General features: G+C 28.7%; 2 protein-coding genes across 27 annotated transcripts in view; both read right to left on the bottom strand.

Annotated features, from left to right (window-relative positions):
* LOC107437128 (integrator complex subunit 12) overlaps positions 1-6,260 on the bottom strand; it is a 27,397-nt gene extending 21,137 nt beyond the window's left edge. Inside the window, exons 1-2 of one of the 4 annotated variants that reach the window (XM_016049029.3) lie at positions 5,895-6,260; positions 4,170-4,352 (exon numbers count right to left, since the gene is read on the bottom strand). In XM_016049029.3, the coding sequence (XP_015904515.1) occupies positions 4,170-4,328 (159 nt within the window). In that variant the 5' untranslated portion in view covers positions 4,329-4,352; positions 5,895-6,260. Of the gene's footprint in view, positions 1-4,169; positions 4,353-5,726 lie in introns of all 4 variants that reach the window. The other 3 variants (XM_016049032.3, XM_016049031.3, XM_016049030.3) reach the window with 3 other exon arrangements.
* Positions 6,261-9,034: 2,774 nt separating this feature from the next.
* LOC122271333 (mitochondrial potassium channel ATP-binding subunit-like) lies at positions 9,035-47,265 on the bottom strand. Of its 23 annotated transcripts, XM_071185508.1 has the most exons (12): positions 47,138-47,265; positions 46,008-46,093; positions 40,626-40,796; positions 35,647-35,732; positions 33,299-33,424; positions 29,942-30,014; positions 29,762-29,853; positions 28,766-28,838; positions 26,569-26,714; positions 24,709-24,780; positions 19,458-19,546; positions 16,527-18,418 (listed from the first exon to the last, which is right to left on the bottom strand). In XM_071185508.1, the coding sequence occupies exons 5-9, from the start codon at positions 33,311-33,313 to the stop codon at positions 26,683-26,685; spliced, it is 285 nt and encodes a 94-aa protein (XP_071041609.1). In that variant the 5' UTR covers positions 33,314-33,424; positions 35,647-35,732; positions 40,626-40,796; positions 46,008-46,093; positions 47,138-47,265; the 3' UTR covers positions 16,527-18,418; positions 19,458-19,546; positions 24,709-24,780; positions 26,569-26,682. The 23 variants fall into 23 exon arrangements, 16 of the variants coding, with proteins under 16 accessions (XP_071041604.1, XP_071041611.1, XP_071041613.1 ...); XM_071185503.1 differs by lacking the exons at positions 16,527-18,418; positions 26,569-26,714 and adding an exon at positions 9,035-9,290; XM_071185510.1 differs by lacking the exons at positions 26,569-26,714; positions 28,766-28,838 and adding an exon at positions 9,035-9,290 and having other exon boundaries at positions 18,365-18,418.
* Between the last annotated feature and the right edge of the window lie 9,087 nt (positions 47,266-56,352).

Genomic DNA, 56,352 nt, shown 5'->3' with positions numbered 1-56,352 from the left:
GAACATCATAGAGTATATTTACACAAACCTAGATGGTGTGTATGTTCATATATATATATATATATATGAGCACATATATATATACGCATACATATATACGCACATATATCATGTGCACATATATATATGTGTGTATGTTCCTCTTCTCAAAAGGGTTTTTTTTTCATTTAGATTCTGTGTAAACTAGAGTGAGTTGGAAACATTTACTTTTTCATTAACACTTCAGTGTGTAAGAGTTGTATAGTTCAATAAATAATAAATGAGTTTTTTTAAAATAACAAATATTGTTTTTTAAAGAAAAAGAAACAAAAAAAATTTTCAAGCTGAAGACCATGTGGCAGAATTTCTTCGAGCTTTGGGCAACAAACTTCCCTAGCACTAATATTTTGCTTTAAGATACTTTTAATTACAACATTTATTTATTTAACGTAACAGAAACGTTGTGTTTACAGAAGAAAGTATAGAATAAAAATGTATACAAATTTGTAATTGTAAAATTTTTTTCAATTTCAATCAAGCTTTTTTTTTCCTATACACATTAATGCATATTCAAATAAAATAAAATAAGTTTTTCTTTAATATAACATTCTTCGTCTTATCAATTATCATTTTGTCAAAAAAGTATCAACTATTTTCAATTACAGGTTAATGTTGTTGTTTTTTTTGTAAAAAAAGGAAACAGTATCATTTTGTCAAAAAAGTATCAACTATTTTCAATTACAGGTTAATGTTGTTGTTTTTTTTGTAAAAAAAGGAAACAGGAGACGTTAAATTGAGCATTGATTGTAGTTGATACTCACATATTATAAATTTGCTTCAAGCTCTTAAAATATAAAATACACATAATTTATGTATTAAAATAAGATAAAAATGACATTTCAGCTAATACTCTTATAAAAAATAACTATTTGAGGAATTAAATAAAAAATAGGGACTTTTTCAGTGTATTCTAATTGTATAATTGTAAAGTGTAATAATTGTATTTTCTAATGCAATTCAATTGAATTTAAAAGCTAAGGGAGCAACTTATATACAAAGTAATATACGAAGCATACATTTGGGATTTTAGGGTATCATTTGAAAGGTTGAGGAGAAACAGCACACTAAAAATTATACAAATTAAATTTTTATTGCATTTTTCAATAATTTTAAGATCAGTGTACTAAAATATTTTGGTAAAAATATACAACATTTATATACACATAAAATTGCAATTTATTTAGCTGTAATAATCTTTATTGGAGACTGCGAAGAGGTAGTTGAGAAATAAATGTAGCCAAAGAATTTTCCCAAAATGAAGGGAGATGAATTTTGGCTGTTATTCTCTAAAAATGTATGAGGGTAGATAAACAAGAAAAAGGACAAGACTAGCACTTGAAACTGCTGAAAATTATGGAAAAGAAGCATTTTATTCACGTTGTATAGATCTCCAAAGTAAAGGGAAATTCTTCTTTTTTATGTAAGCAAAATACATAATAAATTTCGAAAATGAGCAGGACTTCAGGGTTAAGTCCTACAGGATAACTCCGCCCACCAAGAAATCAAAAATGCGACTCTCATGCATAACTTTTATCAAGGAAGGTTAAAAAAATTATTGATATTCGCAATTAATTTATTGCCAAGACTTTTTTTCTTAGTGTTACACATTCAAATCAGTTGGCAGGAAAAAGAAAGTGTGAGAAATAATAACAAATTTTAATGAATTCAAAACTCTAGCAACTATAAAACAGTTTAGGTTTATGTGATAATGAGTTTAGCAGATGTAGAGTGAATCCCTAAAAAAAGAATTTATTCTGCACTAAATTCAAGGTTGTGGTATTAAAAGATTGCAGTTATTAGGAATTTTTTATTTTTTTTACTGAGAAAAGGATTAAGTAAGATAATGTGGTTTTTAAACGAAAGGACATGTTTTATGCATATTTCAGCATAACACACCATTTTGTAAAAAAACAAGTTACTTTTTAAAAATCCTAAAAGCAGCAACAACAAAAAACATTCACGTAGTTCAAAAAAATCATAAGGGAAATAATTTTTTTTTATTTGTTCTTATACTACAGCAAGTTATGGATGATTTAAAAAAGTTATAAGTATTGTAATGCTTTAGCTTCTATTCTTCGAATTTTTCGATTTTTACAATGATAAAATCAAGAGAAAAATATGTATAATAAGATTTGAAAAATGTATAAAGTTTATCACAATCCTTGAAAAAATTCATCAAAAAATATTTTTTAAAGGGTTTGGTTGCGTTGTTCTCTCTTAATGTCTTCATTTTTCATTGGTGTTTATTTTTTTATTTTCATCTATTTATTTTGCTACAATTAGGAAAAAAAGTTACAACTACATATATGCAGGTATTTTTTTAAGAAAAATTTAGGTATTTACATATTGTGGACAATTTTCAAATGAAAAACTTTTTTTTTTAATGGCGGGCACTTGGGGTTTGTCCCATTGGCTACAGAAATGCCAGAACTGCTACTCTCTTCTCGTTACCCAGAGGGCACCTGTGGCGAAGCCACGGCGGTGAAGCAGAGTCGCCCAAGTCACACAACCACAAACCCGTTTATAGGGCAGGTCACATTCACACAAAGAGGAAATGACAAAGAACACAGAGAGAGAAAGGACAAAGAACACCCAGAGAGAAAGGACAAAGAACACATACCCTGAGCAGGATTCGAACCCGCGGCCAATGGCTCCGCAGTCACGCTAACCACTCGGCCGGCTCAAATTAAAAACTAGAATTATTAACTAAATTATATGTATCCATTAGGCTAAATTTCATTAAAATCAAATTACTCATGATCAATCCAGAATTCCAATGAAAAATTTATATCTAAAATTAATCCAGATGATCAATCAAAAATTTAAAAACAAACAAATATATGCTATTTAAATGCCTTTTAAAAAAATGTGGATCGTAGAATTGTATTAGAACAATTTTATCAGAAAAAATAAATTGTAGAAATATGACAACTGTATTTTTCCTATTTTAATTAAATAATGACCTTGTATGTAATGAAATATACAGTGGGATAGAGTTATTTGTGAAAACTAGATAGTTTTCTTTCATTCTCCATTGATAATTAAGTTACGAGCACAGGAGCTTACATAATAAGTATATTAAAAATATTTTAATTTTTCAAAGTACGTTTTTTTCTCTTAGTATTGGCCAGTTAGCGTGCTCGATTCAGGGTATCTGCTACATTTTAGATTTTCAAATTCATGACCTTTCATGACTCATTCCAAGATCTTTTCATGACTAAACGAAGTTACTATTCTCTCCGAAAAAAACGCAACAATAAATTTAAAAAAGTATTACAATAACATTTATTGAAATGATAGGTATCACCAAAACTGTTATTTTCTGCATTTTCATATTTATAGATTTAAAATTTTAAAAACAGAGTAAAGAAAAAGTTGTAGCAATAAAATAGCTGAAGAAAATACAAAGGCAAATATTTTTCTTTTTTTCTGCAGAATTATATTCTAAAGATACTTTTCTTGTTCATCAGAAAGGAAAGAAATACTCCTGATTTTTCTGCTCTCATTTCAGAACAAAAAAATTTGCCAATGACTGGCTTGCTTCAGCTAGAATTTTAAATTGATGAAACAAAATAAAATATAAATTATAACACAAATTCTGAAATCACAGTTTAAAAGATACGGTTCAAGTTTAAAAGATGATTAGCTCTAGAAATTATGTTTTTTCTTTCATTTTTTTTTAAACACTATAATTTTTAAAGAACAGGATAAAAACATTTTATATTTTAATAAAATCAACTGTGAGTGTGGTTTTCGTTACAAATTCAGATATTGGGAATACCATGAAATTGAGGGGAGGGGTAAATACTATTTTAAAAATTAGATTTTTCTGCAACCTAAATCCATGACTTTCCATGATTTTTTTAAAAAAAATCATGACATTTCATGACTAATTTAGTTCAATATGGAAATTCATGACTTTCTAGGAGCGCAGATACCCTGTCTATTACTTCAAGGCATGATAACATTTGGAACAGATTATTATTAGTTATCCTAAATTCAACCTAAATAAATACAAAATCATCCTAAAATTAATTTCTAAACTTGTACCTTTTTGTATTTCTTTCACTTATAGGCGATTAAACATACACAAAACTTCACAAAAAATGAAAAAAAAATTTCTTTGTTACCAATTTAACAGTTGTGTATATTTTGTCTTTAGAATTTGACTGTTTTGATTGAAGAATCATTTCATCCAGCAACTGCTTCAGCTGGTCAGTAGAATCTTTACTTTTGGAGTGAAGTAACCTCAGGCCTTTGATAAACAAAGGGTCAAATTCAGACGTCATCTCAAAGATTTAGAATTTATATCACTAGAAAGAAAAAAACTATTTTAAGAAAAGACAAATTAACATTCATTAAAAAGATTCTATTCTATTGATTAATTGCCTTTTTAAAAATAAGATGAGAAATAAAGATTATATGAAAAAGAATTTTTAATGATAAGTAACATCTCTGGAACATTTAAAGAGATGTTTAAAAATAATAATTTAATTTAAGGGAGGCAAAATTTTTTGCGGGGTGATTTTCATATCGTGATCTGTGGTAGAATAATCACCAAGTCTTTGCAACTGGGCCACTGCCAAGTCCAGGCAGTGGCCCACGAGAAACTAACACCGACTTGAAACATATAACTCGTAGCCACTTCTGGGCAAACATCTAAATTTTTTTTTTTAAAGAAATACAAGTTTACAATCTATGTTCCCTCTTGGTGATTGTAGTTGGCGGAACAGATCATGATATGGAAATATACCCCTTTATTCTTTTTTTGTCTGCTTTGCTATTATGGTTATGAGTCTGGTTTACACATACATAGGTGACAAGAAAAATTTAAGTAAAACTGAAAAGAGATCAACAGATTTTTATTTCCTTCATTATTTCTCACTATTTATAATACAATCTGGATTAGATATGAACTTTTCATTAGCCTTTATATTTTTTTCGAATTTCACATTTGCTTAAAAATAAGTTCTACATTTTAAGAACTTAAAATAAAACACTTCAGTGTTTTATTGTTGCTCTGTTGTGGAAGAAAAATAATTTCAAAATTATTTTTCTTCCACAACAGAGCAATGTTTAACAACAAATGTTTTCTTCCAGAAAAATTTCTCCATAATTAAAATTTTGAAATAGTATATCACTCTTAACTCTGAACTTAAAATTTAAATTTTCTTGACATAAACTTTAAAGATACACAACAACATTTATGTTCATAAAATATTTTTCTGGAATCTTTCCATATTGTGATATGTTGATACAATTACAATGGCCAAGGCGTCATATAGAATTTAAACTTGCAATTTAAAAAAAAAAAGAACAACATGTAGAGGTTTGCTAAGGGGTGGCTTGGAGTTACAACTTTTGAATTGTTCCCCTTTTCTTAATTTTTTCATGACTTGGCGATTATTTTGCAGCAAATCAGAATTAAGGAAATCTTACCAATTTTTTAAAGAAATATTAACTAAATCATTAATAGACTATAAGCGGTATTATAATAAAATTACCAATAAGTAATATTTTTAAAAAATATTATGAAATTGAGCAGAAAATTAAACTTTTTCTTTAGAAAAATTAAAAATAATCCAACTTTTACACAAATTTAGTTAAAGTTTAAAAAGAAATTATGTCATGAACTTCTCAAATGAAAAGTTAGCCATTCCGCGCAAACAAGAGTCACAAATACATGCAAGTAACATATTCTCGAAGCTTAACTTCAATATATATGCATAACTTTATCTTTAAAAAGATTTAAAACAAGAAAAATATTTTAAAACTAATATGCAAACTTATGAATTGGTTAGTCCCAAGCGATATAAGAATATTTATACATATATTAACTTCCGAAACTTATTCACCAGTTTGAATGGAATTTTCTGATTAATATAGTCTATTCCATTCAACAAATTTCAAAAAAGTTACTTTCATCAACGTTACACTATTCCACCGTGAAAAAATATATAAAAAAATTTCGTTTTCTTTATTCTATTATTATTGTTATAATCTCCGGCCACATGACGATTGATGCTGTCTATTTTTGCTAATTTAAAGATGCTATAGACAATATTCATAGAATTATGTGAAAAGTTTGTAGCTTGCAGCCATTGAAGAATTGAACGGCGGAAAAATTGAAACTACTTAAGGCTATTCATGCTGGATGCAATTTCTATTTTTATCTGCGAGCGAGAAACAAATTATTGTTGCTGTTGTTGAAGCTCATTTACGTCACACTAGAGCTGCACAATGGGCAATTGGTGACGTTCTAGGAAACATTCCTGAGGATGATCCGGAGACATGCCAATCAGGATTTTGAGCCTCAGAAGCCTTACGACCTGCACTCGAATTTGAACACTTTACGGTAGAATAGTTAAGCGAGGTACAATATCACACACCCTCAGTCCCTGCACAGACTGATCCACGCGGTCACTCACCCTCACACTGAAAGAAGCCAGAGATTGCTGGGAACCGTGACTTAATGATAAGTCCACTGCGGGACAAAAACAGATTCACGAGCCTTTTGTAGGGTAAATGTTTATCCGTACTCTTGTCCTTATTCACATGCGAAAATATCGTACACAGGGAGACATACAGTCTCTCAACAAAATACCTGAGCACCATGACTCCATCAAAAAAAAAAATTAATAATGATAATAAATAAAATCACAGAATTATAACGAGAAGATTCACGATGTGTTTCATCCTTAAAAAATGGCAGACGCATATCCACACGACTTGTTGCATTGCATCCGCGGAGAATTGGTTTTCAAACACAATCTGTTGTAGCAAAATTTTTATTCATTCAAATTATAAAATTTCCCAATCTCCGCAATACAAAAGTTTAAAACAATGGGGGTTACAAACAAATTGTAGTAGTGTCCAATTGTGAAATGTTCAATCTCGGCAATACCCGTGTTGTAATAAAAAGAGGAAACGGGTCATGCTGTAATACATAATATTAACTTCGAATTTCCTCATTTTAACGCTATTATATTTGCATATACATGCATAGTAACATATAGGACCCCCTTTTAGGCCAATAATTATTTCCTCTGGCAGGTATTATATATACTAGGTAATATAATACCTGTTCCAATATAAATATTATGGGTCAATATTAAGGGGAGATAACGGCTTTCGTAATAATACAGATTATTGACTTCGAATTTCCTCATTTTAACGTTATCATTAAAACTCATTTTTGCATTTTATCATTAAAAGTTGAACCCAGTACCTTCACTTGGGTACTCGATCCCCTTCTCCTCTAATCAATGCTTGAATCCACGGTACAACTTTGTTTTGCTTAAAACTGGATCCCAGTACCTTCACTTGGGTACTCGAGCCCCTTCTCCTTTAATTAATGCTTGAATCCACGGAACAACTCTGTTTTGATTAAAACTTGAACCCAGTATCCTCTAATCAATGCTTGAATCCACGGTACAACTTTGTTTTGCGTAAAACTTAATCCCAGTACCTTCACTTGAGTACTCGAGCCCCTTCTCTTCTAATTAATGCGTGAATCCACGGAACAACTCTGTTTTGATTAAAACTTGAACCCAGTACCTTCACTTGGGTACTCGAGCCCCTTCTCCTCTAATTAATGCGTGAATCCACGGAACAACTCTGTTTTGATTAAAACTTGAACCCTGTATCCTCTAATCAATTTTTCTTAATATTTTTCCTTTTTATTCAATAAAAATATTTTTTAAAATTTCCGCGATACTTTTGTTGTTAATTTACGTCGGAATAGAGCTGCACAATGGGCTATTGGCGACGGTCTGGGAAACATCCCTGAGGATGATCCGAAGACATGCCATCACAATTTTGATCCTCTGCGGAGGGGATGGGACCCCAGCTTCGGTAGCCCGACAACCTGCGCGATAAGTCGAGCACTTTACGGTAGAACAGTTTAACGAGGACCCATACCGCACACCCTCGGTCCCTACGCAGACTGATCCAAGTGGTCACCCACCCGCACACTGACCGCAGCCAGTGATGCTTGACTTCGGTGATCTGCTGGGAACCGTGTCTTAACGATCAGTCCACTGCGGGACCCGCGATACTTTTCTTTAGAGCTATGTTTAATGTAGTTTTCCAACTTAAAAGATTTTAATCTATTTGAAAATCAAGTGAGAAATTAACATACTTCCTTATTCTAATGGGAAAAGTATGTGAAGTGTTGCCATAGGTAGAGAGTTCTGCTCTACGTCACCTGCAGCCCATTTCGATCGCCAATCCTCAGTATTAATATCAAGGAAGTTCTCTTGTGAACCAAAAATTAATTAATTAAAGTGTCTATCAAATGCAGCAATTAATAATAATTGGAAAACGAAAGAGAATAATGCCAACAACTGAAATAGACTATAATACACCGATTCCTTTTTAACCCGCATCATATATTATTTGCTTCATCATTAATTTTAGCGACACCAGTGCTAGCTATCTAGGGGGAAATGGACAAAATAAAAAAATATTTTTTAACATACGTATGTTTTTGAAAATTTTGACATACATCCTTTGATTTGGTATTAATATCAATCTCTTTTGATCCAAAAATTAGAAAAGAAATTAGTGTTCGCTGAATGACCCCTCAAAGGCGACTATTAATAATAAATAGTTGTAGTACTAGAGCTTATCGTAAGTTCCCAATAGATCACCGAAGTTAAGCATCACTTCAGTGTGAGGGAGGGTAACCATCTTGGATTAGTCAGCGAAGAGGAAAATAAAGGAGTGTAATGCTTATATAACTGAAATTGTTTAGATATAAATCTTATTCGATATCTTAAGGACAAACCAGACCTTAGATCCACAAATTTATGAGGGTGTTGGGCTTGATTAAAAGCAACCATGTATAACATCTTTATTCACTGATTAGTTTGTATTAATTGTATATTAATTTTAACCACTTTAAGTTAGAAACAGTAACTCTTTAGTTGCATTGTTTTTAATTAATTATTATTCAGTGAATAATATAACTTTCATCTGAGCTTTGATTAATAAATGTGAAAGAAATAAAACTTTATTTAAAAAATACATTTTTTTTTTTCTTCCTTTAAATAATTTCTGTCAATCTTGTTTTCGGAAGTAAAGGAGGACACACACGGAATTATATTTTAATTTCACAAAGGGGCATAAGTAAAATATTTAGATATATTCTGCAATAAGTGAAAAAAATAACATTAATATAATTATTTCTTGTATCTTTTCTCAGTAGACGTTTCAGACTTAGCTTCTTTAAAGGGCTCTCGATACATATACTGCAATAAAAAGTAAATTGTTATTACCTTTTAATAACACAGTTTTACAATTAGAGAATGATAATGAAGTTTTATAGTGCTTAGCCATAAAAGAAACTTTTATATGCAGGGTATCTGCTACATTTCAGATATTCAAATCCATGACTTTCCACGAATAGTGCCAAGAAATTTTCATGACTTACCGAAGTTACAATTTTCTCCGACAAAAACACAACAATAAATTTAAAAAAGCATTATAATAACATTAATTGAAATGATAGGTACAACCAAAACTGTTATACTCTGAATTTTCATATTTACTGATTTTAAACTTAAAAAAACAGAGTAAAGAAAGAGCTGAAGTAATAAAATAGCTGAAAAAATACAAAAGCGAATAGCTATATGCAGTCTGATGTACAGTGGGCAATATTTATTCATATTAAAAGGATGATAATGCTGACAAAATTAAACAATAAATCTTAAAAACTTAAAAAATACCGTAAACATGGAGAAAAAAGTCTCCGTAAGGTGCCCTACCACACGAAAAAAGTTTACAAAAATCCAAAATACATTTACAAAATTGCATTTAATGATCAGTGGGTCCTCCTTTGGCCTTTATCACCTCTCTTAGAAGTTTTGGCATTACCCCTACAAGTTCTTTTTTGTTGCTTCTGGAGAAATATTATACCAAATGCTAATAATGGCACTTTTGAGTTTAACTTTGTTTTTTATGTCATATTTTTTAAGTTGTCGGCCAATTTCTTCCCACAAATCGGGTGACTGGGGAGGGCTATGAAGGCACCTTTCTTGCCAAATCTTAGAGGTGTGTTGTCCTGCCGAAAAGTAAATCCAGTTCCAAGAGTTAGTTTCTCTGCTCTGGATAACACATTTTGTTTAAGAATATCCAGATATCCAAATCGATCCATAGTTCCCACGATGAATTTAAAATTTTCTACTCCAGAAGCACTCATACACCCCCACACCAAAACACCGTGCTTCACAGTTCCGCTTTAATTCTTAGTTAGCATTTGTTTGTTTGGTTTTCTCCACACCATTATTCGGCCATCTGACCCATGAATGTTAAATTTTGATTCATCACTATAAAGAATGGATTCCCAAAAAGATAATGACTTGCTATATAGGGTCTCTTCCGGGCCGCACGTCCATGATAACCACTTTTTTTAATGACATTTCTTACGGTTTGAGTTGAGACCTTAATGTTGTAACTAATTATTAAATCAGCTGCCAACCGCGGTGCACTAATTCGTGGATTTTCTTGAACTTGACGTATGATGGACGCGAATTAATTTGGACGGCCTCCCGGATCGATCTCTCTCCTCAATTGAATGACGATATCCTTCAATGATATTATTGCACAGTAGACTTCGATTTTTTTAGTCATTTCACTCATCCTTTTCATGGATAATCCGTCTTTTCGCAATTTAATCACTAATTCCCGAATAGCTCTGGTAATTTCCATTTTGAGACGATCAACTTTCTAACGTCAAAGATTTACTACTGCGGGCATGTTTTAAACACGTCAGAAAGAATTTGAATAACGCGTACGGAAACTTTTTTTGCACTGCAATTTTCAATTTACCTTAGATATTTCAAATAATATGCTTTTCTCGTTTTGTAAAAATGAAAATTTATAAAAATCTCTTTCTATAGACAACCACATATAGACAGTTTTTAAAGAAAAAATGCAACACTTTACAAATTATGCTCATTCATTCTTAAATTTAGTGACCGTACGGAAACCTTTTTTACCCACTGTATGTAGTTATTTAAAGCTGTTTTATTTCTTCTTAAAAAAGTGAAATAAAAATAATAAATAAATTTTGAAATCACTGGAGTTTAAAAAATAGAAGGTGTCTTGGGGTATTAATCCGTTTTTAGATGCACCTGGATTTCAGCCCCCACCCCTCTAAGAAGCTGCAGCCATGATGAAGGAGATAATGATATAGGGAGTTAAAGAGGGGTTGTGCACGCGGGTTGCACACCCCTTCGGGTTGGCGTCCGTAGGGGTGACCTGCCAGCAATTAAGTGAGAGGTTGAACTGAGGAGTCTTACTTGCTGATAAAAATATTCTTAAATGCATTTTCGTCAGACATGAAGTGACTATTAACTATTTTTCATTATATTTTTAGAAAATACATAGAAACTCAAATAATAAATTTAGATCCTGCGATTTCTTATACATATCAATGAAATTTAAAGCTTTTTGAGGGTTGAGGCACCGAGAATGAATGACAAACGAAAAAAATGCTTTTGAACACCCTATGACAAAAAAATGTAGTAATAAATTTTTAACTTATTATTTTGGTTCTTATATACAATAATTGAACTAAACTTCGTAAACGTAGCTTAAATATTTTTGAAAATATAAACATTTTTATTAAAAAAAAAATATTTTTTTGTCTTGCGTTTTTTTTAATAACATTAAAAAAAATTCAATAAAATGAAATAAAAAACGTTTGAATCAATTTTAAATTGATTAAAAAATTATCGACATAAAAATTAAAAAAAGAATTTGTTAAAACCTGCTCCAAATACGTGTAATTAACGTTTTTTTTATATTGCGTATATACGCAAAAAAATAACTAAATAAAATAAATAAATAATTTTAAAAATTTTCTTAATTTTGTAGTGAATCTTATTTGACAACTACTTAAGTCCGATTTGAATATCTTAAGCAATTTTCTAAGGAGTTTTTTTTTTCTTTTTAAAAGAAACCTCAAAATAATAAACGATTTTCCACAAATTTCATTTTGTACTATTAAACAAGATTTATAAATGACATCGGTTGGAGATTATGCCGATTAAAGTATCCTTTCTTTCGCATGTTTTATTTCCTAATTCCATCACACTTTGTTATCCAGACCATCATTTTCTGGGTATCATCATTTGTTAATAAATCTTGTTTAATAGAACAAAATGAAATTTGTGAAAAAACCCTCATAATTTTGAGTTTTCTCATAAAAGAGTAAGAAAACTACTTAGAAAATTGCTTGAAACTTTTTTCATTTTAAAGATATTCAAATCGGACTTAACTTATTAGTTGTCAAATACGATTCACTGTAAAATTAAGATAATTTTTTTTAAAAAATTTTTTCTGCACATGCGCTGTATAAAGCAACTACTTCAATTACTCTTATCTGGCGCAGTTTTAATTATTATTTTTTTTAGTTTTAAAGCAATAGTTTCGTTATCAGTTTAAAATTGATTCAAACGCTTTGTTTAATTTTTTTTTAATATTTAAACTATAGAAAAAAAAAAAAAATTATTTTTTTATAAAAATTTTCATACATCTCCAGAAATATTTAACCAAGGTGTACGAAGTTTTGTCCAATTATTGCATATAATATCCAAAATAATAGTTATGAGTTGCAAATTTATTGCCACATTTTTTGGCACAGTTGTTGAAAAACATTTTTTTCCGTTTGTGGTTCATTGTCGGTACCTCAAACTTCAAAAAGCGTTAACTTCATTGATATGTAGGAGAAATCGTACCATCTAATAATTTTTAAATTTATGAACTGATTCTCTAAGTATTTATTTTTTAAATATTAAAAAATGTGTTAGTATCGAAGTGTCTCAATTATTTTGTTAAACTCCTGTATTTATGATTAGACACATACATATATATAAATTTAAAACAAAAATTTTTATTAATGCATGTTATTCCAAATTTTTTTTTCATTTTTATTTAATAAAATCTCCTCTCCTAGAGATTGCATTATTACACTATTCTTTTCATATCCTTCTTATCCTTATTAAAATGACATAATCAGAAAGCTATAATGGGTAAATGTGATATATAATTTTTTCCCTGTCTTAAAGCATTTTAAAACATGTGGTGAATTTATTTTGCTAAAAATTTTATAACACAAATTAAATCTAAGACACAAATTTATTTAATTTTAATTACATATGAAGCTTTAATGAAAAACAAACTTTTTATTTTAGTGAATCCTTTTGTTTCAAAATATATCTGTGAATAACAAAATAAAGCGATTGAAATAAAGGGAAAAGAAAAAAAAAAGAACTATAGAAATGAAGATTGGTACTTGGTCAGGTAAGCGAAGATTCACTTTAACTAAACAGAAACTAGCATCCACACAGAAATCGGAACTCTTCTGCTAAAGTTTTCATTCCGGATTCAAAAAATAAAAATAATTGGTTTTGTTGGCGATGATCTCGTAAGGCAGAGTTTCCCAAACTTAGGACTTTTGTGTACCTTTCCTAAATTTTTCGTAACGCTGCGTACCACTAATAAAAAAATGAATGCATTTTTTACTATAAAAAAATTGCACAAAAGTAAAAAATCACGACTGGCTGTTCATACCACTAATTATTAACTGTTAACTCTGCAAAACTAGCCAAAAGAAAAATACGCAATCGTAAATTTTCATGGCTAGCTTTGTTTTTAAATGAAATTTTCGTTTGTTGCAAGATATTTCGCATTAGAACGCGTACCCCCACTAAACTGTTTCCGTACCCCTGGGGGTACGCGTACCACACTTTGGGAAACACTGTCGTAAGGCGATAAAGAATCATGCACAGTACACACGCAGAGCATTCAGAATTCTTCGCTAACAGCTTCTAATCGCTTTTTTAACGGTAATAACAGGGCCTTCGATATTCGACGGGTAAGGAAGGGGCAATGAAATTCTCCTCGAAGGAAAAACGGATTAATACCCCAAGGAACCGTTGAACATCAGTAGTCAATCAAAGGTTCCCAAGTGATACCTTGTGTAAATTTGTCACATAATCTAATGCCAAAAATAGACAGCAATCCATTTTTTATGTCAAATGCTCATTAGCCTGCACTGGGTGCCCATTAACTGCCAGAATTTATGAAATTTGGTTTCAGGGGGTATTTTGCACGCTAAATCAAATGTAGTAAAAATAACTTTACCGAAAAAGTGTGTTTTTTCATTAAAACTGTTCCCCCTTTTGCGATGACAGTTAACTGTTGTATGTAAATTTAAATTTTTTCCTTGAGATATTGCTATAACTCTTCCCAGAATGAAAATCCAAAAAACCGCTCAAATGCAATGGTAATCCTTTTTTTTTTTTTTTAGCTGACTGCACTTTCGACATTAACTATAGGAATAAGCACTATTTTTCTCACTTAATAACCAACTGTGTACAATTTTATTAAAAATAACACAATTTATAAAAAAAAATTAAAATGATAAAGAATAAAATTAACAACATTGAATGTCAAAAAAGTTTTTACATGACAAAGTATACATGTTTCCGATACTACGAAGAGCACCTTTGCCAGTACAATAAAAATTTAAAAATATTTCCACTTATTTTTTCTTAAAAAATAGTTTTACTAGCACAGCTACAAATGCAGAGGTAGGCCATGATTTTATCTCTTGAATTTGACAATCAGCAATAGATACTTTTATCTCCAATGGCCTTGTAACTAAAATCAAATTTAGAAAAAATAAATATTATATCTTATTGTAGTGGTTTGGCTCACCGCTAGAGTGCGAGTTAATGACACACCTAATCAAAGAATTAAGAGTAGAGTAGATGAAGAGAAGCTGGCGCGTTAGGCTGGTCTTTCCTCTACTCAAGCATATTTCTATATTTTGGCCCTTATAATTTCATAATTGTTTTAAATGTTAACAAATATTTTCGTTGCTGTTATGTTATTGGATATATTTCAAAAGCAATAATGCTCGTCACATTGGTGCAGTAGGCTCCAGGATACGAACTGGAAAAATCACATAACTCTTTCTCATATTTTTATGGAAAATGGAATTATTATTGTGATTACATGCCTAGTTATTCAACGCTTGTGTTTCCATTAAACCATCCTTACAAAGAAGAAAGTCGCAGATAATATATTCCTTGGACACAAAAACATGATGCGGCTTTTCTTCAACTAAAAAGAGCTTTGGTTGAAGCTCCTTCTCTATGCACGCCGATTTACAACTTACCTTTTATTATCCATGCCGATGCATCCCAGATTGCGGTGGCTGCGTGTTTCTCACAAAAAGTGCATCACAAAATGCACCCTATCCCATATAAAGCCAGAAATTAAATGCTAGCCAGCAATTATGATCTACTCTTGAGAGAGAAGCATATGCCATAGTGAAAAAAATTCGAGGTTTGGGTTTTTGATTCAAAAATAGAGTTCGATACGGACCACAACCATCTACCATTTCTAACCAAAAGTGCAAAAGCAATCTGCACAACTTCAAAGATGGATTTATGAATCTTTGAATGGATGGATCTTTACAGAGATATAACATTACTATCAAACATTGCTCAGGAGCTAAAATGCCCGCAGAAGTTCTAACACGTCTATTTTAGTGTTTTTACATAATAAATTTTTTTTAGCTGCGCATAATGAACAATTTCAGTGCTTAAAGAGCATTAATTTGTTATTCATCAAGGTATTCGTAAACATTATTTTTACTAATTTAATACTTTAATTTTGGTTCATGATTAAAATATATTAATATAATGCTAAAATTATTAATATCTTTTATTAATAAGAAATTCCAGTTTTATGTAGTTTTGATGAAAATTGTAAAACTTGTGGTATTTCTTTTCACATTATTTACATTTCTTTAATTTTATATACTATTTTTATTTTAATATATGGTAAGGCTATTTTAATATTTGATCATTTTTGTGTTAATATGTGATAGTTGCTGTTTTAATAGTGGATAATTGTGATTTTCATGTGGTTAATTACAAGCTTACTGTTATATATTTTACAAGCTACTTTATTGAAATTTCAGTGTTTATTTTGATCTTATATATCAGATTGAAAATAAGGGTAATATTTCAATCTTGGTTGTGTGTTGGGGGGGCTGTAGTGATTGGCTCACAGCTAGAGGGCGAGTTAATCACTAACACAATTAAAGAATTAAGAGAAGAGTAGCCGGTGCGTTAGGCTGGTCTTTCCTCTATTAGAGCATATTACTATATTTTGGCAGCTGAGTGCCCTTTATATTTTCCATAGCTGTTTTAAATATTAATAAATATTTTCGTTAGTGTTACGTTGTTGGATATATTTCAAAAGGAATAATCCTCATAACACCAGTTCTGATACATTTAAATTTAAAAATGTAGAATAATTAAAAAACAAATTGTTACTCATGTAAGAATAGTTCAACTTAAAACTTTACTTGTGTTGACTTATTATTCACTAATTTTGAATGAACCAAAATGTGTCAAAATTAATGATATAATTTAATTATGAACAAATTATTAATACTTCCATAATTTAAAGCAAAATTAATATTTATTCAGAAAAAGTGTTTTTCATATCATAATACAATCTGAAACATTAATAAATGTTTTGATGTGCAACACACCTTACAACAAGATGAAGAGTAAAAAATGAGTCTTCATTCTAAAGATTATGTAATCATATTTCAATAAAAACCATAAATTAACAATCATAAACTCTTAATTTGTATATTAATTTTGATATGTTATAATTAATAAGTTCTTAAACTTTGTATAAATAACAAGTATATATTTTTAGCATATTAGCATTAGACGAGAACAACCTTTATGCAAGGCAATTAATGAAATGTCTTCAAAATTTTTGATATTTAATGTTTTTTTTAAAAAAAACATTGATGTGCTGGAGTAAAATATTTATTTCAAGTGATTAATTGTGCTATTTTAGAAATTTCAATAAAAAAAGATTTTTTGTTTAAAAAATTAATAAATTTTCATCATAACACTTTATTTAAAGTTTAAAATTTTAAAACTAAAATTATCCCAGAAATCATATAAAACAATACTATACTGTGTAGAAAGTTTGCACCAAAATATTTATATTGATAAAATAAAAGCAAAATTTCTTTTCTACTTTAAACAGACCTTATGCATTTTTATTTTATTTTAAAACCGTCATTGAACAGCCGACCCAATTTTAAGTTTAAGATTACCAATGTTCAACCCCGCAGTCGTGAAAATATTTTTAAAAAAATTTCGTTTTAAAACAGCTCTTTAAATTTAAAAAAAAATCAACAGCACACCATCAATAGTTTGATCATAAATAAACCAGATTTAATCAGATCATAGAAACAATGCAACCTTTTTGACAAAATATCAAAGTGTTTCAATCAGAGCAAAAATTGAAGTATCAAAAGTGTTTCCAGCAATATGAAAAAATAATTTCAACAATATTTTTGGGCAGTTATAAATCCAATATCAAGAGTGCATTCTAATTAATAGTAATTAAAATTGATCCTTGATCTTGATTGCTACAGTTTTCATTGTGAATGAAAAAATAGGAGAAAACAACAAAGGAGGGTCAACATAAAATTGCAAGTAATGAATTTGAAAACAAATGAATAAATTTACAATAAGAAAAAAATTTTCAATTCAAAAATTTATGTATTTACTGTAAAAACATCTGCAACACAATAGAAAGATGAATAAAAGCATTCATTTAGTTAGTTAAATAATTCGCAAAATTTTAGCTGTTCAAACACTCTCTATTCTTCTCAACACAAACAATTATTTTACAACATTTCAAATAGATTCCTGTTCACTTTCTGTAAGTTCATGTAAATACAAAAAGTTCTTGATTGTTTTAAAAGCTTTGAGGCCTTTTGCAGTTTTTGGAACTGACTGTTGTTCCATTTCACAGTCCTCATCCTAATCACTTTGCTTTTGCTTGCAACCATTTATCGAAACAACTGCGCAACAAGTTTCAACATTTCCATCAACTGATACATAAACATCAAATGTTAATGTTTGTGAGAGATGTTTTCCTTAAACAATAACAAAGCCTTCTTTTATTCAGCATTAGCATCAAAAGTTGTTTTTTCCCCAGAACAAAATAATTTAAATATTAAAATCGATAGAATTTTTGAACAATATACACGGGAATGTCTTAGTTTCAAAATCTGTCCGCACTAACATTATTAATGTTATATCCAACAGACCAATTAAAACAAGACTATATATGAGGGATGCTGCGGGAACAGCCAATATGTATTTTGAAAAATTGAACTGCTGTATTGGTAACTTCATTTCTCCAGCAAACTTGAAATTTGATAACATGCATTATAAATTTTAATGGAATAACAAATTTTACTCACATTTATTCATGTGTGGTTAGAATTTAGCTCACTTCTTGAAATTTCTTCAAATATCTAAGTATTGAATTGAAAATAATTTTGAAAAACTGCTTTGAAATGTAGTTATATTAGTTGTCTGATATACAATGAAAATGTAAAGAAACTTATAATACTCAAGAGGTAATGTTTTTTTCCTGAAAATTTAAATTTTTAAGATAAATTCAAAATTTTTGAAACAAGTTTAGGAAGGTAATTAATTTTGAGCCATCATATTTATTAGTATAATTATCCTTTTTATTAGATAATTTTCAATGATGAATAAAAATCATCCTAATTCAGAAAAAGAAAGAAAAAAAAATAGAATTTTAAGAATTTTTGAATTAAAAGTTTGAATTGAAATGAAATTATTCACGGGAACCTTGAAAATGACCAAATTCTGAACATAATTATCTAAGGAAATTAACAGACTTTCCTGAATAGAAAATAAAGACTATAAATAAATTATCCAAAAGCTAAACGTCTTGTTAGATTATCGGGAGCACTTATTTCTGAAAAGTAGTATAGTTACACTAAAATGAAAAAAAATTGATGAGTTGAATAACCATTTACAACTAATTGTATTCTTTTAAATATTTATTTTATTTTTTTTATTATTAGAAAAAAAAGACTATTTCTGAAACATCCTAATTTTTCTACAAATTGTAAGTTGCATTACAAAAAACATGCACTCTAACATGGCTTGTTATTATACACTCATATTCTTAAATATTTTTAAAAATAAAAGAAACACATGTAATTAAGAAAGGAAAACTTAATTTCAAGTGAAGTACATAGAAAATTTTCATTATATTCTGATATTCTTTTAATGTGAAACTTCTAAATATTTTTATAGCAGTGAGTTTAATAACAAAAAATACTTACAGTGGCATTTTTAATCTCAAATAAAATGTTTATTTTTTATAACATATCATCCAGCCTATGCTAAAAAACTACTAAAATCAACACAGATTTTTTCTAAATAGCACATAAAAATTTTTTTCAACTTATTAAATACTTACACATAGAATAAAGAATATAGTTTTTAATTATTAAAATAACACTAAATGTAGCATACCTCAACTATTTGGCCTCTTTTTACTACAGCAATGAAATCTACATTTTGGATTGTACTCAGGTGATGAGCTATCACTAGCACAGTACGACCTAAGCAAATAAAAAATAAAACATTTTATTCAGGAAAATAATGTCAATTTTATAAAAACCAAATGCAAACACATTTTTTAAGGAATTTTTTTTAAAAGTTTAACATAAAAGTAAGATGTGCTTAGTTATATATAGCTTATAAATCTTATTCTTTTATAGTTGCATTATTATTCATAACAAAAATTGGAAAGAAACTCTGGGGTAAAACTATTTTTTGTGGAAATAAAAATTTTCAATATGAAATAAAATAAAAATGCAGCAAAAATTTTCAAGATTAAGTAGATTACAAAACTCAAATCAATTTAATTTGGCACCATATATAAATATGAATTTGAAAAAATAAAATTTATGTGTTAAACTGGGTATTTTAGCATGCTTTTGACAAAAATGTACTAAAAATAATATAATTATAAAGTAAAAATTATGTAAAATGCACACTTAACCCCTTAACTGCCGAGTAAAATTTACGTGATTCACTTCCCAGTGCCACGATTTTTCGCTCAAGTGCACTTTCTTACGCGGTGATTTGGTGGGGTAAAATGATGCACACATTGCAATTTAAAAACGGTTTACTTTTACAGGACAAGAAAAAGGAAAGAAAGAAAATACAAAATTTAAATTAAATAATAAAAATACAATATAAAAGATGTTAAAACTTAGCTGTTGTATGATAAATCCTGAAACATGGTTGGACACATAAACCAACATCACATTGATTGCACTGATAGAGGGATTCACGAAGAAAAAAAATTTCTTGAACAAACGGCACATATTCGCGATGCATTTTCCTTTGAAGACGTTGATGGAAAGAATAAAAAGCACCTAATAAACACGGGAAACAAAAGCGAAAAAAGAATAAACCCAACCTTACTCAAATAGAGACATGAAAGTGATGTTGGTTTGTAATACGTTATTGTATACGTTTGTATACGTTGTTGGTTTGTAATACGTTATATATGATGTAATACGTTATCACTTTTCCATAACATCCTTTACCCATTTCCCCTCCTCCAAAATTAGTAATTCATTTGCAAAGCAAACACTTTCAAGGTAATTTTACTGCATTCTGAAGTAGGAGGGTGTAGTTCTATTTATAGCAGCGCAATGCAATGCATCCTACTTCGGGAAAGTGTATATATACGCCTGCGGTTAGTTTGCTCCAAAAAAAAGTTTTTCCTAATCTAAAAAAAAATTTTCAAACAAAATAATTTGCAAACAGAATAAACTACAGTTTATTCTGTAGAGAACAAAATAAATTACAGTTTAAAAGCTCTCGTTTTCCTCAAGTTTTCGAATTTTTCATGGTGCAATAATATTGTATTAAAATATCACATGCAAATGCATTGTGCTAACTGCCGAAGCGACGAACAAATAGCTTATACTTACGATGAAATATGCACAAATAAATTGTAAGAGACAGTGATTAATTAAATTCGCGATTAGAAATTCTCTTGCCGTATTAAAGTAACGGGGCATCGCAGATTGAGTAACAGGATCGTCAAAATCACAAAGAAAAGCATCGTAATAGTTGCAAAAAGAAAATATTATTACATTTCTAAAGAAATTAGCATATATAAAATGAGCCAATAAGTAGTTATTTGAATGCGTGAGTTAAAATTCGCACGTCAAAATAAAAATTGGAATTTTTAAAGCTACATGAAAATGCATCTCAGAGACTGCCGAAACAAAGACTGAAAAACAACTTGGATTTACAATGCAATTGGCATAAATTAAGTATGACAAAAAGTGATAAATTAGATGCACGATTTTTATCTCGCAAGTCATAATAAATGTATAGTCCATTTATAAACCACATGGAAATTACTAGTTATAAATGACAAAACCTGATCTAAGCAACGCTTGGTTTTATGATGACATTGGAAAAAACAAAGAGAGTCAAAAAGTGGTTATATAAATGTGTGATTTGAAACTTGCGCACCACAATTAAATTACTGGATTTTCAAAATCACATGGTAAAGCATTGCAATAACTGCTTTTAAAAAAATCATTTAGATTTCTGATGAAATCAATACAAATACAGAATGTCACAAAGTGATAAATTAGATGCGCAATTTATAACTCACAAATCGTAATATCATAATGATTGTATCGGAATCTTAAAAACCACATGGAAATTGGTAATTATAAATGCCAATAAACGATTGAAATATTACTTGGATTTATGATGAAATTGGCAAAAATTACTCAAATTCGAAATTTGTGTTATCGTATCTTTTAAAACCATATGAAATTTTGTAGCAATAACAATGAAAAAGCAATAGAGAAACAACAGATATTGACAATAGAATTAGTGCAAATTTAGAGCATTAAAAAGTGATGACTCAAAATTTGCAATTCTAAATTTTTATTTTCCTACAAAAATTTTTTATTGCGTTCAAGAGCTCCGCTGGGCAGCAGATCAACAGTCGGCGGGATGTATGTGGCCGGCAGTACCTCTACTTTAGAGGTTATAAAATATCTGCTTTAGCATTTTAAGATTGCTGATAATTTGTCCTTACAGTTTCATTAGAAAATTATGCCAAACATCGCAGCATAATAACAAAGTAGATCCAACTTTTTACTCTAACAACAAAAGTAGAAAGCTTGACAGTGTAACAATTAAGAAATATTACCATACATTTCCAAATATTCCATGGGTAAGCCAAAAAGATTGCTTTTTATTTGAAAATTCACCCAAAATTTAAAACTCTTATCATAAAAAAAGGCATGATACACTTAAAAATAAAAATGCATTCTTTCTATTGTAGCAATGATAGATTTAATAATGTTTGCACTATGAGTAAAAGAAGCAAGGAGCTTAACCATTCATACTTAGAAGATTAAAAAATAATATTCCTTTCAAAGTGTCCTTTTAGGGGTACTTCGGGGTTTTATATTTAGGGATTCCACTTTCAACTTTTATTTTATGTATTTTTATGTTTTGAGCGTACATTTTATGATATTTACTAATTATTGCTAATGAAGTCTTACATAATCATAAAGAAAAATATTACAAAGTAAACATTTTGGCAAATCTAAATAAATTTTATCATTAATAATTATTTATAAACAAAATTTTTTATAAATATTAAAATTTTTTGAGCTATCATTTTTAAATTTTGAATTTAAATTTCTTGAATTTGAGCAATTTTTTTTCTATACATATGTTATTTGAAATTTCTGAAAATATTTCTTGAAACCCTCAAATCATCGTTATGAGTTGAAATAATTTTAATAATTAAAGTATGCTGCACAAAATAAACCTATTTTGCTAATTAATTGTGCAGATTGACAGCCTGAATATACTTTATTCAGACTTTGATTTATGACTAATATAGAAGGTTCTATTTTAAATAAATTTCACATGTATCATGGCACATGGAAATAGTGAAGTCTTGTACATTGCCTTGTACAGGGGTGATTGTGAGCCCAAGTCAAAATTCCGGAAAATTTCTCGAGTAAAAAAAAAAAAGTTTAAATTGAAAACAATTTAAACAAGGTCTTTTTTCTTCTTTTTTCTCAATATTTCTAAGTTTACTTAAAATATATTTAAAATTTTACACATACCTATGATGACCTGGAGAAGTAATTAAAATTTACAAATATGTCTTTCTTTCTTGAGTTTATGATTATAACAATTATTTACTGATAAAAAATGAATATTAATCATGAATATAAGCTTATAAAATATCTCTCTGGCTCTCCCTTATAAACAAATAAAATGTGTTTTTAAGTTCCACCTTTAAAAATTTGATTTCCGGAAGCTTCTGTGATCAAAGATTTTCTGAAAAGTCTGGAATCTCCAGAAACTTCCGGATCACTGTTAGCGAAAAATCCGGAAATCCGGATTTTTTCCGGAGCACAATCAGCCCTGCTTGTATTAAAATAGGGACACTGCTGAGATAGGATCAAACAAAGTAAATCATTCTGCTTTCTCAAGCAGCATTTTTAAAATTAACAAATATCATAACATTATAAACTATAAAAACATATTATATTTAGAAAATAAAATTTTAAGACATCTCTTATACAGAGACAAAGACATCTTCTTTTTAAGGTATCAATTTTTATCTAAGACATTTCAATGGTCTAACTGAGGAGCCATCGGCTTTTGAAAAAACCCCAGTTCTAACCTCAAGATCATCAAATATCCAGAGAATGAATAGCTTCTAATGGATGCTGACGAGAATGGGAAGATTGGAAGAGATAAAAAATTTGGCAAATTATCAATAGACAACCCTGTATTAATAATGTTACATTTTTAAATAATTGGGCAACAACTTCATCAGAAAGACCATTACACTTTAATTTAACCCTGTAGCTGACACATTTTTGTGATTAGAGAAAGAAAGTAGCATAAGAAAAAAATTTCAAATATATTTTGATATTCGATCAGTTATGACACTGAATTAATGAGTTTTCTAATTACTTGTATTGGATTAAAAAGTTAGCAGTTACACTAATTGTTAAGAGAAGAATAAAAAAAAAAATTTGCTTTTTTTAAGATGTGAGAAAAATTAAATTAGTTTAATTCAATTTAACAGGGATTAAAAAATATGAAATTGAAGAAATTTCAAATGATAGGAGGTATGTAGTGCCTATAATGGCATCCCAATGGGATTCAGCCTAAGATTCATTTAAACTTTTTTAAATAATTTTTAATACCTTTAAAATTGGCTCCAAAAATTATATTAGAATTTTATTTTAATAAAGTAAATTAGCCTTGTCAATATAAAAGGAGCAGCAAATAATTATTTGAGTACTACCAACAACTTAAACATAACAATTTTAAAAAATTTAACATTTTCAAATAATTTAAATCCCATTTTATTTTATTCAAAATATTAATATAAACATTATTAAAAAAACAAACATTAAATTTTTTTTAGAGATAAAATTAAAAACAAAATTTAAATATTTTAACAACTTTAATTCATATTATTTTAATTAAAAATTAAAATAATAAATGTAAATAACAATGATCATAAACAACCACATGTAATTTAAAAATTTATCAATAGAGAGAATAAAAATTTTGATATTAACTTATTAATACTTAAAATTTTTCAAATTATCGATTCATCTTTAAAAATGTAATTTTCTACATAATTATGATTATTCACCTTACATACATAAATAAATTATTCTTTGTGATTATTTACCTCATCATCTGTAGCATCAGTTTTTCCATGTCTTATATTTTCCATAATTGAAGGAGCAAATAAAACTGGTTCCTAAAATAAAACATCACAATTGAGAAAATATACAATAATTACAATACAAAAAGAAATATTTTAAATACCATACATATATCAGTACAAAATTTAAAGTCACATATAAATCAATTTAAACTCAAATTATTAAAGTTGCACTAGAAATAAACATATGAAACATTGAAAAAATTTTATATAGTAAAAATAAATAACCAATGAAAATTGAAGTTTAAATTTCAGAAAATAACTACTTTTTAACCAATTTACACTGCCTGGAATTTTGAATACTTAGCATCTTCAGTCATATTTTTTTAAAGAAGTCAAGTAAACCAAAGGAAATCTTTAATTAATAGAGTAGTAACTTAACGAACTTTAAATTAACTATTTAAGACAATAACAACTTAACTTTGAATGAAGTACCTGCTTTCAAATGAAAAAACTGATGAGCTAGCAATAACATATTTATGCATATTACGTATAACTTACAATATGAATTGTTCAGATGTAAAATTGGACAAGCTATCTATCTTTCCTTTTAATAAGAGGGAAGGCAACTTTTCAAACAGAAGTTGTTTTCAATAATTGTAAAGAAACACTGTAAGAAGAAAGGGTATTGACCATCTGTAAAATATTCTGTCACTAATTCCGTAATATTTTATTTTAGCTAAATAGTTAAGAATTATTTTTTATTTGAAGGAGTAGTAATAACGAATATGAAATAGACTATTTAACACAATAACCATTCTCAAAACTTACTAATGAAAGAATTAGTAATCTAGCAATAATATATTTATAAAAAAGGACTCTTCAAATTATAAAAAAATGTAGAAAACTTCATAATTTACAATTGTTGAATATCCACATAATTTCATTTTCCTGAAAAAAATTTTCATTTACCAAATAAACTCAATTTGACAGATTTTTCCTAAAACTTTGCTTTCTTTTTCAATTTTAAGAATCCTTTTAGAAACTTATCCTTAATACTATAACTTTTTGCAGACCCAGATTTAGTCAACCAGCATTAAACTTTGGGAAAACTACTTGAGATTTTGATCTAAAACAAATGGCTAACTTAAGTATTAATGACAACAGTGTATTCAAAAATATTTCAAAAATGAGTGTAATATTTCAAATACGCTACATGCAAAGAATAGGCAAAAGAAAGCTCTAAGCTGGACTAAATCTCATTTAGCAGTTCAAAGGTAGTATTTTATTTTATAACCAGCGTATTATTTATTTTATAACCACAGAGGATATGCTATGTCAGCTCTGTGGTCAGTTTGAGAGGGGAGCAGAGTGAATATCAATCAGACGTTGCTGGGATTAAAACCAGATTTACCTTACTAGCAGGCAAATGCTCTATCCCCTGAGCCACCACGGCTCTCAAGGGTAGCAGTAGAAAGATTTCCAGAACTTACAAGAAAAGGAAGTGCTCTGAAAATCAAGCAAGAGCTTTAAAAGAGCCGTATCCTGACCAAAATTTTTCTGAAACAGCAAAAATTATGAAGGAATGTTCAGTTTCGGGATTAACTTCTCTTTCCTTTAATTATTTTATGTTGAATATGGATGTAAGATAACTTAGATAAAATCTTAACAGTAATAAAAAAATTGTAATTAAAAAAAGTAGGAAAACAAAAAATTTTATTTCAATTTAAGATTTTTTTTGGTCTGTTTTAGCTGTTTTCTAGATCGTTTACAATCTGTCTGCAACATTTTTAAAAATGACTGCATCATTGAGGCATAATTTCAAAAATATTTCTGCATAATTTATGTGGCCCTTTTCATAAAAATACAATATAAGTCATTTACCTAAAAAATTGGATAAGCCACACAGATTTCCTATCACTCAAGATGAAAATAAATTTTGTAGCAGAAGTTATTTTCAATTCCTGTAAAAATTCTGGACCATAAAATTCAGGTTATTCACTGCTTCCAGCAGAGTTTATCTTTTAAGTCTAAAATAAAGTTATTTTCATTAAAAATTTTTTTAAAAAAAGCTGGATTTATCTTTCACAATTTTATAACTCACATAAATATTAATTAAAGTGCATAATCATGCACAAAAAAAAAGTGCCTTTTTGAAGCTAATTTAACTTTTTTCTCAATGGATTCAAACCATGGGTAAAAGTAGTTGATTAAAGTTAGGAAGACAACTTTATTCAAAGCGTATATAAATATTAAATTCCCATTCCCAGCTATCCAGGAAAAATCAGTAAAAAAAAATTAAATAATGAAAACTCCAAAAGACATACTTCTTTTACTTACATAAATATACCTAAAATTTAAAAAAATAAAATAAAGATTTTTCAGTTCTCAAAAAAATTTTATGACTGAAATCAACCCCAACACTCAACCTAAAATATAATAAAATACTGTGTGGCTTATCCAACTATCAGCCCTTGACTCAGAATTTAATATTGGAAGAAATAATTAAATAGTGCAGTTTCAACAAACTTTTAATGTTATACAGTTGAACCGGTTTATCTCAAACCTCTTAATCTCAAAAACCTCTATATCTCAAATTTTCTGAAATTCCCTACATTTACTGTCTAAAATCAATGTATTTTTCCTGTTTATGTCGAAATTTTTTATTCAAAACCTCCATTTCCTGAATTTCTAATAATAGAGCACAAATGTCAAAACTTTTAGACAGAGATAAATTTCGTGAACCCACAGGAAGTAGGAATGAACAGGTTGGGAGTATTTCTTGGAATTTCTATCACTATTCCTGTACTTCCATAATTAGAAAGGAATACAATGATTCTGGCAGCAATGAGTTAATGAGTAGTAACCAGCAGGGGTTATCTTTTCAACATAGATAAGGCAACTAAGAATAGAAATTCATTTTCACCTCAAAATTGCAACCAATGGATGAAAGAATAACTAGGAGTTCTAAAGTGAACGCTGAATATGCGGTACCAGATTTGCCAGAATGGAATGCAAAGAAATCTGGATTTTATGTTCACATTATTTTTGAAGATTTTTGCAAGTGGACAACTGCCTGGCAACATTGACAGATGAATAATTCATAGATAATGTCCAAGGAATATCAGATGAAGAAGATCATATTGATGAACCAAAAGTGAGTGCAAAAGAGGTAGAATTCTTATAAACTATTCTAGACTCCCAAGAAAATGCTGGCTATGAGGGATTTGCGCTCCTTATAACATTAAAAGAATAATCAAAACAAATAAGGTTATTTGTCAAAAATCTTTGAAATATTTTTTTCAGTGTAAAATGAATGATAAAATTTTTTTTTAATGTAAATTTATGTATGTGGTATAATTAAATTAAAGAAATGCCTATATTTTCCCACTAAAAACAATTAAATCATTTTTAACAGAATTTCTAAATTAAATTTAATTTTATAAAGTACCTGTATAACTCGAAACCTCTTTATCTCAAATTTTTCGCCTTTCCCGTGATATTCGAGATAAATAGGTTCGACTGTAGTTGATACTTAAATAGTAATGAAACATGAAACAAAACCTACAGTTTCTGTATTATAATAATACAACTTGATCAACATATAACTATCCCTCGAAGCCAACAAGGATCCAATGATTTAATGTCAGCTCTACCTATTTTAATTGCTCTATCATAAAATCTCTCAAGTAAACTAGCAACATTTGATTTTCCTAGGTGGGGGAGGGGAGATACAGAAAATTTCATTACTGTTTCAAAGACATAAAAACGAAAATACATTATCTAAATACAAAAATATTACTGATGTATTAAAATAAAAAAGCTTAAATTGCAAATAAAATACAGTGTAAATTATTTCTATTTGCTACTAAATTTCTAATAATTAGTTAACATGTAGTCCATAGAATTGTGTTGTTCTTGTTCCAAACATTCATTTAAATGGTGAAATATAAATAATTCAAGTATGAGTCTTCATATTTCAAATCTAAAACAGTAAAATTTCTTACACAATAACCAAAATCATAATAATAATAATAATAATGGTAATAATTATAATAATGATAACATTTGAAATCAGTACCTCCACCAGAAACTCCACATAAGGCAACAATTCTTCTAGGTGGTAAGGTTAAATCAAAATGTTGCAAAACAGCCTATAATGGATATGTGAAAAATAAAATTACTGCTTTCAATCTACTATAATCAATAAACCATCAGTAAAATTACTAGATAAAAAAATGTTATACAATAAATAAGAATTTTTTTCATTATACTGTTCATTACCAAAAATGATAGCAAATCAATTTCTTTACTTAAATTTATCAAAGAAATATATCATGGAATTATATAAACCAGTTTCCTTTTAATTTTAAATTCTAAAAAAAAAAAAAATATTCTTATTTTTTTAAAGAAATACATCAAATTTAGCTTTTTAATGTTGAAACTAATGCAGTAAGCCAAAATGCATCTTGATATGTTTTAATTTATTAAAACATAATAAATACTTCGATAACACAAAAATCTCATTTAAAATTTTCGTTTATGCGCAAATAGAATGTATCAAACTACTTTCTCCGGTAAGAAAAAATTATTTTACAGCTTTTTGTTATTTGAAAGATAATTTCAGCAAATTTTTTATGAAAAATGCTATATTTTAGTATAAATGAATAGAATCTACAAGAAAATATGAATAACGAAAGTGACAAAGTAAAGAAAAAAAATAAAAGACCAGTGTTACAACTCATTGTAACATCTATTAGAACACTTCAATTTTGTTTTCACATAAATACTGAAGCATTGTAATATATGTTACAATGAGTTGTAACAACCAGGAATACTTTTTTAACTGTCTACTCTAAATTTATAATTGTCCACAAAACAATAAGTAAATGGAAACCAAATATCAACTTTGGAAAAAGAAGAAAATTTAGTATGATCTACAATACATCAATTTTAAAAAGTTCAATATTAAATGTCAAGAATGATATATTTTACAAACCACCATAAATAACAATATTACAACAGATATTCATATTTTAAAGAGCTTGAAATAAAATAGTTTAATTTTAAAAATGACCTGATTAGGTCTTGATGGATATCTAAAATTAACATCACAAAATTGTACTTCTCCAAAAAGCTCAATTATTTTCCCTCCTTTCAAAGGTATCTCTGGAGATAAATTCATGTATACTTTAAAATAGTATTTAGTTTCTGAATACTTTCGCATCTAAATAAATGTCAGATAAAACTTGATTACTTGAAAAATTCTTGCAACTGCAGCTAAACCAGGAATGAACTGCCCAAATAATAAGGACATATGAGCAATGGATCTGTAATAAAAAAAATATCTGTAACTATTAATGATATTCATAAACAAATAAATTAGCAACAAAAAATATTTAAACACTTCTTTTTCAAGATTTTCACATAAAAATGAAATTTTCATGAGATAATTGAATCCGAAAAAAAAAAAAATTCTAAATTAGGATTTTTAGAATTAAGTGAATTCTTTCCAAACGGAAAAATAAACTCCTTATTAAAATTTTAAAAACGAAAAAACTAATCATGTATCAGACAAAGAGATAGATTTTCAGCATCATATTAAATCATACATAACATATATAAGCTGATAGATACTAACTTATTTTTTTTGCAATCAATTAGAAGAAATCTAACTGCATACTTAATTAAAAAATAACTGCAACCATCGTGCATAGTTATTTTATTCAAAAATGCATTATTTTAATAAACATAAAAGAATTCATATCAATTCAATCATTCTTTGTTAACAGAATGCTCTTAAACATATACATCATTTTGAAGCCATTATCTAGACGTTTTCAGTTTTCTCGTTGTAATAGGACATTTTTATGCAAGAAGTTAATGTTAATAATGAGTGAGTCTCAGATTGTAGCAATTGAATTTATAAGAATAAGGATCTAATATACAGGGTGTATCAGAGTAGGTGTCCCTAATTTTTGAATTGCTTTATACTCACCAATTCTTTTCATGAAAATTCTCTGAAGTTCACATAAAGTATGAACTTTACATGTAATCTACATTTGCATGTGGCATCTTTACATGTGACTACATGTAATCTACATTTGACAATCAAAATGGATGCTGTTTGAAAACATAATCAAAATCTTTATACAAAAAAAGTACAGGCCTTTGAAATTTTCAAGAGAGGAAAAAAGAGAGCATGACCAAAAAAATGTGTCTTTCATACTCTAAAAAGAATTAGAAGCACTGGTGTCTGTTCAATTCATATTACAGGTGGAATAAAATAACGGTTAAGACAGCAAATGTGATCAAAGCTGTTGGAGAATGGATTAGGCACAATCCATATCAAGCATTGTTTGAGATGCAAATATCAACATCATTGATGAACAGTTGTGACTTTATCTCTTCAGAAGATAAACTTTTTTTATTCAGCAAGACAGTCACAACCGGCAAACTAATTGCGTATCAGCAGCAAGTCTTACTATAGTATAACTTCATGACGTAATAGTCAGTAATAATTTAAGAACCAATCTAAATATCATAAGTTCAATTTTGAATCTCAATTATCCAACTTCACAGCAAATAAAAGAAATGTGATGTTTTATCGAAGAACTTAAAAAGTGATAGTTTAATTAATACTTACTAACGAAATTAATACTAAATATCCTAACATTTATGGCTCACCCTATTATTGCTAAGTAAATAATACTATCTCTAAGGCCTGCACTAAGAATATCAAATTACTAGACAGTAAATTATCCAAATATCAAAAGTCTTAGCCAAAAGCAAACCTTAACAATTTTTTATAATAAATTTTTTTCCCCATGGTAAACTAAGTTAAAATACAAATTTACTATAAATTGAACTTTTTCAAAAATGCAAATTCAATTGAAAAGTCATTTTCCAGTTGAGGAGGAGCAAATGAGCAATGAATTGGGGATAGGATCAAAAATGTAGATGTTTTATTGTCTTTGAGGGGAAAAAATAAGAATAGGTTTGGGTAAATTTTTGATAGCTTCTTAGACTAGAGCAGTAATATAGAGATAAACCTGAAGCAGCATATGATGTTTTTATCTATTCTGACTATCTTTTAAATTAATATATTTCATTTAAAATAAAACGTTTAATTCTTTAAGCCTTTTATTTAAAAAAAATTACTATCTAATTTATTTTTTTTTACTGTCACGATCGTAATCATTTAGAAAAAAAAGTATCATGGTAGAAGATAAGTTACATGAATAATTTAATTGCTCAATTCTGTTTTGTAGGTTTTTTTTACTACTTGCAGAGATTTTTTGACAGAATTTGGGTGGGGGTTTAATATGTTTATTGACAACTGTGTGCAAATGGTCATACTATATATCGATCATCGAAAAGTGGGAATCTTAAAAGATAAAATCAAAGTTACATTTTTTTATTTTAGTAAATGCTTTAATTTTTAAATTTCACAATAAGTTTACTTTAATAAGCAATATGATATTGTCTTGATAACAAATATTTTCCGAAAAAATAGTTGGATGATAATATGCATCTAGCTACCATTTAATCTGCTTAATTGACAGAAACTATTCGTCATGCGATACCGCCTGATCCAGCTAATGAACATATTAATCTGTATTGCACATTTTACTTTATTTTTTTCTTCCTGATGCCTATATAATCTTCTTTGTTGCCTACATTATCTGGACTCAATATAGCCCTAATTAGTTATGCAACATATCTAAGGAAAATAACTGTAATCAAATAAAAAATACAAGATTTGCTTAGAAAAATTCATTTTGATACAATTTTCAAGATCAAGGGAGATATATATATATATTTAGGTAGAAAAAATCGTTCGCCAATACTTTTACCAAAACACTATTTGGTTTGCCGAATTTACAATTTTACTGCATTTAGCAAGGTGAAGAATGCTTAGTGAGGGCCCTGTATCTGGTATTATTTTTTAAAGCTAGTTCATTTTTAAGACTAGAAAATATTCAAGTGAACTTTCAATAATATTTACAAGCAAGTTTTCCATTTGACTAGGTCAGCTGCAATAAATATGCATCAACCTGTTATTGTAGAAAAATTTATTACACATTCTATACAAAGAAAAAAGACTTTCAAGGACCTTAAAAGAATTCTCCTAACTTAGTTACGATGAAAATCAAAAGATTTCTTCTCTCTACTAAATTTTCATGTGAAAATCCTTCCTAAAATTACTGATCTGATTACTGGAACAGCGTGTATATTAATGACCAACCTATTCTTAATCTTACTGTATTTTTAAAATATGGTTATAGAAGCACAAAATGATAGTCATAATAAAAAACATAGATAAAAATGAAGCTCAGAACTACTCAAAAAATTATAAACAATTTATCAAATTCAGTAAAATATTTTGCTAAACCTGGATTTTTTTTTAAAAGTTCAATTCAACTATAATAAATGCATGGTTAGTACAAAACAAAAGAAGATAAATAAATGTCTTTCATTTTTTAATTTTTGGTTTTTCTAACAAAATTTTTTAAATTAGTTTTATTTAGAGAAGAATAATTTCTGTAAATATCAGATAATAGAGATCTTAATATAATTTACACAAGACAATAGCAATTTTACTATGTAATACCTCGAATCGAAACATGATTATACTTTCATATAGTTTGTGTAGCAACAAGAAAGACCATCATGCTTCCAGAAGTCATTTCAGCACAGCACAAAGATCCTCCCACGTATAAAACACCCAACACAATACCTAATAAAGAAAAATGCAAAGAAAATCAAAGTATTTTAATCACTAATTAAAGATTCTGATTATTAATTTATAAAAAAGTAATATTCACTTATAATATAAAATAATTTATAAGCGCCACACTTTTATATAAGATTATATTTATTTTAAAATAATAATAGAATCTACTAGTTCCAATTGTGCATATTTGATTAAGCTTTCAAGTTATTTACTATAACCAAAATAATTCTGAATAAAGTAAAATATGATTTTCTGCTGACGAAATATCTGCTTTTCAGTCATTTGAAACTCTAATAAAATTTCAAAGAAAAATGTTACATTGCAGTATTTTGTCAGAACTTTTATGTGTATGCAGTATTGTCCTGCAGTATTTCATTTGCACTATATTTATTAATGTGGGAAATTTAGTTATAATCATGAGATCTATTTTATTTTTCCTATTTATTGAAGATCTTAAGAACCAGAAATACATTTTGGGAATATGTTATGCAAAGATGAACATTTTAAGTTACTCTAAACTTACAAATGTCACTTGAAAATTAGTAATTGTTGAATTATGTAATGTACAAACACATTAGTTTAGCAACACCATTCCGATTTTGCCCAAAAAGTAAAAAAGAAAAGTAAGCATTAAAGCAAATTAAAATAAAATATTTTAAAACTTAGATTTTGAACAATATAAATATGTCACATTTTAATTTGTAGATATATTAGGACAATTAACACAATATATTGATGTTATTTTAATATTTTTAGTTCTCTAAAAATAGTATCCACTCTGAAAACAATAAATAAACTGGTGCATTAAAATTTAATTTCCCTTTTTTAAGTTAAACTTTTAAAAAGTTAAACTTTTGTTAAATCTACAAGAAAATTAGATTTATAATATTAAAACTTTAACTGCTAGAATAAAATCATACACAAATTCTCTACTTTTCCACTAAATAAAAGGCAAGAAAAATCGCCAATATAGCAACAAAATTAAGCCTTAATTTAAATTTAAAATTGAAGAATTTAAATAAAAGGTTTATTTTTAATATTTTTTCTTAAAACATTAGCATCACTTCAATTCAGATCATTATGAGGATGTCCAGTTTACGTTTTTTTAGAAAAAAAAAAAACAAACAAAAAAACAATGTCAGTAGCATACAGTGTCTGTATTACTAATTTGATTGAATATAAAAGTAATAATTTTCCTTCATATTTCAAAATTTAATTTTAGCGACATTATACATGGATACTCACGAAAAGGAAAACTATTTATTGATTACACATTTGAAACTATTTTTAAATATTGGCATAAAATTTTGAAGCATTTTAAAAATATTATGAATGATTGATGCTTAACTTAATTAAGAAAACACAATATTATATTTTGTACTAAGCTTTGAAATGGCAAGCTCATGAAGAGAAATTGTTGATTTTAAGAAATTGACTTATTAACCACAGTGTTAGATTTAGTATTTTTGACAAAATAAAAAAAAGAAAGATAGAATAGTTTGTTTTCCACATTTTTACAAAAGAATAACTCTGGAATGCTCAACATTGCTTTAAACCAACCAAAATATTTCCTATTTTTGAAACAATAAGTTGCAAATGTATAATATAACTACAGAATATTATAGCATTTTGGGAAATTTAATAAATAATGATATTATGAAACATAATTATTCTGAAAGATGCCCTTTATCATTATTTTTATTTTGTACACTGAGTTACAATTATAAAATAAATACAACATTTGCAGAATGCATTTTAACAAGCTTGATCACAAAAAAAATAAACACAAATAATAAGATGAAACTTAATAAAATTTATTCTGAAGTGTATAAAACTGTGTAATTAACCAAAGCTTTTCATATTCTGCAAATTTTAAGTTGAAATTATGAAATAAACAAGGCATTTGCAATATTTCTCTTAACAAATTTGAAAAAAAGTAGCAAATTCTTACTACAAGCACCATAAAAAAAATAAAAAAATTCAAAAATAAAACATTTAAAAAAGTTTCAGCATAAACAAAAAGAAAATATCAAACCATTTAGAGCTGAATTAGCAAGTCCTTGAAATAGACCAATGCCTACTCCTAATGTGCTGTTTAATTTTCTAACTTCATCGACTTGGTTAGGGTACAGCCTAAGAAAATCATAATTGTCAACTTAAATAATTTAATTATATGCTATACTTAATATTATTGAAGTATAGATACTGCACAGAAAGATGCATACTCTTTTTCTGCTTCTTCCATGGCAAATACTAGAACTGTTTTAATGTTACCAATAGCTTCATCTGCAACAGCTGATGCTTGTGCAATCTATAAAATAACAATAAACAATAACTTTGAAAAAAATTCTGCACACAAAATTATTGCAAAATGAAAACGGGTTGAAATATTTTAAGATGATTTTCACAGAAAATTAATTAAATGATGAATTGCAAGTTTCATTCATAAACAATCAAAGCCTTATGCATCCTTATTATAGATATCTTTCAGTACTAGCAGTTTAGTATGTCAAATAAATTTAGTAAACTCACTTAGCTAGTAAGTGAAAAGACAAATGAAAAAGTCATAAGATTGACCTAAAACAATCTGTTTGAATTAAAAGTATTGTTAAATAAAATAAATTATAATTAAAAAAAATTGAATTTGACTAGTTTTCATGTGACATATATTAGAAAAATACTTTTAAGTTTCATAGACTTCTACTTAACAAGATCAAATTTAAAATAAGGCATATTGAGTAAAAAAATGCACAAGATTGCTTAAAACTATATACATGTCAGCTATTAATAAACTACATAAAAAATTATAATGTGCTTGTTTATGCAATTTTAAATACAGTAGAGAACCAATTAACAGTGATGCTTGGGACTATGGCTATCATGTATGTCTGAATTTCCCCGTTTTCTGGATCGGCCAAAAGTGCCCTTAATAGATGTTTTATTAAACCCAAATTACAAGGGAAAAGTGAAACACATTTTAAAATAAGAAAAAACGGAAAGATCTCCTGAATTAAAAAAAAACAACAGAAATATAACATTTAAGAGGATAAAAATATTTGAAGTTTAGACAAGAAAAACAAGTCAAAAAAATACAAAATTATCATATTTATTTTTGGATCATAATTAAAATCCCCAAATTAACTAATATAAAACAAAACCAATAATTAAAAAAACGCAATATATTTCATACCTAATTATAGGGGGGGGACGATGAAAGGAAAACTTATTAATCTAAATAAAAACAACACTTGAAAATCATGCATGGAAAAGATGTTTAAAAAAAAATATTAAAACCTGGAACAAGGAAGGATATTATAAGATCAACGGAATTTAAAAAAACCCGACTTAATGATAAAATTTATGAATAAAAAGAATTAATTTATTGAGGACCAAATTTATCTTAAAAAGAGAATAAAAAAACTCAAACACAGTGAAATCAGAAAAACAGAATCAAAATTAAAAAAAGAAAACTGCTATCTGCTACATAAAAATAATCGTCTTCTTTTATTAACAAATAATTATATGCTTAAATTAATAAACAATCTTCTCCTTTTATTTTACTTTTTTATAATAAGACCATTTTTAACAAAAGCAGATGTAATTCCGCATCAAGAAAAACTTGTTAATGATACTGCATTTCTAAAAAATCAGAATTTATTCAACAAAAAAAAAATTCATTGTTCTGTTAATCGATGTCAAATAAATGAATATAACTGGTGATTATAAAAACGTTTTGTTTGTAACAAATAATGCATTATCAGAAATAATAAAATAATCCATCATTATAAATCAAGGATAACAAAAACTGAGTAACTAAAGTGGATTTAAAATAAATCTCACATGTCAATACTCTTAGCCAGAAGTTTCAAGCTCCTTAAGCCTCCGCGTTCGGCTCATAATAACAGGAGAGTTTTTATACTTTCTGGTCCTGAAATACGGGGCGATTTTTAAGTTACTTTTAGCTTACTATTTTTAATTTTAAGTAATTTTTTCGCCACTAAATATCAAAAATTATAAGTATGATATGAAATGCAACGTTAAAGCATCAATCTACTGGTTACTATATTAAAAAGTAGGCGTTACTATTTTTCTTCAACGAATTCTTCTATATAATTTGCGAAATTGCCGAACCCTCTAGTGCCACCTAGTAGCGAAAATAAGCATCAGATGATGGTCAGACACGGGGAAATGGTGGGATCCATATTGAGATCAGGGGAAAAATTTCTTCGCCCGAGATTTTCACGTGACCCGTAGTGGGGGACGAAACAGATACCCGCTCAAAACGCGGGAGCCATATGCAGAGGGTTAACTCGAACATACATTGATATGCCTGTGCAATGCATTTTCCCCACCCCCTCATAAACCAAAGAGAAAACGAAAATAATCCTTTAAGTTTGATTGACGGCAGCAAAAACAACTGACACACAGGAGAAAATAAAACATTTGTCCCTTCCCTGCCCAATCTCGATCTAATAATCTTCAAGGTCAGGGGAAGAATTGAAGTTTCTCTGGACAATAGAGGAGAAAAATTCCCCCCTTTTCCTCTACGCAGCTTCAAGGATGAGTCATATTTCCGCTTTTTTATTAATCGTTATACTTCTAAATAGCGGGAAAACCAAGAAAAATTCTTCCCAGTTTTCTGGTTTCACGGTTTACTGGATACTGGATCAATGGTTCTCTTCTGTATTTTATTATATCAGTTTCATGCACTTGTAGGTTAACACATATATAAATAAAAATGAATAACAACCCAAGAATCTATGATTGGTAATAACAAGTTGATAATAACAAACTTTTCCAATCTTAACATTTTAACAAACTTTAAAAAAATAAAGACATAAAGTAACTTTATGACCTCCGGATAAAGGCTTTATTGATGATTGGTGATATTGATTTTTGATGAAAACGAAGTTTATTTTATTTTAATGTAACATTATATTTTAATGTAAAACTCTAAGAAATATTATTACTGTTGCAAAACTTTTAGAAATGTATACACACTTGAGCAATACTTCTTAAACCTTGAGATATACAAAGTTTGTAACAACTTTTAAACTCTTGAACATCATTAGTTAATCTAAGCAAAATTAACAAAAATTACACTATAATTAACTGAAATAACATTATAATTAACAAAATTTCCATTTACTATCGTAATGTTTTTGTTTTCTTTTTTAAATTGCAATTTATTAAAATCATTTAGAAATACAAAAAATGCATAGAGGAAAGAGGTCTAATGTGGATAGCTGGAATATTTAATCATTTAAAATTTTAGCAAAACTGTGTTACAATTTCATATGCAATTGCATAACAGCACACTTAATAATTAACTAACAAATTGAAGCATAAAGTTTTTGTGGTGAAAATGTTAATTAATAATCTGCTTCTTAGTTGCCACTTAAAGATATCTTTATTTATCATTTTTAGTAATCGGAGATACAGTAGAACACACTGATAATGAGCTCATATTTAACAAAATTCTGTCTTCAATAAGCAAACTGTAATGTTTTGCTTGGAACAATGTTTCAAATGTTTAGAATGTACTCTTTTGGAGAGAAACTTTTTCTCATTTTTTTGCATTTAATAAGGGAAATAATTTTAGAAGCATAGAATAGTATCAGAAGTATTGAAAAACTATAAAAATTGCAGAGTACACTATCAATTGTTAAAAATTATTAAAGCTTTTTTGGTACAGAGATAGTTATTGAGAAATATGTTTTGGTGTCATTCAGATATAGTTTAATCATTTTTTAAAGTTATTGACAACAGGTACAACATTCAGAGAGAGTGAGGAATGACACCAGGTATTCCATTGTCCCATTTCCAGAAGATAGTGAAAATATTTAAAGGAGATTTAAATATAGTTTTAAAATAAATTTTTTTCAAAAGAGCAGAAAAATACAATATACCCCAAGGTGATACAAAAAAATTCTTAAACAAAAAAAACTAACTTCAGGAAAGAAAAACTTTTAATAAAACAGAAAAGCTATTCAAATAAACAGAAAAGCCATTCAAAAATTTTTTCAAAAATCTATTTTTTGTATCAGTTTTCTGAGTATTAGTTAATATTAGCAATTGAGAAAAAATAGTTATCAAGCCACTTTTCTCGAAATCTCAAGGAACTTATGTTGATTTTTCAACTGTATGGCAGAATAAACTGTATTCAGTCAGCTCAATAATATGGTATTCAACGATTTTATTGTCAATGATGATCCGATAACAGTGCACAATAAGTAATTGAGCAGTCAAGCTAAAACTTCATGTATTTTATCAAAAGAAAAGAACAAAGAAGAAATCTGTAAATTATAAATAAATATCACAAAGAAATATTACCTTCTGAGAATGCTTTACAGAAATAGGCTAAAAGGCAGCAAATATGTCTAAGAACATATTTAAAGTTATATTTGTAATATTATCATTCATAAAATATGCTCTTCTCTTTAGATACAAATAATCACAGATAACAATGGAACATTTCATTAAACATTTTTTTGGACAGTGTTTATTACATTAAAAAAATAGATTATTTTTTTAAAAGATATTAAAAATACTTTTGTTCGTTATTCTATTAATCATAATTTTGAATAACTCTAGAAATTTATAATTTGAAAGTTCTATCTCTTTATTCATGTTATGCATATGAAGAGTACATAGGTACATAGCTTGAATTTTTAATTACAAAAATTGTGATTACCTTCCAAACAAAAAGAGATAAATGATGGTTAAAAAAATATTTGAATTCTACAATGCTCATAAGAAAAATCAGCTCATTTATGTTATAGGAGTAACTTAAATAAAAAAAAAAATTAATAAATAATGACATATTTTTAAACTAATTAAACCTAAGCATATTGATTTAATATAAAATTCATATTATGAACATTAAATATTTTCACATAATTTTAGAAATTTGTGAATTACAACACATAATTAAAGCTATTATAAATCATTCAACAAAAAAATCTATTAATACTTATAACAAACTTGCTAGAAATTTTCCCAGTTTTATGAGCATCAAAAAAAGCAATGTCTTGCTCAATCACAGAAGAAAATAGTTCACGCCTCATGTTACGAGCCACTCTTTCAACAGAAACATTAAGTATAGAAATATAGGCAAAAGTAAAGACACTCTGAAATTAATACAACTTATAAAAACTTTAATAAAATTTCAATTACGGAAAATTTCAATAGATAAAAAAGTTACCTGAATTAAATACACATAAACTAGTCATATAGCTGGTTCTCGTAACTCACTCAAGAAAGGTGCTGCATCTCTTTGAAAGTACTGATCGTTTAAGAAAGAAGAGATAACATTTACCATATCACCCAATGCAATTGGAATATGGATACTCAATATAGCAACTACAAGAGCATTCTGAGAAAAAAAAAAACAAATAAAATTGAGGAATTATTATAGATATTTTAATTTTGGAAAATTAAAAATCAGAATTATAGAAATATCATTTATGAAATACAGTAACAAAGTAGAAACAAAAAAAACTTATCAAATTAATATTGATAATAGTTTAAATGCTGAGTTGTAAAGAAGTAAGTTGCGACTTAAAGTATGTTATTTTTAGAAAGCAAAGGGAACTGAAATGATAATATAAAATAATAATATATTTATAATACTGTAGTATGTATATAAAGTTTGAATAAAATAAGTCAAATGTTGATAGAGCGTATATTTTAAATGTGGTAAAAAAATATTCAAAATAAAGTTTAAAAGTTTGAAACTATAAATTATATCATTAAAAACAATTAAAATTGTTGCCAATAAATGTATCTCCTCTCCAGGGCATTGGCGTGGGGTCAGATGGGAAAGGAATTACATAAAAATTCTATTATGTCACTAAATTATGAGATAATCTGCAATATACAAAAATGTTGATAATGTCATTATTTTTAAGAAATGTAAATTAAAATCAGAACAGTAATAATAAAAGTATTAAATAATCCTAATCAGGGTTGGAGTTTTTGCCGGCAAAAAGGTTTTTTTACCAGGACAGTGGCAAAAACCTGGTAAAAACCGGCAAAAACCAAATTATCTAAATTGCTGATTAAATATTATTACAAAATACTTGAAACAAATTTAAATCAATCATAAGGAATAATAATTTTGATACAAAAATTAAAAAATTATTTTTAACATAATAATTAATTTAAGGGTAATAATTTTTAAGAGATTGAAAGTTTTTGACCTCTTTTCATTTTAGAATCTTTAAATAAATGTTTTTTTACAAATAAATAAATATTATTATTTGTACAATAATTAACTACACATGTTGATAGATATTTTATGCTTTAAATTATAGTTATATTAATTTAAAATAAGTTCATTTCACTGGAAAAAAGAGAATAATCACAAATTTTCCAATCAATAATGTTTTAAACTACTAAAATGATATATTAATACATTATCATTTAATTATGGAATAATAATTTTGTTAATTTTTTTGTAATTATTTATATTCATAGTATATTATTCAATTTTAGGAATAATTTTGTATCAAAAATGTGTTTTTGTCCTCTCATCTTGGAAAATATAGGTATTTGCCACTTTTCGCCAATTTGCTTGGCAAAAACCTGTTTTTGCCAGGACAGTTTTTACCGGTATTTACAATGGTTTTTTCCACCTGCGGCAAAATCTTGCCAACCCTGATTCTAATAAACAGAAGCAGTAAGATATTACTAGATTAAAAAACTTCATTCGCTTCAAAAATATACACATTGGGAATAACAGTCAACATTATTTCAAGTGCTCAAAAATAAGCCCCTATTTTCAAGACTTGCCAGATTTGAATGAGGAGAAAGGAAAGTGATTTGAAATATAAAGGAAGTTGTCAAGGAAACAACTTAATGTTTTATTTAAATTACATTCAATTTTCGTAGGTAATATTGTGTTTTACATTTCAAATCACCTTTGTTCCTTCTCATCCACATCTGGCAAAGTCTTGAAAATGGGTGCCTATTTTTTAGTGATTGAAACTTGTTGATTGTTATTTTTGATCAATATATTTTAAGCCAATGAAGTTTTTTTATCAAGTAATAATAAAACCAAATTTTAAAGTGTCAAAAACAACATTTGTAAGAGCTATTGGAATTTGTATGCATGCATACGTTAAAAGCAAGAAAACCCAAAAAATATCTACAGTACGACCTCGAAAATCCGGAAATCTCTAAAATCCAGACTCATACGTCCAGTTCCTCAGAAAAAAATTTCAAAAGAAAAAATTTTAAAAAAATTGCTTAAAATAAAAATTTTAATGCAAAAACACAACTCTTCTCCAACAATGAAGCAGTAGATGAAGAGGTAGAGGTGGGGTGTGAATGAAAGCTCATAGCTGATATGGAAATTCCAGTCATTCTTATCAGCTCTGTATGGATAACAAAGAATATAAAGGGAATCCCCCTCCTCCTGAAGGGGAATACCCTCAGAAGGAGGAATTCTTCCATCTCCTTGTTTTTCCCCCTTGTGATGAAGGAAAACTGGTTCTTTCTTAACCTTGAAGCTTAGGAGGCGGGGGACAAGTTCTTTCATCCCCCAACAAAAAAAGGATTAGTATCAGCTGGTACAGTCTAGTCTAGAAGCATCTGTTTCGATTATAAGTTGAAATTCAGCTCGCGTTTTAAGCCTACATTTTTAGTTTTAATTGCTAATATTATGTTATCTAAACGATCGATAGCGGGGGGAAAATGACGAAAGTTTGATTTTCAATGTCTTTTATTTATTATTTAAAGAGTATATTTATGTTAAAATTGACGTCGGAGGTCTACACACGCATGATTAATCGCGAAATCGGCCTGGCGAATTCGAAACTTCGATAATTCTATCAATTCAAGTAAGGTATCTAAAATCCGGAAATTTCGGAAATCCGGACCTTCCAAACCCCCCAGCAGTCCGGATTTTCAAGGTTGCACTGCATTATGAAAAGCAGAATAAAAAAATAAAGCAGAATAAGAATATTTAAAAATTTAAACAGAATAAAGAGTTTTTTAATGCTTTTTTTTTCTTCAAAACTAACAACTTAAAACGTGTCATTATAATAGTCAAGCGAATTTAGAATATTGAATTTTTTATTCGGTTATTTGAATGAGTAAGTGGATAAAAAATGTGCAGTGTGCCAAAAAAAACCCCAGATCACTTAGAATAGCTTTTGATTTAATGATCGGATCTTCACGTTTTAGGACTCACTCTTAACGGTTCGAGAGAGTGACTTCAAATATGCTAATTAATAAGTGCAGACGATATTTTAAGTTGCAACACAAAAATTTACTTTCTCAGAATAAACATACCTTTTTTCGACAGATTCAAATTTTTGATATCTAAAAAATGCAGGTAGATGCAATAGGAGAAATATGTTCCCAATGGTTTGATCAGGAGAGAGATCCAAAGTTTGGACCCTTTAATGTTGATTTTAATTTTTGAGTATTTTGCCATATCTCAAAAAACTTTCAAGGGAATTGAAACATTTTAGCACACAATTATATAATTCGTTTCTCCAATGATAATTCTATGGAGAAAAATTTTTTTAAATATTTATTATTTTATTCAATGGATATTGAAAAAATTTTGAATTGTAAGGTATACAATTTTTTATGTCATTTTAAAGTATGTAATTTTACTTGGCAAAATATATAGCTTGGGCAAAATCAATTGAATTGTTCCTAAGAAATCAAATTTTTAAGAAGTCTTACAAGATACAATCATTAGAGCAAAAGTTATTAAGGGTGGTCTATTTTTGGCACACTGTACACTAAGACTCAGTCAATAAAATTGTTTTCATCAATATTCCTCAAAATTATATAAAATGCATCAATTCAATGTAATGTATTCGCAAAGCAGTTGTTTGTGAAAGTGTTATTTCAGTATCAAATACTTGGTCTTAAAAGAATCGTAAAAACTTCTGGTATTTTGGGATTGGGTATGCATTGCTTTATGTAGGAAAAAAATCAAAGTTTTTAAAAAAACTAAATGTAATTTGTTATTCCATCATTTACTCACCCTCTTTTTATTTACTGAAAAATATTAAAAAAATTCCCTTCACATATTGGATATAAACTTTTTTAACAAAATAAAAAGTTTAAAAAAAATTCATGTAAATTAATTTTACTGACTCATGCAATTTGTGAGATTTCTAGAAGATTGAATTAGTGAGCTACTTTAATCCATAACAGAAAATAACTTATTAACTAAATTTGATTTAACAATCTAAATTCGGTAAAAGAGGATATTAAAAAATAATCTTAATAGCAACAGCACATAAAATATACCAAACTTCATGCTTGATAACTGCATAAAACTTCTTCTAATCAAACTTGGCTTTTTAATGTAAATTTTCTAAATTATTCAAGTTGACTAATCTTGAATGTGGACTAGCACAAAAAACCACAGAAAATTTAAGAGGTGTTATTAAACCAGCACATAAGAGGCTTCCAAATAATTCAGATTGCATTGACATTCGTTTCTTTATAGAAGATCGAGTAAAAAGATATTTTTTTGAAAATTTGCAGAAAAAGAATGTTTACCTCTTTTCATATGATATGGAGCAGCATATCATTATAAAAAAAAATAATAAATAAATAACTCAAGCTAGAAAAGTGAGAAAAAATAGAATTAATCAAAATCAGTATTTTCTTGGAACTCTAATCAGTAAATCAGCATTTACTTAATGAATCATCCTTCATTGTTTAAATAATAAAAAGCATAGCAAAATAAACATTTATTATTCTAATTCAAAGGTAACTGAGTTAAAAATTAGGGATGTGGAGTCAGACATAATTTAACAGGAGTTGGAGAAAGAAATATTTGTTAGACTCGGATTAGTCAAAGTAAGATCTCATTGGTTCAAAGAGGAAAAAGAAATGTTTGATCTTCTGATAATAAATTTAGCAAATANATTTATTATTCTAATTCAAAGGTAACTGAGTTAAAAATTATGGATGTGGAGTCAGACATAATTTAACAGGAGTTGGAGAAAGAAATATTTGTTTGACTCGGATTAGTCAAAGTAAGATCTCATTGGTTCAAAGAGGAAAAAGAAATGTTTGATCTTCTGATAATAAATTTAGCAAATAATCATAATTATGAAAACAAAAATATTGCTTGAATTCACATTACAACAATTACTTAAATTATAGCTTATTAAGAAATTAATTTCTTACATTTAATAATTAACAAACAAAATTATTTAACTTTAAATTATTTAGCATAAAAAGATAAAATTAATAAAGTAATAAAATATGAAATAAATTTAATTCAAATTGTAAATTTAAAAAAAAATAGAAATATAGTTTGTAATTAATGTTTACTTAGTATACATAATACTTTTTTAGGATTTAAGAAAATTTTTGTTCAAGTCAAATATCTCAATGACCAACTAACTGTACAGCTCTTTTACAACATATCATTATCCTGTTAGCAAGCTAAACTTTCCATATCACAATAAATATTAACATAATAATTATAAATGAGCCTTCATAAACAACTATGGACAAAAGTAATTGAATAATAATTTTATATATCAAATTAATTTATAAATATACAACAATACTTAATACTATTGAATATATTTTCGATACTAACTTGAATTGCATGGTATGTTTAAATTTTCCAGAATAGCAAAACTTCAATACGTTGAATCTAGTCAGCAATATTAATCCCATATTTATCTATATTAGACAACAAAATGTATAAAAAGAAAGGATTAGATTAAAGAAATTTTCATAAATGAAAAAACTTTATAACAAGATGTTAAAAAGCATTTTGTATAAGGGATATTTATGTATCGTGATTTGTCCCACCAACTACAATCGCCAAATAGATTTTGAACTCGCAAATTTTTTTGACTGGGGTTGGCTGCGAGTTATACCTTTTGAGTTGGTCCCTTTCTGTAATTTTTTTTTCTTAAGTTCTCACTGGGCCTCTGCCTGGAGGCAGAGGCCCAGTGAGAACTTAAAAAACTTGCCAAAACTTGGCGATTATTTTGCCACAGGTCACGATACAGAAAATCTCCCCTTTGTACACCATACTTGGTTTTTTTCATAAACTTCGCTAAAGACACTAGATATAATCAATAAAGAGTTAAGAACAAGATAATGATTCCAAATAAAATGTAATTAATAAGGCAAATTTTATTACAAACTATCCAGGACAGTCAAGTAGTTACTGTTGAACACTGATTAACAAACCTCTATTTACCAAATGTTTATTTTTCCCTGATTAAAATTTGCTCTATTTATAGCTGTTGAATAATAAGTTTACGATATTTAGTTAAGGATATATTTGAGTAGTAATTGCATATTATAGCTGTTTCATAAGATAAGTGCAGAATTCTATCATCAAGCATATAACTATTATGTTAATCTCCCACTTAGCTTCTTCTTCAAAACTTCATTATCACCCCTCAAAAAATGTGATAATAGAAGTGGAAAAAATAAATAATTCCAATTTGTTGAACAAAAAAATTTTCTTAAATGTTTTAGAATAAAACTTTATATTATATGAAAATGATAAATAAAAATTATATTTTGAATTTTAGTGCATGTTTCAATATTTTCTAAAAATAAAACAATATTTTATATGACATATTACAAATAGTTTTAAATGAAAATTTGAAATTAAAAAAAAACAGCAATTAAAAATCTGCAAAAGAAAATTAAACACAAAATTACTTATTTTGATTTCAAATTAAAACTGGTATTATTCGAGCTTACCAGAATTTACTAGTTATTATTTGAAAATTGCTAAAATGTAATTTTTAAGAGCATTTTAAGGACATTCTAAAAATGTGTTTAATTCAAAAGGAAAACAAATAACAAGTTTCAGTTACGGTTAGATGTAATACGCAGACACTTCTAATTATGAAAACTTTTTTATTTAGTGGTTACGTCCGCAGTGGACTGATCGTTAAGACACGGTTCCCAGCAGACCACCGAAGTCAAGCATCACTGGCTGTGGTCAGTGTGCGGGTGGGTGACCACTTGGATCAGTCTGCGTAGGGACCGAGGGTGTGCAGTATTGGTCCTCGTTAAACTGTGCTGCCGTAAAGTGCTAGACTTCGCGCGCAGGTGGTCGGGCTACCGAAGCGGGGGAGCCATCCCCTCCTCAGAGGATCAAAATTGCGATGGCATGTCTTCGGATAGTCCTCCGGGATGTTTCCCAGACCGTCGCCAATAGCCCATTGTGCAGCTCTAGTGCGATGTAAATTAACAACAACAACATTATTCAGAGGTTACAAACAAATATGAAAACATTAATTTTTCTCTATCAAATGTCCACAGAGGAAAGAAAGAATATATTTTTTTTCAGATTTCAATTATTTGAGGACTATAATTCACCATTTGACATTAAATAAAACAATAAATATTTGTGACAGAGTTTTGGAATGTTTTAAAAACTATAATTTTAGGCACAGGATAGCATTGCATCTCCATAGGATTCGAAATACAAGTAGATTTGAACTTCTCCCATTGGGAAAGGATTGAGTTTTAGTACGTAAAAATCCAATCATTACATCCAAAGTAATTTATCACCGTGGGCAGGAAAATAGGCCACCAGACAAGCAAGTTCGCTGCAGGAGGGAGGTGTCCAGGGTTCGAATCCCAGTGACGGGCAAATTTTCAAAAAATTCTATTTTTTTATTTTTTTTTTGTTTATTTTAAATTCTATTTTTTTAATGTGTTTTTCGATATTCTGTAGGGTCCTGCATGTAGGAAATAATTTTTTTTTTGTGGGGAAAATGGGAAAAAACTGGTAAAATCCAGCAAAATCAGTCTCTTTGCTCTTTTTCGACTTCTTTTGTAACATTTTGGATATTCTAGCATGCATGGGGTGTTTTCTGTGTGTGAAATCCAGCAAAGAAAGCGTAATGGAATAATAATAATAAATAAATAAATAAATAAAATGGCACGAGAAAGGTTCAAATTTCGAGACCCCCTAGCTCTCTTTAATATCAATGCATAATTTTCAAACTCGGACACTATGTAGGGGTTTATGGTCTAAACATGGCTGCCGAAGAAATTTTTTTTAGGCCTATTAGTTGGGTCCCTGAAGGTATATTGCGAAGATGTGAGGAGAGAGCTTTTGAGGCGAAACTGTGGTAGGCTTCACGTATCACGGTTGACTGGATGGTAGGCCACCAGACAAGCAAGTTCGCTGCTGGAGGCAGGGGTCTTGGGCTCGAATCCCAGGAACAGACAATTTTTCATAAATTTATTTTTTTTTTGTTTATTTTAAATTATATTATTTTTTCAATGTGTTTTCTGGTATTCTGGAGGGTCCTGCATGTAGGAAATAATTTTTTTTTATTGGGAAAATGTGAAAAAACTGGAAAAATCCGAGAAAATCAGTTTATTTGCCCTTTTTCGACTTCTTTTGTAACATTTTTTATATTCTAGCATGCATGGGGTGTTTTCTGTGTGTGAAATCCAGCAAAGAAAGCGTAATGGAATGATAAAAAAAAAGAATAAAAAAATAAAATGGTGCAAGAAAGGTTCAAATTACGAGACCCCCTAGCTCCCTTTAATATCAAGGTATAATTTTCAAACTCGGACTCTAAGTAGAGGTCTATGGTCCAAACATGGTAGCCGAAGAAAATTTTTATAGGATAATTAGGGGGGTCACAGTGGGCCCCTAAAGGTTTATTGCGAAGTTGAGAGGAGTGAGCTTTTGAAGCGAAACTGTGGTAGGCTTCACGTATCACCGTGGACTGGATGATACGCAATCAGACAAGCAAGTTCTCTGATCGAGGCAGGGGTACTGGGTTCGAATCCCAGGGACAGACAAATTTTCTAAAAAATTTCTTTTCTTTCTTTTTTTTTTTTTTTTTTTTTTTTAATTTTTTTTTTTTNTGTTTTTCGATATTCTGGAGGGTCCTGCATGTAGGAAATAATTTTTTTTTATTGGGAAAATGGGAAAAAAATGAAAAAATCCGGGAAAATCAGTTTATTTGCTTTTTTTCAATTTCTTTTGTAACATTTTTGATATTCCAGCATGCACGGGGTGTTTTCTGTGTGTGAAATCCAGCAAAGAAAGCGTAATGGAATAATAAAAAAAAAGAATAAAAAAATAAAATGGCTCGAGAAAGGTTCAAATTTCAAGACCCCCTAGCTCCCTTTAATATCAAGGTATAATTTTCAAACTCCGACACTAAGTAGGGGTCTATGGTCCAAACATGGCTGAAGAAAAAATTTTTTATAGGCCAATTAGGGGGGTTACAGTGGGCCCCTAAAGGTATATTGCGAAGATGAGAGGAGAGAGCTTTTGAAGCGAAACTGTGGTATGCTTCACGTATCACCGTGGACAGGATGGTAGGCCATCAGACAAGCAAGTTCGCTGCTGGAGGCAGAGGTCCTGAGTTCGAATGCCAGGAACGGTCAAATTTTCAAAAAATTTTCTTTTTTTTTGTTGTTTATTTTAAACTATATATATATTTTTTAATGTGTTTTTCGATATTCTGGAGGATCCTGCATGAAGGAAAAGACTCTTTAAGAACCACCAATTGTTTCCTATATCATTTATATTATATTGCATGTGCATTATTTTATTTGTCACCTTTCACAAAATAAATTAAAATTTTTAACTCCTTAAAGTTAAAAGTTTAGCCCTTTAGATCTCTGCTCATTATTATTTTTACTCCTAAAAAATATCACTACTACTTTGATCAATAAAAAAATGTATCACAACTATGATAATATGTATAATTAACTATGTTTTAGTTGAATTTATGAACTGTTACAATTGACCCCGTAAGTGGGGACAATTGTAACAAGTGCACGACTGTCAAAAATTGTTAATAACTAATATAATAACATTTAAAATAAGATATTTCTTTTTTCTAGTAGAGGATAGCTGTATTCCGCCGGTGGCAACGTTTGCTTTGTTTTGTTTACGTTACTATTTCTCTTACACGGCGAATCGACCAATGATTGCCGCTAAAAATGTCACATGCCAAATCTAGCTGAGATGGCTCATAGCGCTTTTAAAAGCGGAAACTGAAATAACCAGAGAGCATCAGCTGCTGCAATCTCATACTATTAAGCTAGGCAGAAGTGAGTTGTCTTTGTCGATAGATCTCAATTTTAGTATTTTGTTGAAAGCGCTTTTTTTCACGAATTTATATATTACGAATTTATTTGACGATTTTTGATTTATATCACGAATTATACTATAGCACATTTCTAATAGGTTTAACGAATTACATGTCATTTATTTGAATTCAAATTTATTTTATTGACTTAGTATTTACTGAAAAGATGTAATTTTTTAAAAAAAAAAAAGTTTTTATATGGATTTGAATGATTGTTTTGAATTCTTAAAATTTTGTGCATTTGCAATGTATCTAAGTTAGTAGCGAGCGAAGCAAACCATATAAGATTGTTAATAATTTTCGGGGGTTGGCGAGCGTTAGCGATCAGGGGGAAGAAACCCTTTCATGGTAAAATCACTTTCATCTGCGTAAGTAATTTAAAATTAAAGGCATCAAAAAGTGAGTTTAGGTTAGACCTAGAGTAAGACATGAAGTTTTAAGTGCTGAAAAATCATTTTCAAAATATCAAAATGTAAAGAAATTATGGCAGGATTTCTCAGGATAAAGCAATGGGGAAGCAATCCTGTAATATTCTATGTTGATATTTTGAAAACTTTTTTTCAGAATTTAAACCTTCACTTCTCTGAGATTAAGGCCGGACGAGTGGTTAGCGGCCAGACTGCGGGCTCGAATCCTGATCTCGGAATGAATGTTTCTCTCTGTGCGTTGTCTTCTATTGTGTATGAAAATTGAGCCGTTTTGGTTAAGGGGATAGGGCTTTTTCCTTCCAATGAGATGAACCGGTTCGAATCCAGCGATGGCTGGTCGATACGAATTCCGCATCCGGCTTGCACAGATCACAGTGCTGACGTAAAATATCCTCATCAGTGGACGGATCATGGGTTAGAGTTCCCTGGCCGTCAGACTAACCGTAGGAGGTTCTCGTGGTCCGGTTTAATTTTTAGGGTAGAATTTATCATTTATATTACGCGCCTACCCAAGTCATAATTTTTGACGGTTTTTCAATGATGGTCCACCATAATCTGGATGGCAAACATTAATAATTCCATCACGAGCCATTATATTTTTAATGGTAGCCAACATAAGTAACCATCCCCCAATGTAGAAATTCGGACCTATTTATGATGGTCCAACATAAGAATAGCAACTTGTTAGGATGGCTTGTTAAACCATCAGAAATTTCCATCATAATTTCTTGGAAATCAAATGTTGGAATGATTCTGAACAACCATCATCCTACTATAGGAATTGGGACGGATTTGTGATGGGTTAACATAAAAAAAAAATATTTGTTTTTATGGTATTTTCCAGAGAACGAAGGAGAATTCCCCTTAAACCATCATGGAAATGCATAATTGGAAGCATCATGAACCAATGGTCCATGAGAATCAAACTTGTCTTGATGGTTAACCATTATAGTACTGAAGTACTTTCCATCAGGGGAATGATGGATGGCATATCAAAAAGCATGAATGGAAAATGTTGGACCATCATGAATCGCACTGAAGCCAACATAAACCATCAAAATGTTTTGATGGGATCATCAAGAATTTTGACTTCCTAATGCATGTAAATTTTTTTTGATAAATTATTGCATCCGACTAACCTTATAAAATTTCTTTTGCAGATACATTGGTTTAGATTTGGGGGAATCAGTATTGTGATCTGCTTTCTGACTACCGTGTACTGCCAGGATCAAAATTGGAAAGGGCATTACTATCAGCATTATTCACCCAGTTCAATATGGGTTGCACAGAACCACAACAATCGAGGCGGAGATCTGGAGTTGCAAAGTTCAATGAATAGACCATCTTCCAGGTTTGGAAAAATGCCTTGGAAAAACCCACAGTCCAAGCCACAGTGGCAATCTCCAATGTACAAGCCGAAATGGCAAGATTCGCTTTCAAAACCGCAATGGCAACTATCGAAAGCACACCACATGAAACCGTTTATGAAACGACCNGTGGCAATCTCCAATGTACAAGCCGAAATGGCAAGATTCGCTTTCAAAACCGCAATGGCAACTATCGAAAGCACACCACATGAAACCGTTTATGAAACGACCATTTAAGAATTCGAACTCTTTAAACAAACAGCCGCGTGACCAATGGAGAGCAGGACCTTAAGAGTGGCAAGGAAGATTTCGTACTAAACCTAATGGCATATTTTTCCGACAAACTACACCCCAACCCAGAAATTGGCCAGATTACATTCCTCCACTTTCCATTATAAAACCTTCTATGGATGATCCACATGCACTCTACAACTTCAAATAATAATTATTCATCAAAAATGAGGCAAAACATTTATATGGTTTAAACAAATTCTCATTTGTTAGTGTATGATAAATATATCTGCAAGAAAGTATCTTATAACAAAATCGAAACTTTTTAGTACATATATGAATATCTACGATCTGTCTAACTAAAGAACTTCCCTCGCCACAGCTTGAGCACAGTCTATGACCATGGTTACGAGTTAAAACTATTTCAAGTAAAGCAGGTTTTGACTAGAGTCAGGGAGGGAAGTAGGCAAGAGTTCTTGTTTCCATAGCAACAGACAGCTCCAAGCGCTTTGGCGAGAAAGTTTTTAGATTGTGCAGATAGATGCTATTGGGCGAGTGTTTTTCTCCCCATATATTGAAGTGAAATTAATGTTCCCATTTTGAGCTGTAGAAATTCCATATTTTTAAACTCAACATATGAAAAAGAGTTCTACTAAGGGATTTTTAAGAGATCACGGCACCGGAAAGTGTCTAAATCATTGAAACAATTTTTATTGCTCTCTTTTAAGTTTTAACTCACTGAAAAAAATTCCATGACTTTACCTGAATTTTTAATGTTATGACGAATTTTGAATTAAAAAAAGAACAATCAGCAAAAAAGAAATTTGGAAATTAAGCTGCAAAAAATTTAGAAAATTGAGTAAAGCGATGCTTTATCAGAGCAATTTCAAATTTTTCTGACTGAAGAAGGAGTCTGTTTTCTTTTTCGTTATGTAGTTTGAATATAGGAATGTTTTTAAAATTATTCTTTTAATAATTTACCTTTTTAAGTTTTTTTTAGGTGTTTTGTTATGTATTTCAAATAAAGGAAAGTTTTGTTTTTAAGATTTTATAAGTCTCTCTTTAATTGAACTAGGCTAATAATGATTATCCTGCTCATTATAGGGGGAAAATTTGATGAATCAACTGTACAATGATTTGAGAATTTAGGTTTAAAAAAAAGTACAACAGAGCACTTTAATCACAAGAAAGTTTAACTTATAGCGCTTTATACGTAATGATTTAAATTGTTCTTCAAGTGACAGTTTTTTTAGACATTATAATTTTATTTTTATTTTATAACCGTCGTTGAACAGTCGACCTAATTTTTGGGAATTCGTACTGGGACTCCGTAGCCTTGTAATTTTGAACCCAATCCAGAAGACAGGGGAATTCCTGGATCGAGGATTGGGAGAAATTTGCCTTCGTGGAGAAGTTTTTAATGGAACTGACCCGCATGTGCGTTACATAGAGAGGAAGACCACCAGAACCTCCCACGTTTAGCCTGACGGCAAGGGGACTCTATACCTTGATCTACCACTGAGGATATTTCACGTTAGCACTCTGGTCGGTGCAAGCCGGATGGGGAATTCGTATCGACTGGGATTCGAGCCCTGTTCACCTCATTGTGAGGCGAACGCTCTATCCCCTGAGCCATTACGGCTCAGTATATTGTAATTATCATCGAGAGATGCAGAAAGTTTTCCATTATTGACTCATGTGTTGCCACAGAGATGACCAAAATTCCAACCAAACTAATGTACAACCCAAATTATGATATGAAAGCTCATTCATTGTTTCGAAAATTAACTAGTGTTCGAAGTAAAGCATCAACTTTGTAAATTTATGAGAAAACAAGTATTTTTCAATTTAAAAAGAACGGAAGAATTCATTTTTAGACGACAACTTCCAAATTGGAAAGAGCTAATCAGAAGATGTAAATAAAGTTTAATCAAATAGTTTAGATCTTCAAGTGTAAAGACGGCACATTCAGAAAAAATGTATTTCATTTGATTTAAACAAAGGAAAATTTTAATTAAGCAAATAACGCAAACTATGCAAACAAAATAATGGAAAAAAAGTATTGATTGAAAAACTAACTCGTATTTGAAATAAAGCATCGAAGCTTGCAAAAGGGACAAATCGCCTAAGACTGAGTTTAGAAAGCTCAGTATGGAAGAAATAATCCTAACATCGTTTTTTGTTTTACAGTGCAGGTAAGCGTGCATTGCAGGTACATATTTCACACATTTATGCATTTTTAAAGAGCTTTTAAAATTGAATGAACGCACAAATTGCTAATTTTTATACCTTAATTTTTTTAAAGGGGAGGTTAAAAATAATAAACTAACGTAGTTTAAAGAGAAAATTAAATTTCATTAAAATATAGATTTGATAAAATCTAAATCTTTCAAAAACACCTCAACTACTCAAAACTGATAAAAGTTCTCTCTTAAGCGACCTTTAGTTAAGTTTGAAAATCTGTTTACAAATTTGAATTTATGTTGAACTATGTAAGAAATTAAATCTGAAATGAAGTATAACCGCAAAAATTCCATTTTGTGCGAGAGTATTAAATACTGGAATTTTTCTAATCCCGATCCTTAATCTGCAAATTAAAACCACACTAAAAACAAAAATTTTTAACCAAAAATTTAATTTATTTTCAATATAAAATACACAGTACAGATACGATTTTTACACTTTATCTTTTAATATAGTCTAGCATTACAAAAAACTAAAAATCTATAACCAAAATACTTTTATGATATATAGTATAAATATCAGAGTAAAATTTCTTTCAATTACTGTAAAAAGTTTCAAACACAAGTTCAATACAATTATACAATGTAAACATTTACCACTAATTTGTTTCGTTAAACATTTACTACTAATTTGTCCCGGAAAAAATTTAGTATTAAAAATGACAACGTTTTCATTTCGTTTATGATAAATTTTCCACATTACTGAAAGCAGGTGATTAATAAATAGTATAATATTGTATATTGCAACTCGATCTAATAATCCTGATATTGCAACTAAATCTGATAATTTTTAAATTAAACATTTTAGATCTTTGTAAAAGGACTGTTTTGTTGACTAGAGTTTTACAGCATGTTATAAAAAAAAAAATCAAACTTCAGAAATTTTACTAGCAGAGGGGAAGGAATTTCCAAGCAGTTCAAGTTATTAAATTTTAAGCCACTAGAATTCAATTTTGATTAGTATAAACTAAACTTTGAAAAAGAGATTTCTTCGATTCATCCAAAGTGAAAATCCTCCTTTCCAAAATGATAGATTCAGTTTCATTAAATTTTAAATCCAAATAAAACGTAGTCTTCTTGCTAATGTTATTGACAGAGTTTACAATGATTCCTTTTAATGTGAATTTGTTCTGTTACTAATTCTATTAAAATAGAAATGTTCGCAATCTAGATATATAAATAAAACCAACTCTGCGATTATGACAACACTTTAAAATTAAGTAAACTCCCAGAAATTCAGAAAAATTTTACATTTTGGTAGCCGATTATTCAAACTTTGGCATCTTTAATATTTCTTTAAAAATATGCAAAACTGATTTGGATTTATTTTAAATATACTAAAGCAATATAGTTCTATATTCAAATTTATACTTTATAGTTTGGCAGAAGTTACAACAGGATTTTTACACCAATAATGTTCTTATATACGCATTGGATTAATTTTAGTGTCAAATGCTCAAATTAATGAGTTTCAAAAATGAAAATACATAAATTTCTTATCCAACACATCAGAGTAGCATCAATATACATCAATGACATTTACATTATGAAAANCGCTACTATTTCTAACTC

Source organism: Parasteatoda tepidariorum, chromosome 9, assembly GCF_043381705.1.
Source record: "Parasteatoda tepidariorum isolate YZ-2023 chromosome 9, CAS_Ptep_4.0, whole genome shotgun sequence".
Taxonomy (NCBI): domain Eukaryota; kingdom Metazoa; phylum Arthropoda; class Arachnida; order Araneae; family Theridiidae; genus Parasteatoda; species Parasteatoda tepidariorum.
This window is presented reverse-complemented; position numbering and strand designations above follow the sequence as displayed.

What these genes read in the sequence shown, in the direction of transcription:
- LOC122271333 (XM_071185503.1), bottom strand. An exon ending in CAGTTGCAAGAATTTTTCAA is followed by an intron (nt 29,854 to 29,941) that starts GTAATCAAGTTT and finishes ATTTATCTCCAG; the next exon opens with AGATACCTTTGAAAGGAGGG. An exon ending in ATCCATCAAGACCTAATCAG is followed by an intron (nt 28,839 to 29,761) that starts GTCATTTTTAAA and finishes TATCCATTATAG; the next exon opens with GCTGTTTTGCAACATTTTGA.